A 72,089-nucleotide genomic window follows, 5' to 3' on the forward strand; every position below is an offset into this window, starting at 1 on the left:
AGGGAAAGATGTAAATACGTTGGAAACGGTTCAGAGAAGGTTTCCTCGATTGGTGCCAGGAATGAGCCTTTTGTCAGTTGTAGGGAAATTACTGGAGAGAATCCTTCGAGACAGAATCTACTCCCATTTGGAAGCAAATGGACGTATTAGTGAGAGGCAGCATGGTTTTGTGTCTCACTAACTTGATCGAGTTTTTCGAAGAGGTCACAAAGATGATTGATGCAGGTAGAGCAGTGGATGTTGTCTATATGGACTTCAGTAAGGCCTTGTCAAAGGTCCCTCATGGTAGGTTGGTACAAAAGGTGAAGTCACACGGGATCAGGGGTGAGCTGGCAAGATGGATACAGAACTGGCTAGGTCATAGAAGGCAGAGAGTAGCAATGGAAGGGTGCTTTTCTAATTGGAGAGCTGGGACTAGTGGCGTTCCGCAGTGATCAGTGCTGGCAGCTTTGCTGTTCGTAGTGTATACAAATGATTTGGAGGAAAATGTAACTGGTCTGATAAGTAAGATTGCAGATGACACAAAAGGTTCGTGGAATTGCGGATAGCGATGAGATCTGTCAGAGGATACAGCAGGATTTAGATCTTTTAGAGGCTTGGGCGGAGAGATGGCAAATGGAGTTTAATCTGGACAAATGCGAGGTAATGCATTTTGGGAGGTCTAATGCAGGTAGGGAATACACAGTGAATGGTAGAACCCTCAAGAGTATTGAAAGTCAGAGAGATCTATGTCTACAGATCCACAGGTCACTGAAAGGGGCAACATAGGTGGAGAAGGTAATCAAGACGGCATACGGCATGCTTGCCTTCATTGGCCGGGGCATTGAGGACAAGAATTGGCAAGTCATGTTGCAGCTGTATAGAACCTTAGTTGGGCCACACTTGGAGAATAGTGTTCAACTCTGGTCGCCACACTACCAGAAGGATGTGAAGGGTTTAGAGAGGGTGCAGAAGAGATTTTACCAGGATGTTACCTGTTATGGAGGGCATTAGCTATGAGGAGCGGTTGAATAAACTCGGTTTGTTCTCACTGGAACGACGGAAGTCTTGGAATTCACTATCATTCATCATTAAGCGCAACACCTCCATACTCCCAGAACGCCTTGATCCACTGCAATTCGCATACCGCTGCAACCGGTCCACATCAGACGCCATTTCCTGGCCCGACACTCATCCCTATAGCATCTCGAAAACAAAGACCCCTAAATCAGACTCCTATTTATTGACTACAGCTCCGCCTTCAACACCATAGTCCCAGCCAAGCTCATATCAAAGCTCCAAAACCTAGGACTTGACTCCCCACTCTGCAACTGGATCCTCGATTTTCTGATCAACACAACACAATCAGTAAGAATGAACAACAACACCTCCTCCACAATAGTCCTCAACACCGCCGCCCCGCAAGGCTGCGTACTTAGCCCCCTACTCTACACCCTGTTCACACACGACTGCGTGGCAATACTTGGTTCCAACTCCATCTACAAGTTTGCTGATGATACGACCATAGTGGGCCGTATCTCGAATAACGCCGAGTCAGAATACAGGCGGGAGACAGAGAACCTAGTGGAGTGGTGTAGCGACAACAATCTCTCCCTCAATGCCAGCAAAACTAAAGAGCTGGCCATTGACTTCAGGAAGCAAAGCACTGTACACACCCCTGTCAGCATCAACGGGGTCGAGGTGGAGATGGTTAGCAGTTTCAATTTCCAAGGGGTGCACATCTCCAAAAATCTGTCCTGGTGCAGCCACGTCGACGCTACCAGCAAGAAAGCACAACAGCGCCTATACTTCCTCAGGAAACTAAGGAAATTCGGCATGTCCACATTAACCTCACCAACTTTTACAGATGCACCTTAGAAAGCATGCTATCGGGCTGCATCACAGCCTGGTATGGCAACTGCTTGGCCCAGGACCGCAAGAAACTTCAGAGAGTCGTGAGCACTGCCCAGTCCATCACACGAACCTGCCTCCCATCCATTGACTGCATCTACACAACCCGCTGCCTGGGGAAAACGGGCAGCATAATCAAAGATCCCTCCCACCCAGCTTCTTCCATCGGGCAGCAGGTACAGAAGTCTGAGAACACGCACGAACAGACTCAAAAACAGCTTCTTCCCCACTGTCACTAGACTCCTAAATGACCCTCTTATGGACTGACCTCATTAACACTACACCCTGTATGCTTCATCCGATGCCAGTGCTTATGTAGTTACATTGTATATGTTGTGTTGCCCTATTATGTATTTTCTTTTCTTCCCTTTTCTTCCCATGTATTTAATGATATGTTGAGCTGCTCGCTGAAAAATACTTTTCACTGTACCTCGGTACACATGACAATAAACAAATCCAATCCAATCCAATCCAGTCAGTGGTGTTGTGTGGAAAGTAGGATTCAGTCTGTGGAGCTCCGTGTCCCATACTCTATATGTTCAGAGTGACCATTGCACAGTCCTTGTGGAGACAAGGCACCATCTTCACATTGAGGATTCGCTCCATCGGGTTCTTTGACACTACCACCCTGCTAAACGCGATCAATTTTGAAATATAATTCATGTATATTTCAGTCTCTGACATTGTATGACAGAGTCAGATTCATTCCATATTTGTAATATTCCGGTAATTCATCGGATTGTTGCATATCTTCTGTAACACTCTGTCTTTGGGATTCAGTTAAATCGCTTTGCGAGAGTCTCTGGGACTGTCTGAGAGTCTGTCATTCATTCAGTATCCTTCATTCTCTGAAAATCTGTGTGAAAGTCGAAGTAAATCTGTAATGATCAATCTCTGATATTGTTATTGAGTGGATAAAATCATTATGTTGTTTGTCAGTTTCCGTTAACACGTCTGCATATCAGAATCATTACAAAACTTTCAGTGGCATTGCGCTTGCGTGTCCGTTGGGGGAGGGGCATATAGGCATTTGGGTGGTGAATGAATCTTTACCTCTCAGTCTCTGATGTGCACAGTACGAAGTCTGACAACACTAGGTTAAAGTCCAAAAGGTGTGTTTCAAACACTAGCTTTCGGAGCACTGCTCCTTCCTCAGGTCCTGTTTTATTCTGTTCGCAGAGGAGGCCAACAAAACAAAAATACCCCAATTTACCCAATGATCCCAGTACGAAAAGCAAGGGACAAAAATTGTTTCTTTTCATTTTATTTGAACAACGAAACCAAATTGAACAGGAATAAAGAAGCGCTTTGAGCTGATACAATAAGCTTCGGGAGGCAATGAGAAGCTGGTTTGAGTGAGTCCTGGTTGTCGGTTGGATCGTTGGTCGAGCGGTATTGATTCCCTCTGACAAAACATCCATTTGCGATGAAATGCGAGAACTCCCGCGTTCAAATCCCGGACGAGCCCTGTTTTTTTAATCAAGACGATGGATATGGTGTCATTGACTTCAATCGGGGGCAGGTTTGAGCTCCAGAGAATATATCAGTGCAGAACATGTGATGAAACGAACACGACATTTCAAGACCGTTTCACCATGGTGTAGGACTCTGAATTTTTCCTCATATATCAAGTAAAACTAACGACCGCTTGTGCATCCAGGTAGTTGGCTGAATGCAATGGTTGTATGTAACCCCGATAAACCTTTGATTTATTTGCTGAACAAGAATCTTTCAATCTCCGCCTTAAAAATAATCAATGTCCCGCTTCCGCCGCATTCAGAGGCAGAGTTCCAGAGTTGCACAACTCGCTGAGAGGGAGAAATTTCCCCATCTACGTCCGAAAAGGGCGACATCCTTGTTTTTAACTGCCCAGTAGTTCTGCTCTTACCCACAAGCAGAGACATCCTTTCCAAGTCCACCTTGTCAAGACCATTCAAAATCTGATGTCCTACAATCAAAACAACTGTCACTCTTCACCTCTCCTTTCCTCAATAGAAAACCCGCTCATTCCTGGGACCAATCGAGGAAATCTCCAAATTCACTTTCGGCTAGGTTTATCACCAAACCTGCCTCCTGAAGTCGATCGAAGAACTCCATACGATGCTTTAAATGTTCTTTCCATGTCTGGAAGTTGGAAGTAAAAGCAGATTGTACCACTTTCTCAATGCAATCCCTCAATGGTGGGATAGGATAAGAGTCCATTCTTGTAACTGCATTCACCTTTCTGTAGACCACACGCAACCATTGGGTACCGTCTGGTTTAGGTACCATCACTATGGGTGAGCTCCATTGGCTGCAATCCACTTCAATTATGCCATTATTCAGCATACCCTCAATCTCTCTGTTAACCTGTGCCAATTTTAAAGGATTAAGTCTATATGGATGTTGTTTGATAGGGACAGCATTTCCCACATCTACATCATGTACAGCCATTTTCGTACTTCCCAATTTATCCCTACAAACGTGCCCATGTGATATCAATAGCTCTTTCAGGTCAGTTCGTTTTTCCTCTGGCAGGTAACTTCACAATTCATCCCAATTTTTAAGAACATCCTCATTTTCCAATTTAATTTGAGGTATGTCAAATTCACAGTCATCTGAATTTGGTTCATCACTTTGAGTTAGAATCATTAAAATCTCCTTTGTCTCTCCTTCCCTTTCAAAGTACCTTTTAAGCATATTCACATGACACACTCGCTGAGTCTTCCTCCTATTTGGTGTTTTTACCACATAATTCACCTCACTTAATTTCCTTTCAATCTGATACGGTCCACAAAACCTAGCTTTTAAAGGCCCCCTACCACTGGTAACAACACTAAAACTTTATCCCCACTGGCAAAACTACGAACTTTGGTTTCTTGTCTACTACCCGTTTCATCGCATTTTGTGCAACTTTCAAATGTTGTCTAGCCAATTCACCTGCTCTATTTAATCGTTCCCTAAAATTTGACACGTAATCCAATAGTGTAATTTCCGATTTCTCACCCACCAATTTTTCGTTTTGCAATTTAAGTGGTCCTCTTACCTCATGACCAAAAATTTGTTCAAAAGGACTAAATTTGGTAGACTCATTAGGTGCATCCCTAATTGCAAATAATACGAGTGGGATTCAGGCACTAGCTCATATTCACTCAAGGTGGGTTTCTTCACCTCCTCATACGTTGCGGAAACCTCCTCCGGAAGTGATGCAAACACTTCACTAACTCTACCTACCAGCTTTGTTTGAATCAGTAACACGCACATGTCCTGCGGCCATTTCATTTGTTTAATTACCTTCTCAAATGAAATGAAAAAGGCTTCCACTTCCTTCTCGTCAACCCTTGGCAATGCTTGGACATATTTAAATAGATTCCCACCAAGCCTTCGACTATGACGCTCTTTCTCACTATCCTCATCGCTATCACCCAACTGTACGTTTCCCTTTACATCTGCCAATTTTAATTGATTGTCATGTTTCAAGGCCATTTTCTGAAGTTCAAATTCCCTCTCTTTATCTTTTTCACTGATCTGCATCTCCCTTTCTTTTTCGTTTTATTCTGCTAGGGCTATTCTTGCTTTTCTCCTTTCTTCTGTCTCCTTTTCATTTTCCTCTCTCTCTCTTTCTCTTTCGACTCTCTCACTCTCGTATTCAAGCCGCTTTAATTCTTTCTCATGTTCCATTTGTTTAATTTGCAACTGAATTTTTGTCATTTGCAATGAGCCAAACTCTATCTCAGGCAACCTTTAATGCTTAACCACCGCCATAATTACCTCATCTTTTCGCATTTGTCAGGTAATGTTAACTGCAATGTTCTTGCAAAATCTAACAGTCTGCTTTTCGTTTCTGTCCGTAAAGTACTACGTGTGACATTCTCCACCCCTAAAAACTTCTGAGCCTCTGAAAGAGACATTGTTCGCAACACTCTCCCCACTGAAACTAAAATACCACACCGGAAAAGCAACAATCGTTCACTGTGTTTAAGTTCACAAAAGCCAAACCAATAGATAGACTATTATCGCGGACGGGCCCCCAATTGTTATGGGCGAGGCGTTTTCCGAACCCCAAAATGTATCATGGAGTTCAACCAATCTCTCCCTTTAATGGATTTGTTGCTTTTCCTAGCACATGGCTTGTTCCCTAGGTGTGGGATTACAATTATGGACACGTGGGTTTTTAAACACAAAACACCGTTTATTCCATGAACTCAACTTAACATCTTAAATAAACATTCGATCTCTTAACACCCCTTACTTAAAAGATAACTCAGAAAATATTGCAACAGTAACTAAATACTTAAAATGTTCCTTCAAACTTCCAAGCGACTTAATGCCTTTGAACAGAATCACATCTGGTTAAAGGGTTTACAATTATGAATTTAAATCACCCAAATGATCCAGAGATGGTATTTTATGTCAGAGATCCAGTTCCCGTCAAACACAGACACTCCCAAGCTCTTTTCAAACTTGCAGCTCTCTGGAAACACACACACACACACACAAGCTTGAATGCAATAACTTCCTGGAGTGATTCCAGGCTGGTTTTAGAATATATTCTATCGACCAAGTTACTAATGAATGACATAGTGAACACCGCTGCGATGGCCGAGTGCTTAAGGCGTTGGACTTGAAATCTAGTGGGGTTTCCCCGCGCAGGCTCGAATCCTGCTCACAGAGGTTGAGTTTCGAAACGTTTGTTCGACTCCCCGCACAAGCTGCTGAATTGGAATGTTTGTAAATGAACGGTTTGAACCTATATCGAGTTCAGTCAGATATTTAACATTTTTTGGGGGAAACTGAGCGAAATAGAAAGAAACTCGCACTGAAATCAACAAAGGGGTGTTAAGGGGCAGGACGGTAGCCTTGTGGATAGCACAATTGTTTCACAGCTCCAGGGTCCCAGGTTCGATTCCAGCTTGGGTCACTGTCTGTGCGGAGTCTGCGCATCCTCCCCGTGTGTGCGTGGGTTTCCTCCGGGTGCTCCGGTTTCCTCCCACAGTCCAAAGATGTGCAGGTTAGGTGGATTGGCCATGATAAATTGCCCTTAGTGTCCAAATTTGCCCTTAGTGTTGGGTGGGGTTACTGGGTTATGGGGATAGGGTGGCGGGGTTGATTTTGGGTAAGGTGCTCTTTCCAAGAGCCGGTGCAGACTCGATGGGCCGAATGGCCTCCTTCTGCACTGTAAATTCTATGATTCTATGAATCAATAAATAATAACGTTTCCTGCAACGTTTGGAAGGAGAAGCAGGAACGGCAGCGAATAGAAACGTGGTTTGCGTTCATTCAGGTGAACGGATTTCTGTGTAAAAAGACCGTGCCAGAAATGGAACATATTTGAAAAATATTTTCTTGTTCTCTTTCCTTTGTCTCTCTATCTGTTTCTTTGTTTCTTTTTCTCTCCTCACTCCTTTTTGTGTGCTTCTCCGGGGACTGATTGGATACACAGTGAAACTCAGCCCCATCTCACCCCAACTCTTTTGGACGAATACGTCCTGGTGATGGACGGTACTGAATCATTGGAAGAATCGACAAACTATTCCATTCTTGTCCTTGTGAGAAGTTCCTTTCCTGGTTGTGAGGTGGTTTTGAGATAAAGGCATCGAGAGAGAATGAGGTGACTGCAGTCTGACTCTTACTCTGAAAAGCAGTTAGTGCGCCCTTGTAGAAAGTGGATGTGTCTGAGAACAGGAGGAAAGCAGATCATGGGCCTGTGATTGATTTTATTGAGCCGGACCTTGAAAAGTGAAGCAAACTTCTAACCAGTCGGTGCCTGTGTGAGAACTGCTCAGGAATTACGGCTGATATTGAAACGGTTCATCTTTAATTAGTTTCAGCAAATCGATTCTTTCAGAGGTGTTGGTGTATTGTTTTCAGAGACACTGTGATAGTTTCTTAAAATATGATTTGTGCTTGTTTTTGTTTTGTTCAGTAATTTGGGGAATCTATTTGGAGCGGGTGCAGTTGGTCAATATCTGTGCCCCTTGCTTGGCAGCTCCCCGCGAAGCAGCAGCTCCATTCCTATCGAGATCTGTGGGCACAAACAGGAGGCCCAAACTATGGAGCACTGCTGCCATCTCCTGGCTGAAAGCAAATTGTGCAACAAGGTGACGATGTATTCGTGATACGTTTCAGTTGGAGCAAAATAACATTAACATGGTTAAATATTATCATTGCAGTAATCACATTTAAATCCCCAGATATCTGATTTCTGCCTGAGCGACCCAGCTCATCCCGATCTATCGGAAAATGAAAGATTCCCATTACAGCCATATTGGTTACAAGAATATCCAAACTCTGATTTAATACATTCCCACGCTTCATTGTTTGTGTATTCGTTCTATTAATACAGAGGGGGTGACATTGCCCGGGGACAGGTGGTGGTATAGTGGTGACTGTCCCAGCATTTGACCCAGCTTCAGTTCCTGGCCATCACAGTGGTGAATTATTTAATTAAATATCGCAGGTCAGGACAGAAAAGGATGGGACACTCCTCAAATAAAATTCACCAATTGTTCTCATCACCCATGGGTTTCTTATCTAATAACCAGCATCAATTTGTTTTGCGTGGATACATGGTTTAAATAAACAACAATCTTCAACAATAATAACTAAGTTCTCGTTCTGAAACAATAGTAAATAGGTGGGTTAACCGGGCCAGAAATACGAGCCACGCGAAGTTCCGTTTACAGAATGAGCTTAAAACACTCCTAGTGGCTGAATAAATTAATCACTAAGTAAGTTACATAATTAATACCAGTAAAATGTTATTACTGAAACAGGATGAAAAGGCAGCATCTGGACACAAGGACAAGGTAAGGTCTCAGATCAGAGTAAGAGTCCTATGTAATGACACACAGAACATCAGAAATAAATTGCATAAATACATTTATTGTGGACTGGTGCAATCTCCTGGCTGATCGGGAGCCGTGGGAGACGGACACTTTCATTCAGGGGCGTTTCAAATTGGAGTGAAATGTACACAAACAACATGAATTTATTTCTGCTCACTGTGCCCAGTTATAGTGATCTGTCTTAAACAGCAGGAGCTGGACCCGCAGTCTTCACCTTGCTTGAAAAGAATTTAGAGTACCCAATTCATTTTTCCCAATTAAGGGGCAATTTAGCGTGGCCAATCCACCTAGCTTGCACATCTTTGGATTCTGGGGGCGAAACTCACGCAAACACGGGAGGAGGTGCAAACTTCACACGGACAGTAACCCAGAGCCGGTATCGAATCTGGGACCTCGGAGACGTGAGGCAGCAGTGCTAACCACTGTGCCGCCATGCCGCCCTCGCAGTCTTCACCTTCACGGTGAGTCTGAATTTCAGTTTGGGGGTTTCCGAGAGAGCGGATGATATTGTGGAAACTGAAGTCACTTTTCCTGTGAATGGTGCCGGTTAAAGAGCCCTGGCCGGCCTGAGAGTCCCCGAGGCAGGGGTCAGTGGGAGCCTGGAGACAAGGCAGAACCCAGAGAAAGGGAAATAGATTAGAGATAGAGGGCGGATAGGAAAAGCGAGGATTAGCGAGAGGGGGGAAAAGAGGTGAGTGACACAATGGGTGATATTGTGACAGGAACAGTTGGAGGGAGCTGGAGGTGGGGAGGCAGCTGGAGGCAGGATTCCCCTTTATTTATCCTGATCATTACCACTTCAAATAATTCGAACAGATTGTCATGCATAATGTGCCCTTCTTGAAGCCATGCTGAATCTGTTTCATTATGTTATATATTGCTAAATGTTCTGCTATTATATCCTTTAGAATGTACTCTAACAGTTCCCACATGACAAATATTATTATGGGGAGGCGGAGTTGCGCTACTTGTTCAGGAGAGTATCACAGCTATACAGCGAGAGGACACCTCAGAGGGCAGTGAGGCTATATGGGTAGAGATCAGGAATAAGAAGGGTGCAGTCACAATGTTGGGGGTATACTACAGGCCTCCCAACAGCCAGCGGGAGATAGAGGAGCAGATAGGTAGACAGATTTTGGAAAAGAGTAAAAACAACAGGGTTGTGGTGATGGGAGACTTCAACTTCCCCAATATTGACTGGGACTCACTTAGTGCCAGGGGCTTAGACGGGGCAGAGTTTGTAAGGAGCATCCAGGAGGGCTTCTTAAAACAATATGTAAACAGTCCAACTAGGGAAGAGGCGGTACTGGACCTGGTATTGGGGAATGAGCCCGGCCAGGTGGTAGATGTTTCAGTAGGGGAGCATTTCGGTAACAGTGACCACAATTCATTAAGTTTTAAAGTACTGGTGGACAAGGATAAGAGTGGTCCGAGGATGAATGTGCTAAATTGGGGGAAGGCTAATTATAACAATATTAGTCGGGAACTGAAGAACATAGATTGGGGGCGGATGTTTGAGGGCAAATCAACATCTGACATGTGGGAGGCTTTCAAGTGTCAGTTGATAGGAATACAGGACAGGCATGTTCCTGTGAGGAAGAAAGATAAATACGGCAATTTTCGGGAACCTTGGATGACGAATGATATTGTAGGCCTCGTCAAAAAGAAAAAGGAGGCATTTGTCAGGGCTAAAAGGCTGGGAACAGACGAAGCCTGTGTGGCATATAAGGAAAGTAGGAAGGAACTTAAGCAGGGAGTCAGGAGGGCTAGAAGGGGTCATGAAAAGTCATTGGCAAATAGGGTTAAGGAAAATCCCAAGGCTTTTTACACTTACATAAAAAGCAAGAGGGTAGCCAGGGAAAGGGTTGGCCCACTGAAGGATAGGCAAGGGAATCTATGTGTGGAGCCAGAGGAAATGGGCGAGGTACTAAATGAATACTTTGCATCAGTATTCACCAAAGAGAAGGAATTGGTAGATGTTGAGTCTGGAGAAGGGGGTGTAGATAGCCTGGGTCACATTGTGATCCAAAAAGACGAGGTGTTGGGTGTCTTAAAAAATATTAAGGTAGATAAGTCCCCAGGGCCGGATGGGATCTACCCCAGAATACTGAAGGAGGCTGGAGAGGAAATTGCTGAGGCCTTGACAGAAATCTTTGGATCCTCGCTGTCTTCAGGGGATGTCCCGGAGGACTGGAGAATAGCCAATGTTGTTCCTCTGTTTAAGAAGGGTGGCAGGGATAATCCCGGGAACTACAGGCCGGTGAGCCTTACTTCAGTGGTAGGGAAATTACTGGAGAGAATTCTTCGAGACAGGATCTACTCCCATTTGGAAGCAAATGGACGTATTAGTGAGAGGCAGCACGGTTTTGTGAAGGGGAGGTCGTGTCTCACTAACTTGATAGAGTTTTTCGAGGAGGTCACTAAGATGATTGATGCAGGTAGGGCAGTAGATGTTGTCTATATGGACTTCAGTAAGGCCTTTGACAAGGTCCCTCATGGTAGACTAGTACAAAAGGTGAAGTCACACGGGATCAGGGGTGAACTGGCAAGGTGGATACAGAACTGGCTAGGCCTTAGAAGGCAGAGGGTAGCAATGGAGGGATGCTTTTCTAATTGGAGGGCTGTGACCAGTGGTGTTCCACAGGGATCAGTGCTGGGACCTTTGCTCTTTGTAGTATATATAAATGATTTGGAGGAAAATGTAACTGGCCTGATTAGTAAGTTTGCAGACGACACAAAGGTTGGTGGAATTGCGGATAGCGATGAGGACTGTTTGAGGATACAGCAGGATTTAGATTGTCTGGAGACTTGGGCGGAGAGATGGCAGATGGAGTTTAACCTGGACAAATGTGAGGTAATGCATTTTGGAAGGGCTAATGCAGGTAGGGAATATACAGTGAATGGTAGAACCCTCAAGAGTATTGAAAGTCAAAGAGATCTAGGAGTACAGGTCCACAGATCACTGAAAGGGGCTACACAGGTGGAGAAGGTAGTCAAGAAGGCATACGGCATGCTTGCCTTCATTGGCCGGGGCATTGAGTATAAGAATTGGCAAGTCATGTTGCAGCTGTATAGAACCTTAGTTAGGCCACACTTGGAGTATAGTGTTCAATTCTGGTCGCCACACTACCAGAAGGATGTGGAGGCTTTAGAGAGGGTGCAGAAGAGATTTACCAGAATGTTGCCTGGTATGGAGGGCATAAGCTATGAGGAGCGATTGAATAAACTCGGTTTGTTCTCACTGGAACGAAGGAGGTTGAGGGGCGACCTGATAGAGGTATACAAAATTATGAGGGGCATAGACAGAGTGGATAGTCAGAGGCTTTTCCCCAGGGTAGAGGGGTCAATTACTAGGGGGGATAGGTTTAAGGTGAGAGGGGCAAAGTTTAGAGTAGATGTACGAGGCAAGTTTTTTACGCAGAGGGTAGTGGGTGCCTGGAACTCACTACCGGAGGAGGTAGTGGAGGCAGGGACGATAGGGACATTTAAGGGGCATCTTGACAAATATATGAATAGGATGGGAATAGAAGGATACGGACCCAGGAAGTGTAGAAGATTGTAGTTTAGTCGGGCAGTATGGTCGGCACGGGCTTGGAGGGCCGAAGGGCCTGTTCCTGTGCTGTACATTTCTTTGTTCTTTGTTGTTCTTTATTATGCTAACTAGCATTTAGTTATCTGTTTCTGTCTCCCGCCCTTTTCGAATAAGGGTGTTATGTTGGCAGTTTTCCATAAAGAACAGTACAGCACAGGAACAGGCTCTCCGGCACTACCAGCCTGCGCTCATTATGATGCCTGTCTGAAGTAAACACGCTGCGATTTTCCAGAATTTAAGGATTCATGGAAGATTTTCACCAGTGCATCCTTTTCATCGATGAGAAGTTGGTAAGAAGGTTCTGAATGTGCAGCCTGGTTTGCAATATTGGAAATACATCTTCCGGAAGCACACTCTTCACCACTGATACCACTCCAGTCAATCTCCACTGCACAATCTCCTCGCTCTTGCCGGTTTTCCGAATCTATCAGAGCAATTTTGATAAAAGGAGGTAATCACACCTTATAGACAACGACATGCTTCCTTCAATGTAAATCTCCTTAATGACATCAAATACAATTGGCCTGAAATCTCTATTGAATAAATAATCAGCAAATTCTGCAGTCAGTCCAGGAACAACCCGCGCCTTCATTCCACTTATTGTTACTTTCATTTCCCTAATCCTACTTCTTTATCACAAAGGTTTCTTTAAACTCCCTTCAATAAAAGTGCTCACTTTCCTCATCGACCATTCGTAATTGTTTTCTTTTGTATAAAACTTACGTCAAAGAGGAATGAGAAAGACTGGCTGTAGGTAACGGTGACATGTCATGTGGACCAGATGTGATGCAGCTGAGGATGCCGAGTGATGTAATAGTGGACATTGTGAAGTTACTGGCCAGAAACTTCCGAATTCAATTTGCGTTTTTAATGGACAGCTACAATCCACTTGTTTATTCCAGGACACAACAATGAATAAAGTGAATCAGTGCTGAACAGTTTCTATCATCCCAATCCTCCAGCTTGTTCTTATTGACAAACCGGTCCTGGATTGAAGTTTTTTGCTTTAGGAATGAGACCACCACCTCCTGGGAATACAGCAGCCATTCCTCGAGGACCTGAGCTGTAAACGTGAAATTCAGTGAAAGGATTTCACCCTCCGCACGGAATCTGATCACCACCTCAACCCCAACATTCAGCTTGGGTGGGCAGGCAAGACAATTTCCTTCCCCCAGCCCCCCACACAGACTGGGTAATATCCCAAACTCGTATCCTGCTCTTATCCAATGCTCCACAACATCGCTCTCTTCCCAAATCTCCAGGAATCTCACCCAAAATCCTCAAACCTTTTATTCTGTATTCAACTAACATTTTGTCCCCTGACTAAGTTCATCCTGGGAAGAGAGGTTTGGTATTCCGAGTTCCTCTGCAGATATCCGGTTTTTGTTTAATGACCAAAAGAGCCCTAAAACCTGAAAGAAAGCCTCTCTCACAGCCCTGTGAGCATGTCTCAAAGAGACGGTGCAGTCAATACCTGCAGAGTAGATAACAATGGAGAGAACTGTGAGGAATTTCACAGAGCAGAGTCGCAGGTGGACTGGGTGGTGAAGAAGCCATTCAGCATGCTCGGTTTTATTGGTCAGGATATTGAATATCGGAGTCAGGACGTCTTATTGAAGTTGTACAATACATTGGTAAGAGCACACATGAAATACTATGTTCAGTTCTAGTCACCCTATTATGGGAAGTATATTGGTAAACTAGAAAGAGTGCCGAAGAGATTTACGAGGATGCTACCAGGACTTGGTCCTCTGGGTTATAAGGAGAGACTGGACAGGCTTGGATTTTTTCCCTGGAGCGTCGGAGGCTTCGAGGTGAACTGATAGGGGTCTATAAAATAATGAGGAGCATAGATCAGGCAGATAGTCAACATATGTTCCCAAAGGTAGAGGAGCCTAAAGGGCATAGGTTTAAGGTGAGAGGGGAGAGATGCAAAAGAGATCAGAGAGGATTTGCTTTCACGCGGAGGGTGGTGAGCATCCGAAATGGGCTGCCAGAGGCAGTGCAGAATCGGTACAATGTTTTCCTTTAAAATACAGTGAGATATTTACATAGAACATAGAACATACAGCACAGAACAGGCCCTTCGGCCCACGATGTTGTGCCGAACCTTTGTCCTAGATTAATCATAGATTATCATTGAATTTACAGTGCAGAAGGAGGCCATTCGGCACTTTGAGTCTGCACCGACTCCTGGAAAGAGCACCCTACCCAAACTCAACACCTCCACCCAACACCAAGGGCAATTTTGGACATTAAGGGCAATTTATCATTGGCCAATTTACCTAACCTGCACATCTTTGGACTGTGGGAGGAAACCGGAGCACCAGGAGGAAACCCACACAGACACGGGGAGGACGTGCAGACTCCGCACAGACAGTGACCCAAGCTGGAATCGAACCTGGGACCCTGGAGCTGTGAAGCAATTGTGCTATCCACAATGCTACCGTGCTGCCCTTAAGAACAAATAAATCTACACTATATAATTTTACCGTAATCCATGTACCTATCCAATAGCTGCTTGAAGGTCCCTAATGTTTCCGACTCAACTACTTCCACAGGCAGTGATTCCATGCCCCCACTACTCTCTGGGTAAAGAACCTACCTCTGATATCCCTCCTATATCTTCCACCTTTCACCTTAAATTTATGTCCCCTTGTAATGGTTTGTTCTACCCGGGGAAAATGTCTCTGACTGTCTACTCTATGTGTTCCCCTGATCATCCTATAAACCTCTATCAAGTCGCCCCTCATCCTTCTCCGTTCTAATGAGAAAAGGCCTAGCACCCTCAACCTTTCCTCGTAAGACCTACTCTCCATTCCAGGCAACATCCTGGTAAATCTTCTTTGCACCTTTTCCAAAGCTTCCACATTCTTCCTAAAATGAGGCGACCAGAACTGTACACAGTACTCCAAATGTGGCCTTACCAAAGCTGCATCATCACCTCACGGCTCTTAAATTCAATCCCTCTGTTAATGAACGCGAGCACACCATAGGCCTTCTTCACAGCTCTATCCACTTGAGTGGCAACTTTCAAAGATGTATAAACATAGACCCCAAGATCTCTCTGCTCCTCCACATTGCCAAGAACTCTACCGTTAACCCTGTATTCCGCATTCATATTTGTCCTTCCAAAATGGACAACCTCACACTTTTCAGGGTTAAACTCCATCTGCCACTTCTCAGCCCAGCTCTGCATCCTGTCTATGTCTCTTTGCAGCCGACAACAGCCCTCCTCACTATCCACAACTCCACCAATCTTCGTATCGTCTGCAAATTTACTGACCCACCCTTCAACTCCCTCATCCAAGTCATTAATGAAAATCACAAACAGCAGAGGACCCAGCGGTACGCCACTGGTAACTGGGATCCAGGCTGAATATTTGCCATCCACCAGCACTCTCTGACTTCTATCAGTTAGCCAGTTCGTTATCCAACTCGCCAAATTTCCCACTATCCCATGCCTCCTTACTTTCTGCATAAGCCTGCCATGGGGAACCTTATCAAATGCTAATTTGATCAAATCAAATTTACCTGGGCAGGGTGAATATAGAGGGACATGGATCAAATGTGGGCAAGTGGGACTAACTTGGTGATAGAAACTGGGCAACATGGACAAGCTGGGCCGAAGGACCTGTTTCCATGCTGTAAACATCTATGACTCTGTGACTTTATGGAGGAAGTTTTCAATCACACAGATCAGGTCAAACGCAGTGACACCCTGCTGGGATTGATCTAAGCTACAGAGTGTGAGGATGTTTAGCTGAACAAACCGGAATGCTTGAAATATTTTACGAATCTGTGGTATCACTGACAAGAGAAATAGTTAACATTTCAGATCCTGACCCTTCATTGGAACGACCTGATCCTCTCTCCACAGAAGCTGCCGGATCAGCTGAATATTTGCAGCATTCTCTGACTTTGTCTCGGGTTTGCAGCATCCGCAGTATTTTGCTGCTGGGCCAAAGGACAATGAGTTGCCTTTCCTGCTCTGAGGGTTATTGCAGGTCTCTCTGGCTGTGGGTGTCGCTGATTATCCATCTCTGGGATCTGTATTATTCAATAAGACTGCCGTTTGTGGAGGGTTTCTGAAATCGAGTCAGGGAGCTGGAGTTAAAATACACGGAGCCCTTACTCAATCTAAATGTAGGGCAGAACAGTCTCGAGGTGCTCAACGACCAGCCCAGTTTGTTTTTTTCCTGTGAATACAACAGGATATAAACAGAGACAGCTGCAAACACATGTTGCATTTCCTTCATAAAGTCATCGAATCAGACAGCAGAGAAATGGCCCTTCAGCGCATCGCATCTGTGCCGGTCAGAAACAACCACCGAACCATTCTCATCCCATTTCCCAGCACTTGGATCATCGCCTCGTGTACCCTGGGATCGCAAATGCCCATCTAAACACTTCTTAGATATTATGAGGGGCTCTGCTCCACCAGCCTTTCAGGCAGCGAGTTCCAAACTCCCGCCTCCCTCCAGGGAAAGAGGTTTTCCAATAAACGGTTTCACAAGAAAAGCCTCTGCAGTCAGGAGCTGAAAAGGGAGAGATGACCCCTCTGTCATCTTGTACTCTGTGCCGCTATTAATAAAGTCATGACACTGTTTGCTTTATAAACGTCTCTTACAGCCTGCCGTGTCACCTTCAATGATTTGGACACATGTCCCGCTGTTCCTGCACTCTTTTTTGTAAATAGACACTTTATTTTATATTGTCTACTTCTGTTCTTCCTACAAAAATAAATCGCCTCATTCCTTGTCTGCTACATGTCCTCCCTTTGCACCAACCTGGCTGTGTCCTTTCGGAGTTTTACTAGAATTTCTGTCGCGCTTTTCACAGCCACAGGACGGCCCAAAACATTCCCAGACAATGAAGTAGTTTTGAAATGTCGTCACTGTGCGAATTACTGAACTTTTGAACTGCCTGTTGGACAACTACAGAAATCCTCATATGGGGATGTGAAAGCGCTGCAGGTGTGGCTCTGTGGCGCAACGGATAGCGCGTTGGACTTCTAGTCGCTGTCGTGATGAGACATTCAAAGGTTGTGGGTTCGAGTCCGACCAGATTTGGATTTTAGGCAAGGTTTGAATAAATCAGCAACAGGTTTATCAATGTCTCCAGGTAAGTGAAACTGCCACCCCGAACTTCCTTCTGAAAGGCGACTCCAGTCACTCTCCCCTTTCCCATCAGAGCAACGTCACAGAAGAAAACCCATTCTGGACTCAAATAAAATCTTTGAAAGCTGCTGACCAGAGTCAGTCTGTTCCCTCCTCAGACAGATTGCAAACCGGGCAGATATATCAGCGGGCAGTTTGTTCCTCACAGGCAGCTCCAAACAAGGATGATGTGAATCGACACCACTGAATGCTAACGCCAACACGATTATCACAGCTGTGATGAACAGCTCATGTTGCAGCTTTAGATCAGACAGTGGAGGATTATCACAGGCGCTCTGTCAGACTGCATGTTCCTTCAGACAGGTTTCCGACTGGACACTTGGAATGAGCGGCCGTGTGAACATTAGTGGTTCGGGGGAGATTTCTCACTGGAGTTCCGGTGCCATTCCCAGACCTTTCTCTTTCCTTGTCCTCTTGTCATTTGCACTTTTCATTGTTCCATCAATGGCGGCCGCGTCTTCAGCTGTCTGAGCCTTGAGCTCTACAATTCATTCTAGAAAAATCTCCAGCTGTCTCTCCGCCGTCCAAGTGCAAAATGAATGAATGCAATTAGAAGCAACAAAAAAAAGGGACGGGCAAGAAACACACCAAACAAAGCATAATCTAAAATTACTGAGCTCGATGTTGAGGACGGAGTTCTGTGGGTGGCTACTTAAATGTTGAGGTGGTTTTACTCGAGTTCCCGTTAATCTCCATTGGAACACGGATGACCAACGACAGAAAGGTCAGAGTGGGAGAGGTGGAGAATTGAAATGACAAGTGGCAGGAAACTCAAATTCATGATTGCGGATTGAACAGAGATTTATCAAAGCGGTGACAGTCTGTTATCTGACCTGTTGAAGTAGATGAGACCAAATTGTGGCAGAAAATACCGCTGGGGGCGAATGGCCTCCTTCTGCACTGTAAATTCTATGATAATCTATGATACAGGAGATTAAACTGAAAAGCACAAGTGTCTCACTGGTTCACTTGGGATGTGTGTTTTGGGCCCTTGGATAATGAGGAGGGAGGGGGTAAAAAGGCAGGAGTTGCATCTCCTGCAATTGCAAAGAAAGGTGCAGATAGAAAGTGAGCGGATATTGGCGGTGGAGCAGCGGTCGCGGAGGGGATTGTCCCTTCAGTCTGGTGAATGGGGAGAGCAGGGGAGGGCGTTTTTGATGATGTCATAAATGGTCCCTGGAATACGGAGACTGACGGGCTGCAAGGTGAGAACAAGCGGCACCAAATCAGTTCAGCTCGACTTACACAGGATACAACAATGTCAGTAACGGAAAGATCTTTTGGGATAAGAGCAAGTGCTTTGCAACATCGTTCACTTTTATTTCCATTTCCCACCTTAGCCGCTTTTCCTACAAATGTTGGCAGCGGTTGGATTTCCACCCACATCCTCGAAGAGACTGAAACCTAAACCCATCTCCTCAGACCGCTCGGCCTCGCTATCCTAAAGGTTCATTGTTTCTGATACTGATGACTGGTGATTGGCATCTTGCTGTTTATCAGCTGAGTCTAGGGTTTCACACTGAGGGAGAAGGAAATGATCCAATCACAGAGGTGGAACGCTGCTTCTAGTTTTCTCCCCACAGATGCTGTTTAATTCTCAGCATTTCCAGCATTTCCTGTGTTTATTATTTATGATTTTCAGCATTTGAAGTAATTTGCTTTGTGATTTGTGAACTTTCTGAGCTGAGTTCAGGGGACTCGGTTTCCAAAATATTTTTTAAAATATTTGACGGGATGTGAGTGTCGCTGAATCCGTCAACAATTATTGTCCAAAATTAATTACCCTTAAGAATTTGGCGGAGACGTGATTCTTGAGCCGCTGCAAGTCCATGTGGTGTATGTACACACACAGTGCTGTTAGGGAGGGAGTTCCAGGATTGTGAGCCAGCCACAGAAAGGGTGATATATTTCCCAGGATGGTGTGTGTCTCGGAGTGGAATTTGCAGGTGGTCGCTGTTTCTCTGTATCTGCTACCCTTGTGTTTCCAGGTGAGAGATCCCGCAGGGTTGGATGGACCCTCGCGGAGGAACAGTCAATGTCAGGGGTGGGATTTCAATCCTCGCCTCCAGAGGAGACTGCGACCTGAACTGCGAACTGGCCTTCGACCCGCTCGGCCATCCTGACACACGACGCACTATCAGAAACTCCCAGCGCAAATGATATCAAATCCATAACTGCAGTGACCTGGGCTAAGTTTCTGAGTCAGCACCCATGTAGATCTCCAAATTTCTTTCTCTGTCAGTCTGGCCTCAATAAAAGTTGAGACGGATTCGCACGTAAACAGAAGTTATTTATTTAGCTTGCAAGCTTGAATCATCTTACAGAAACGTAAGAGACATCCAGCCTCTTACATCCCAGAAAAGGACTGAACTAAAAGACAAAGGGATCTCTGCAAAATCAATTCAAATGGTATCAAGTTTCACATACTCGACGGACATAGGTCAGCCTATGTCCCTCCTGACCTGTTCGATCTATTCTGATTGGCTCACTTCCAATCCCTTTCTCTGGCCCCTATCAATGCAGCATCACTCTCATAGACACACCTTTTCCTGCTTTTTCCATGCGGTCTCAAATTCCTTTGTCCCTAACTGCAAGAATCAAAGTGGCTTATTTCTACATTACATTAACTAGTAACTCTAAAGTAACTATTTTATATCACATTCGTCATTCCCTCCTTTTATCATTCCATGATAACCGAACTATCCAATCTATAGCTATGGTTCCTCATCTAAAAAGATCCGTCGCTGCATTTCCAATTCCTGTCTTAGCCCCCCTTCATCTGCCTCACCCTCATGGATTTTAACAGTTAAATTTTTTTTCTCGGTGATTGGGGCGGTGATCTGATCTAGTGCACCCCGCATTCTACCCATCACACATTTAAGGATGGCCAGGCCCACAAAGATGCAGCCGATAGCTACCACTAGATACATGGCCATATTTATCAACCAGTCCTTCCATCCTCCAGATCCCCAGTTACCCCAAGAGTCTGGATCCTGCATCCCGTCCAAGTGATCCCGTATGCGATCCATAAATTTAGTAATGTTAGCGGTCAAGTCCTGAACACCCATGATACACTTGCCCTGTACTATGGCGCATACCCCACCCTCACGGGCCAGAAGATAGTCAAGAGCATACCGGTTCTGCATTGCAAACAACCGTAGCTGAGACAACTCCTTAGTTATTGCCCCGAGGGCTCCCAAGGTTTCATTTCCCAAGATGGTAAGGCCGCAAATAAAATAATTCCGATCACTAACAGCCAAGGAACCCCCCCACACCTCCCAGTGTCAATACGCTCAGAATGCCCCACCCGGCTGAGTGGCCCCGGTTGGGTGCAAGAACCTGAGGTGTTTTCCAGTTCTCGCAAAATTCAGCAGAGACTGCCCGGCGTGCTAACTGATTATGCAGGTTCCACGCCGAAGGGCACGGGACTGTGGTAGGGACTAGAGTCCCTATAGCAATTCGGCGGGGAAATGGGGTGACAAAACGTTGGTCGCCGTACCATTAAATAAAAAGTAGTATCCTTGTTCCGTGTGGAGACTAGCATCACAATCAGCATATCGGTTGCGTAAGGACCTCCCAGTAGCCCAGTTTATCCAATTTTGAAATGCCCATTCGGGCCGCCCAGCAATGCGGAAAGCCCTATTCCCAACAGTGATATGAGAGACATTCGCCCAGTCACAAAGGAGCTGGAGGCCAGCGTTCAATGGAACGCAAGTGGTGTTATAACAAACGCATTGGCCAGACGCCTGGGTGATATGGCACCTCCTGTCCGTACAGGTGGGAAACAGACATGTTATATTTGTGTCCACCTCTACCAGCAAACAGCCATATCCTTCACTGCTGAAGCAATTCTCGTACGACCGGGAATCCCTATTGGGAGTGAAGTGGCTAGGTATGTACGCCCTCCACCGTCGCAGCCTATCGTACTGTGAATGGGAATTATCCCGAGGGAGGGGAAGGCAAATAGCCGGTGGTGCTGAATCCGGATCGTAAGGAAGAGTGACGTGCTCGGGCAATGGCTCGGAACGCTGACAATGAACCACCGTTTGGGGAGTGCCCCAAAGCGGTGAAACAGAAAATAACCTAGACACCGCTGCGGGGTTTGGGTAGCAGACAACCCGTCCCTGGCCATACAGACGGTGGTAAATCTGGTAGAAGAGATTCATACTACCCGGGTTTTCCTCAGTTTGGCCTTTAATTAACTTAAGTGCATCTCCCGGTAACCTACGTTCTAGCTGTACTTCCCTTCTCACACGCCCCGTCCTCTCTCTAGTCCCTTTCTCTTTCTCATGGTCTCTTCCTACACTCTTCTGACAGCCTGATGTTACCTTTATTGTACCACTTTTAACACATCCAAAATCAAATTTACATGTATTCCAAAAACAAGGCAATGTCCATATAATGTTCCCTTCCCATCGCCGGGACCGGTGCAGCTGCTTCATGACTCCCGCATTCTCCTTAACTTTGATGACCTTCCATGAGTCGATACCATGTCCTCGTATATGGGGGCAGTGAAGAACATCACCTTTGCATAGGTGATGTATCCTTGTAGATTGGTTGGGGCTACACAGATACATAATATTCCCCTTTTCCATGTCCATCGCCAATAACACGCCAAGCGAAGTGAGGCCAAATATCAGACAGACGATGCGTAGCCACTCCATCATGCTCCACACCTGTAAAATAGCACTGGAGAAGGGAGGCAGGTTAGTATCCGACCTTTTACAGTAGTGGAGATGGACTCAATTTACAGTGATGTAGGTGGACCCAAGCACTTCGCCCCTCCACTTTAACTGCTGTGGGGGTGGTAAGGAGAACTTGGAAGGGCCCGTCCCATCGCGGCTCCGACCCCTTCCTAGTCCAATTTTTGACCATGACATAACTACCGGGCTGGACTGAAAGTGAGCTAGGTACTGGGGCAATGGCTGGTGAGCCGCACGGACTGGGCCATGGGGTTCCTTGAGCACTTGCGTAAGGGCTAGAACATAGGTGGTCATTTCTTCAGTCATCTGATGAAACTGAACCCGTCTGGGAACCTGCAGGCTCCAATGAGTTCTAAGAGGCCTGCCATAAAGAATCACGGCGGGAGAGAGCCGGGCTGGTCCCGCAGGTGTAACCCGCAGCTGGAAGAGGGCAACGGGGAGCAACTTAAGCCATGTCAGTCCCGTGTCTGCTCTTAATTTAGCCAATTTAGTTTTGAGGGTCTGATTGTGTCTCTCAACCACCCCGGCTGCCTGCGGTCTGTAAGCACAATGTAACTGCTGGCGTATGTCCAACTGGGAGCAAAACTCCTTGTTAATTTGTCCAATAAAATGAGGCCCATTATCAGAACTTAACTGAGCTGGTATACCGTACCGGGGAATGATTTCCCTCATCAAGACTTTAACCACAGTAGCAGCTTTACTATAGATAGTCGGATACGCCTCGACCCATCTGCTGAACACATCCACAATGACCAAAACATATTTGTAACATTGACACCTTTCCAACTCAATGTAATCCATTTGGAGCGTCTCAAAGGGACCACTGGGCAACGGGGTTTGCCCCTTCCCACAAGGGATACCTTTTCCGGTGTTATATTGCTGACAAATCAAACACCGATTACTGATACTTTGGGCCAACCCCTGCATTTTAGGGTGCCACCAAGTGTCCAGCAACAAATCACTAGTCCCTCGAGCCCCACAATGAGTTGCAAAGTGTACACATTCGATGACCCATAAAGCCAGTACATCAGACATACAAGTCTGATGTGCAGGCGTGGTCCATAAAGAGGAAACAGAATCATATGTACAACCTAACCGTTTCCACATTTGTTTATCACTCTCAGGAGCGTCCTCCTGTAACCTTATGACGTCTTGGATGGTTGGCATTGGCTTGTCAGAAGCAGACACATTCATAGTAGATCGTTTAGTCTGACTTAACATTTTAGGCACCATCACTTGCTGAATTTGTGCGGCTGTGCGCGCTGCACAATCTGCTCGTTCATTACCAACGTCAACTGGGGTTGTACCATTCGTGTGGGCAGCGCATTTAATAACGGAAATCTGCGCTGGCAGAAGGAGGGCCTGCAGTAGGTCATTAACTAAACCCCGGTGGGATATTTGACCACACATAACCATGTCAGGTTGTTCTGACGAAATGTCACTCAAATCGCCCCTTATTGTGGTAGTTTCCTGAATCAAGGCTAAACAGTCGTGGCCAGGTGCGTCTTCATGGACAGGGGGACCACTAAGAAAACAGGCTGGATTGATAGTGGTACAGTATTTAAATGTCAGACGTGGATTGTTCAAAAGGTATATCTCATACCTATTCTGACGAGCTGCGGTAAGATGCTGACCATTCGCCCCATATCCCTGGCATGGTACTGGTCATGGACCTGACGTGTAATATGAGGGCTTACCGAAGCTGACTGTGGCCATAAATATGGTGATATTGTAACAAAATCGGCTGTACCTTCTTTTCCCGTGACTGTGGCTGTAACCTTGACTGGCCATTCGGTCTCAAGTAATGGCCGGTATTTGTCCTCCAACTCCCTGTTTCGTCCAGTTCTGTCATAGGCCAGGGTAACGTGATGCAGTGACTGTTCAATGTCTAACGTCCACCACTGGGGGGTGATAGAAATATAGCACTGTTGTCTCATCCTCCTCTTCGCTGATCCACCCACCCAAAGTCACTATATTGGAGCTCCTGCTGGTAAACTACCATTTCTGCCGCTTGTTGGGATCGCAGATCACCCTTTTTCATTACATACTCAGTCTTAACCTTTGTAACTGAGCCTCCTTCTTGGCCTACACCCTCCTTCCAGTAAAATCTGACTGCCCTTGCCATCTGGGAAGGGTCGTTCTCTGTCCAATTCATGTTATTACATTTCACAGCAGTAACCACAGAAGGTGGTAGGCAATGCATTAACATAGCACAGTATTGAGGGGAATTCTGACCATTTTGATACAGCAAATCGCCTGACTGCCCCCGGTAGATTTCATTAAAACGCCCCAGAAATTCCTATGGCTCGTCAATCTTCCTAGGTTTTAGGTCTAAGATAACAGAAAGATGTATGGGCCTTTGAAATGTGCTATTCAACGCATTCAAGATCTGTGTCCTTCTTTTCTCTATTTGCTCTCTTTTTTTTTTAAACTTAAAAATGTTTGAAAATTCAAATTGAATTACTGCAACTTGCAAGCTTAGCTCTGATCTCAACTCAGAACTAAATTTACAATTTGCTTAACACAAACTTGTATAACATTTACAACTTAATTATTTCTTTATCTTAACAATTTTTCTTTTAACAAGTTTTTTTTCTTTTACATACACATAAGTATTAGCAAAATCAACTATCATAAGTATTAGCAAAATCAACTATCATCTCCAGATTGACACTTTTTAAAATGGTGTCCATGATCTTCTTTAAGTTTCTATTAATCTCCAGATAAAATGAGATAAACCTTATTTCAAGTAAGTAAAATTTAAGATTCTGGCAATTTCAATCAATTGCTTTCGAAAATAATAACTTTTATCAAAGAGGTGGAGAAACCCACTGGTTTCCTTTAATTAATTCAAAACGTAACTTTGCTGGTGTTCACTGACTCAAAGGAAAGGTATCCGATTACACTACGGCTGCTGCTGTTATCTCAAAGCCTGAGTGAGAAGCACTGTCTGTTTTCAACTCCGCCTGCTGCTGTTAACCCTTTGAGAGACTTCTGCTTCAACCAATATGCAGCATTCCTCACAATCTCAACTAGACCTCGGAACTTTACAGTCCAAGGAGACAATTTTAGCTTAATCAACTATATATTTAAAACACTCACACATAGAGTTGAAGCATCTTCAGATTTAAAAACAGTTATACTGGACTGAACCTTCATTAATGAAGTCACATCAGCCTCTGAACCCATATAATAGACTGAACCTTCATTAATTAAGTCCCATCAGCCTCTGAACCCTGATAATAGACTGAACCTTCATTAATTAAGTCCCATCAGCCTCTGAACCCTGATAATAGACTGAACCTTCATTAATTAAGTCCCATCAGCCTCTGAACCCTGATAATAGACTGAACCTTCATTATTAAAGTCCCATCAGCCCAAAACCCTAACCCAAGCCGAAACAACAATATGAAATCCCATCAATTAAAGTGCTAATCCCCAGACTGACCTGTGATTTCGTCGAGGCGGTCTTTCTGTGCCAACCGCGAGTGACCAGACTAATCAGACGATAAGAAGAGGGGAACAATCAATGCGCGGTCGTTTTCCAGTTCTACATTGAGGGCCCTTTGTTCCCCATCTTCCTGTTCATAATCAGTCTAATTCTGATTTCGCAGTTGGATCAGGATCGCCCAGAGAAATCCCGGTTTTCGGCACCAAATGTAGATCTCCAAATTTCTTTCTCTGTCAGTCTGGCCTCAATAAAAGTTGAGACGGATTCGCACGTAAACAGAAGTTATTTATTTAGCTTGCAAGCTTGAATCATCTTACAGAAACGTAAGAGACATCCAGCCTCTTACATCCCAGAAAACGACTGAACTAAAAGACAAAGGGATCTCTGCAAAATCAATTCAAATGGTATCAAGTTTCACATACTCGACGGACATAGGTCAGCCTATGTCCCTCCTGACCTGTTCGATCTATTCTGATTGGCTCACTTCCAATCCCTTTCTCTGGCCCCTATCAATGCAGCATCACTCTCATAGACACACCTCTTCCTGCTTTTTCCATGCGGTCTCAAATTCCTTTGTCCCTAACTGCAAGAATCAAAGTGGCTTATTTCTACATTACATTAACTAGTAACTCTAAAGTAACTATTTTATATCACATTCGTCACCCACACAAACATTACCTACAGCCTAGAGCTCAATGACTGAAGATCGAGTTTGTCTTTCCAATGAAGATGGTTGGAGTGTGAACAATTTCCTGTCCTTCCTTTGATTTTCTCCAGGCCTGTGGGGAAGTTGCTGGGTGACAGGTACAATATTGAAGTGAGGAAAATGGAAAAGTGAATTGGTGCAATGACTCACCCTTTGTTTCTCTGCAGTTTTTATTGAGGGGAGTTTGTGTTGGTTCACTTGGTGAGGATCACTGACTGTATGTGATTGTGGAGCAGGCAGAGGATGTGACACATGTCCGGAAGCAGCCGAGTTTGTGGATGTTGCTCCATGAATCTTCACGGCTCACAGGGTGAAAGGAGTTTTCGACGTCGAAAATGACCATGTCCGGCAGCTGGAGCTTTCCCTTGTATTTTATGGAATCTGGGAATCAGCGGATCATCAAAACACAGAAATGAAACACGTCTAGTCACAGTATTTTCTCACATGATGTTAACATCAGTTATCTCAGCGCCGCAGGTGGCTGCGTGGCCTAACGGATAAGGTGAATCTAGTGACGATATCAGAAAACTGCAGGTTCGAGTCCTGCCGCGGCCGTTTCAAACCGAAATCACATTGCTGGTTTTCCTTCCTCAGCTCAAAGTTCCGCGTTTCCGTCTAAGCATTTCCCGACTTGTCTCAGAATCTATTTTGTTCATTCAATTGTTTCTCAGCTTGGTACTCTGCTTAGATCCTAAGGAATCCACAATTTCTGTTTGATCTGGATAAACAATCGAAGCTCCATCCAGAACAAAATGTTTTGTGTCAATCGGTTCAATAAGATTCTGTGGCGGGAATTCTAATCTACTCAGGAAGATGTTTAGTAATGAGCTGAATGGACGGTTTTTGTTAACTGGGGTGAAAGGTTATGACACTGGATTGGGAAACCAGCGGCCCGAACTAATCTTTGGGACAGAGAATAAATCCCAACACGGCCTCTGGTGACAGTTAAATTCATTGATTTAATAAATCTGGAATTGAAAGGCATCGGAGCTGGTTAACTTTAGACAGGTGTAAGCTGGTACCTTTTCTGATTGGTTAGATAATGCACCGCAGTCAACACTGCACTTCTTCACCAACTGCGCCAAACTGACCACAATGTTTTTTTAAAAAAACATGAATTTCTGGAATATCTGTAACTGATATTGTTACACCAACAATTTAATCAGTCGAACAGTGCGTTTAGGGAGCTGAGATTTTCGAATAGTTCAAGGGTTGGACTCCAAATCCAATGGTCTTTTACCACGGAGATTCTATCCCTTCTCACATACAGTAAGAAGTCTTACAACACCAAATTAAAGTCCAACAGGTTTGTTTCAAATCACTAGCTCTCGGAGCGCTGCTCCTTCCCCAGCTGAATGGAGAGGTAGGTTCCAAAAACATTTATATGGACAAAGTCAAAGATGCAAGATTTTAAATGCGAGCATTTGCAGGTAATTAAGTCTTTACAGAGCCAGAGAGAGGGGTAACCCCAGGTTAAAGAGGTGTGAATTGTTTCAAGCCAGGACAGTTGGTCGGATTTTGAAAGCAAAGGCCAGATGGTGTTTGGAAAGTTATCAAGGGTTGTCTATAGAGTCCTGTATCTTTTGGGGAGTGGTCAGGATTTGTAGTTGATATACTGTTTACTGTGTGTTTATAAAATGTTAACTGGATTCATGTAATTAAAATACTTTTGTTTTAAACATACTTTAGATCTCTGTTGCATCACACCTGTAAAATGGGCCCTTGTGCTCCCCATAACCAAAATTTATTTAAAGTTGTGGGTCAGGTGAACTCCGTGATATACTTTGGGGTTCTCTAAACCCTGGCCCATAATACGTGGACCGAGGTACAGTGAAAAGTATTGTTCTACATACAGTCCAGACAGATCGGTTCATACATGTAAAACATAAGACATGCATAAATACACAATGTAAATAATAATAACAGTAATAATAAATGTAAGTAATATTACTAAACAATAACAAATCGTAAATAGAGACAAGATTGAAAAGTTGGGTTAATCGCGTCAGTAAAACGACACAAGCAACATTCAGTTTAGGGACACTCCTGGAGCCTGATGAGATCAGCAACTGATGTATTTGCATTGTGATAAGAAGTCTTACAACACTAGGTTAAAGTCCAACAGGTTTCTTTCGAATCACTAGCTTTCGGAGCGCAGCTCCTTCCTCAGGTGAATCGAAAGAAACCTGTTGGACTTAAACCTGGTGCTGTAAGACTTCTTACTGAGCCCACCCAAGTCCAACACCGGCATCCCCACATCATGGCTTACATTATGACGACTAATACAAAAACATGCAATTCGTGGCCATGAGGCGGTAGGTTCAAATCCCACCAGAGTCGGCTTTTGGGTGTCACCGTGGTTAACACTCAGGGACCCGGGGTCAATTCCAGCCTTGGGTTACAGTCTTGCACGTTCTTCCCGTGTCTGCGTGAGTTTCCTCCACTGTCCGAAGATGTCCAGTTTAGATGGATTGGCCATGTTAATTTGGCCCTTAGTGTCCAAACGTTTACGTGGGTATGGGCCGTAGGTTGGGTGCTCCTTGGGGTGATCAGTGCAGACTCGATGGGCCGAATGTCCTCCTTCTGCACAAGAAGTATTCTATGATTGCTTAAACAGGGTGAAGATGGCAGCCTCAGGACACAGAGACAAGGTAAGCTCTCAGGCCAGAGTAAGAGCCCTATGTAATGATTCATAACATTGGAAATAAACTGCATAAATACATTTATTGTGCACTGGTGCCATCTCCTGGCTGAACGGGAGGCGTTCGGCAAAGACACTTTCATTCATGAGCATTTTAAATTTGGACACTCCTCAAATACAATACACAAAATAATCTTCATTCGTGCGCTTCTTTCTTAAAATCCAGCTTCATTCTTTTTCAGTACAAATGTTTTTAGAACACATGAGTTCTCAGTTAGAAACAATAGTAAACAGCTGGGTTATCCGGGCCAGAAAAATGAGACAAGTACATTTCAGTTTACAAACTGTGTTATGGACACTCCTGGTACCTGGTGAAATTAGCACCTAGGTTACTTACAAAATGATGACGAATTAATAAAAGTGATGATTTAAGCAGGTTACAAACGGCAGCATCGGGACACAAGAACGAGTTGAGGTCTCAGGCCGCAGTAAGAGTCCTATGTCATGGTTCCGTACGGCCTGCCGAAACAGGCGCCGGAAAGTGGCTTTTCACAGTAACTTCACTTAAGCCGACTTGTGACAATAAGCGATTGTTGTTACACACAGAACATCAGAAATAAATAGCATCAATAAATGTATTGTGGACTGGTGCCATCTCCTGGCTGAACGGGAGCCGTGCGACACGGACACTTTCGGAACATTCTTAAATTGGAGTGAAATAACATAAACATTGTAAGAATGATTAAAAACAGTTTCTCAAGCAAATGCAAAGTGAAGATAAACAATAGTTGGGCCATGGTGAGTCAGCAGGGACGGTATATGGGGAGCATTGCTCCCTTCCCGGCTGTTGACAAGCCTTCAATTTGTTGCGCTGCTTTATTTAGAACTTTCAGTTCGGCTGGTCAGTTTCACAATAAGAGACATTAAAAATTCTGACATATGATAAATTCTGGCAAAAGATGTGACAAAAATAAATTTCACATTGCTTTGTGAATTTTCACAATTCTGGTTCCTGATGAAGTTAATATGAACGTTAATACTGAGGTGGTGACCTTGTCCTGACAAATCAGAAAATTCAGAGCGAAAGCAGAATGAGAAACACAGCTTCAGGGCACAAGAAGATTCTTATGTAATGACATTTCAACAGAAAACATTGAATGATGAAACCAACACCGCATTTTTCGAACAAATGGCTCCAATATTGCCATTATTTCGCTGCGAGTAGGGTTCGAACCTACGCGGGGAAACCCCATTGGATTTCGAGTCCAACGCCTTAACCACTCGGCCATCGCAGCTTATATCTGTGCTGCCAATTCGTTCTATAGAAAGCATTGTAAAACCAGACACGCGGGATTGCAGTAATGCGATGAACGGTGTCCCAGTCTTTCGATGAGTCGGGATTGAATCTGCGTGGGAAAAAAAACATTAGATTTGGCGCCACGACTTCTCAGTATTAAGAATGTTAAGATGAACGAACTGTTTTGATAACAGGAACAGAAGGTTATGTCTCTGGACTTGGAATCCAGATGCCTGAACTCACCTTTCCTGACAAGATTTAATAAATCTAGAATTGAAATTTAGTCTCAGTAATGGCGGAGAAAGGTTCTGCTTCAGACGGATCATATTTCCACAACTGGGAACACATTTACACAACAGGGAATGGTTTGACACAACCACAGTGAAGATCTGTCCCCGGCAGAGTCACGGTTCCAGGACAGAGAGAGAACAGTTAAAGAGCACAGAGCACGGTTACACAGCAGGATGCACAGTTACACAGCAGAGAGCTCAGTTACACAGCAGAGAGCTCAGTTACACAGCAGAGAGCTCAGTTACACAGCAGAGAGCTCAGTTACACAGCAGAGAGCTCAGTTACACAGCAGAGAGCTCAGTTACACAGCAGAGAGCTCAGTTACACAGCAGAGAGCTCAGTTACACAGCAGAGAGCTCAGTTAGACAGCAGAGAGCTCAGTTACACAGCAGAGAGCTCAGTTAAACAGCCGGGAGCACAATTACACAGCAGAGAGCACAGTTACACAGCAGAGAGCACAGTTACACAGCAGAAAGCACAGTAACACAGCAGAGAGCACGGTTTCACAGCAGGGAGCACAGTTACACAGCAGGGAGCACGGTTACACAGCAGGGAGCACAAAAACAGAAAACACATTTTACTAAATAGTTAGTTTTTCTATCTCAATATCTTGCTGGTTTGCTCGGCACCTATTCTGTGTGTCATTGTGTGTTTGTGTCATTGTGTGTTTATATATTAACGATCTAGATAACGGGACTGAGGAGAGAGCACAGCAGGGAGCACAGTTACACAGCAGAGAGCACAGTTACACAGCAGAGAGCACAGTTACACAGCAGAGTGTGCAGTTACACATCAGGGTGCACAGTTACACAGCAGAAAGTGCAGTTACACATCAGGTAGCTCAATTGCACAGCAGAAAGCACGGTTAAACAGCAGAGAGCGCAGTTACACAGCAGAGAGCACGGTTACACAGCAGAGAGCACAGTTACACAGCAGAGAGCACAGTTACACAGCAGAGAGCACAGTTACACAGCAGAGAGCACAGTTACACAGCAGAGTGTGCAGTTACACAGCAGAGAGCACAGTTACACAGCAGAGAGCACAGTTACACAGCAGAGAGCACAGCTACACTGCATAGAGCGCAGTTACACAGCAGAGAGCACGGTTACACAGCAGAGAGCACAGCTCCACAGCAGAGAGCACAGTTACACAGCAGAGAGCACAGTTACACAGCAGAGAGCACAGTTACACAGCAGAGAGCACAGTTACACAGCAGAGAGCACAGTTACACAGCAGAGTGTGCATTTACACATCAGGGTGCACAGTTACACAGCAGAGAGTGCAGTTACACATCAGATAGCTCAATTGCACAGCAGAGAGCACAGTTACACAGCAGAGAGCACAGTTACACAGCATAGAGTGCAGTTACACATCAGACAGCTCAATTGCACAGCAGAGAGCACAGTTACACAGCAGGGTGTGCAGTTCCACAGCATAGAGTGCAGTTACACATCAGACAGCTCAATTGCACAGCAGAGAGCACAGTTACACAGCAGGGTGTGCAGTTCCACAGCAGAGTGTGCAGTTCCACAGCAGAGTGTGCAGTTACACAGCAGAGAGCACAGTTACACAGCAGAGAGCACAGTTACACAGCAGAGTGTGCAGTTACACAGCAAGGTGCATAGTTACACAGCAGAGAGCACAGTTACACAGCTGAGAGCACAGTTACGCAGCAGAGTGTGCAGTTACACAGCAGGGTGCTCAATTACACAGCAGAGAGCACAGTTACACAGCAGGGAGCACAGTTACACAGCAGGGAGCACAGTTACACAGCAGAGTGTGCAGTTACACAGCAGAGTCTGCAGTTACACTGCAGAGAGCACAGTTACACAGCAGAAAGCACAGTTACACAGCAGAGAGCACGGTTTCACAGCAGGGAGCACAGTTACACAGCAGAGAGCACAGTTACACAGCAGAGAGCTCAGTTACACAGCAGAAAGCTCAGTTACACAGCAGAAAGCACAGTTACACAGCAGAGAGCTCAGTTACACAGCGGAAAGCACAGTTACACAGCAGAGAGCTCAGTTACACAGCAGAGTGTGCCGTTACACAGCAGAGAGTGCAGTTACACATCAGACAGCTCAATTGCACAGCAGAGAGCACAGTTACACAGCAGGGTGTGCAGTTCCACATCAGAGTGTACAGTTACACAGCAGAGAGCACAGTTACACAGCAGAGAGCACAGTTACACAGCAGAGAGCACAGTTACACAGCTGAGAGCACAGTTACGCAGCAGAGTGTGCAGTTACACAGTAGGGTGATCAATTACACAGCAGAGAGCACAGTTACACAGCAGGGAGCACAGTTACACAGCAGGGAGCACAGTTACACAGCAGAGTGTGCAGTTACACAGCAGAGTGTGCAGTTACACTGCAGAGAGCACAGTTACACAGCAGAAAGCACAGTTACACAGCAGAGAGCACGGTTTCACAGCAGGGAGCACAGTTACACAGCAGAGAGCACAGTTACACAGCAGAGAGCTCAGTTACACAGCAGAAAGCTCAGTTACACAGCAGAAAGCACAGTTACACAGCAGAGAGCTCAGTTACACAGCAGAAAGCAGTTACACAACAGAGAGCTCAGTTACACAGCAGAGTGTGCAGTTACACAGCAGAGAGTGCAGTTACACATCAGACAGCTCAATTGCACAGCAGAGAGCACAGTTACACAGCAGGGTGTGCAGTTCCACATCAGAGTGTACAGTTACACAGCAGAGAGCACAGTTACACAGCAGAGAGCACAGTTACACAGCAGAGAGCACAGTTACACAGCAGAGAGCACAGTTACACAGCAGAGTGTGCATTTACACATCAGGGTGCACAGTTACACAGCAGAGAGTGCAGTTACACATCAGATAGCTCAATTGCACAGCAGAGAGCACAGTTACACAGCAGAGAGCACAGGTACACAGCAGAGAGTGCAGTTACACATCAGACAGCTCAATTGCACAGCAGAGAGCACAGTTACACAGCAGAGAGCACAGTTACACAGCAGGGTGTGCAGTTCCACAGCAGAGTGTGCAGTTCCACAGCAGAGTGTGCAGTTACACAGCAGAGAGCACAGTTACACAGCAGAGAGCACAGTTACACAGCAGAGTGTGCAGTTACACAGCAAGGTGCATAGTTACACAGCAGAGAGCACATTTACACAGCTGAGAGCACAGTTACGCAGCAGAGTGTGCAGTTACACAGCAGGGTGCTCAATTACACAGCAGAGAACACAGTTACACAGCAGGGAGCACAGTTACACAGCAGGGAGCACAGTTACACAGCAGAGTGTGCAGTTACACAGCAGAGTGTGCTGTTACACTGCAGAGAGCACAGTTACACAGCAGAAAGCACAGTTACACAGCAGAGAGCACGGTTTCACAGCAGGGAGCACAGTTACACAGCAGAGAGCACAGTTACACAGCAGAGTGTGCATTTACACATCAGGGTGCACAGTTACACAGCAGAGAGTGCAGTTACACATCAGATAGCTCAATTGCACAGCAGAGAGCACAGTTACACAGCAGAGAGCACAGGTACACAGCAGAGAGTGCAGTTACACATCAGACAGCTCAATTGCACAGCAGAGAGCACAGTTACACAGCAGAGAGCACAGTTACACAGCAGGGTGTGCAGTTCCACAGCAGAGTGTGCAGTTCCACAGCAGAGTGTGCAGTTACACAGCAGAGAGCACAGTTACACAGCAGAGAGCACAGTTACACAGCAGAGTGTGCAGTTACACAGCAAGGTGCATAGTTACACAGCAGAGAGCACATTTACACAGCTGAGAGCACAGTTACGCAGCAGAGTGTGCAGTTACACAGCAGGGTGCTCAATTACACAGCAGAGAACACAGTTACACAGCAGGGAGCACAGTTACACAGCAGGGAGCACAGTTACACAGCAGAGTGTGCAGTTACACAGCAGAAAGCACAGTTACACAGCAGAGAGCACGGTTTCACAGCAGGGAGCACAGTTACACAGCAGAGAGCACAGTTACACAGCAGAGAGCTCAGTTACACAGCAGAAAGCTCAGTTACACAGCAGAAAGCACAGTTACACAGCAGAGAGCTCAGTTACACAGCAGAGTGTGCAGTTACACAGCAGACAGCTCAATTGCACAGCAGAGAGCACAGTTACACAGCAGGGTGTGCAGTTCCACAGCAGAGTGTGCAGTTACACAGCAGAGAGCACAGTTACACAGCAGAGAGCACAGTTACACAGCAAGGTGCATAGTTACACAGCAGAGAGCACAGTTACACAGCTGAGAGCACAGTTACACAGCAGAGTGTGCAGTTACACAGCAGGGTGCTCAATTACACAGCAGAGAGCACAGTTACACAACAGGGAGCACAGTTACACAGCAGGGAGCACAGTTACACAGCAGAGTGTGCAGTTACACAGCAGAGTGTGTAGTTACACAGCAGAGAGCACAGTTACACAGCAGGGAGCACAGTTACACAGCAGAGAGCACAGTTACACAGCAGAGTGTGCAGTTACACAGCAGAGAGCACGGTTACACAGCAGAGAGCACAGTTACACAGCCGGGAGCACAGTTACACAGCAGGGAGCACAGTTACACAGCAGAGTGTGCAGTTACACAGCAGAGTGTGTAGTTACACAGCAGAGAGCACAGTTACACAGCAGGGAGCACAGTTACACAGCAGAGAGCACAGTTACACAGCAGAGTGTGCAGTTACACAGCAGAGAGCACGGTTACACAGCAGAGAGCACAGTTACACAGCCGGGAGCACAGTTACACAGCAGGGAGCACAGTTACACAGCAGGGAGCACAGTTACACAGCAGAGTGTGCAGTTACACAGCAGAGTGTGCAGTTACACTGCAGAGAGCACAGTTACACAGCAGAAAGCACAGTTACACAGCAGAGAGCACGGTTTCACAACAGGGATCACAGTTACACAGCAGAGAGCACAGTTACACAGCAGAGAGCTCAGTTACACAGCAGAACGCTCAGTTACACAGCAGAAAGCACAGTTACACAGCAGAGAGCTCAGTTACACAGCGGAAAGCACAGTTACAAAGCAGAGAGCTCAGTTACACAGCAGAGTGTGCAGTTACACAGCAGAGAGTGCAGTTACACATCAGACAGCTCAATTGCACAGCAGAGAGCACAGTTACACAGCAGGGTGTGCAGTTCCACATCAGAGTGTACAGTTACACAGCAGAGAGCACAGTTACACAGCAGAGAGCACAGTTACACAGCAGAGAGCACAGTTACACAGCTGAGAGCACAGTTACGCAGCAGAGTGTGCAGTTACACAGTAGGGTGCTCAATTACACAGCAGAGAGCACAGTTACACAGCAGGGAGCACAGTTACACAGCAGAGAGCACAGTTACACAGCAGAGAGCTCAGTTACACAGCAGAGAGCACAGTTACACAGCAGAGAGCACGGTTACACAGCAGAGAGCACAGTTACACAGCAGCGAGCACAGTTACACAGCAGAGAGCACAGTTACACAGCAGAAAGCACAGTTACACAGCAGAGAGCACGGTTTCACAGCAGGGAGCACAGTTACACAGCAGAGAGCACAGTTACACAGCAGAGAGCTCAGTTACACAGCAGAAAGCTCAGTTACACAGCAGAAAGCACAGTTACACAGCAGAGAGCTCAGTTACACAGCAGAAAGCAGTTACACAGCAGAGAGCTCAGTTACACAGCAGAGTGTGCAGTTACACAGCAGAGAGTGCAGTTACACATCAGACAGCTCAATTGCACAGCAGAGAGCACAGTTACACAGCAGGGTGTGCAGTTCCACATCAGAGTGTACAGTTACACAGCAGAGAGCACAGTTACACAGCAGAGAGCACAGTTACACAGCAGAGAGCACAGTTACACAGCAGAGAGCACAGTTACACAGCAGAGTGTGCATTTACACATCAGGGTGCACAGTTACACAGCAGAGAGTGCAGTTACACATCAGATAGCTCAATTGCACAGCAGAGAGCACAGTTACACAGCAGAGAGCACAGGTACACAGCAGAGAGTGCAGTTACACATCAGACAGCTCAATTGCACAGCAGAGAGCACAGTTACACAGCAGAGAGCACAGTTACACAGCAGGGTGTGCAGTTCCACAGCAGAGTGTGCAGTTCCACAGCAGAGTGTGCAGTTACACAGCAGAGAGCACAGTTACACAGCAGAGAGCACAGTTACACAGCAGAGTGTGCAGTTACACAGCAAGGTGCATAGTTACACAGCAGAGAGCACATTTACACAGCTGAGAGCACAGTTACGCAGCAGAGTGTGCAGTTACACAGCAGGGTGCTCAATTACACAGCAGAGAACACAGTTACACAGCAGGGAGCACAGTTACACAGCAGGGAGCACAGTTACACAGCAGAGTGTGCAGTTACACAGCAGAGTGTGCAGTTACACTGCAGAGAGCACAGTTACACAGCAGAAAGCACAGTTACACAGCAGAGAGCACGGTTTCACAGCAGGGAGCACAGTTACACAGCAGAGAGCACAGTTACACAGCAGAGTGTGCATTTACACATCAGGGTGCACAGTTACACAGCAGAGAGTGCAGTTACACATCAGATAGCTCAATTGCACAGCAGAGAGCACAGTTACACAGCAGAGAGCACAGGTACACAGCAGAGAGTGCAGTTACACATCAGACAGCTCAATTGCACAGCAGAGAGCACAGTTACACAGCAGAGAGCACAGTTACACAGCAGGGTGTGCAGTTCCACAGCAGAGTGTGCAGTTCCACAGCAGAGTGTGCAGTTACACAGCAGAGAGCACAGTTACACAGCAGAGAGCACAGTTACACAGCAGAGTGTGCAGTTACACAGCAAGGTGCATAGTTACACAGCAGAGAGCACATTTACACAGCTGAGAGCACAGTTACGCAGCAGAGTGTGCAGTTACACAGCAGGGTGCTCAATTACACAGCAGAGAACACAGTTACACAGCAGGGAGCACAGTTACACAGCAGGGAGCACAGTTACACAGCAGAGTGTGCAGTTACACAGCAGAAAGCACAGTTACACAGCAGAGAGCACGGTTTCACAGCAGGGAGCACAGTTACACAGCAGAGTGCACAGTTACACAGCAGAGAGCTCAGTTACACAGCAGAAAGCTCAGTTACACAGCAGAAAGCACAGTTACACAGCAGAGAGCTCAGTTACACAGCAGAGTGTGCAGTTACACAGCAGACAGCTCAATTGCACAGCAGAGAGCACAGTTACACAGCAGGGTGTGCAGTTCCACAGCAGAGTGTGCAGTTACACAGCAGAGAGCACAGTTACACAGCAGAGAGCACAGTTACACAGCAAGGTGCATAGTTACACAGCAGAGAGCACAGTTACACAGCTGAGAGCACAGTTACACAGCAGAGTGTGCAGTTACACAGCAGGGTGCTCAATTACACAGCAGAGAGCACAGTTACACAACAGGGAGCACAGTTACACAGCAGGGAGCACAGTTACACAGCAGAGTGTGCAGTTACACAGCAGAGTGTGTAGTTACACAGCAGAGAGCACAGTTACACAGCAGGGAGCACAGTTACACAGCAGAGAGCACAGTTACACAGCAGAGTGTGCAGTTACACAGCAGAGAGCACGGTTACACAGCAGAGAGCACAGTTACACAGCCGGGAGCACAGTTACACAGCAGGGAGCACAGTTACACAGCAGAGTGTGCAGTTACACAGCAGAGTGTGTAGTTACACAGCAGAGAGCATAGTTACACAGCAGGGAGCACAGTTACACAGCAGAGAGCACAGTTACACAGCAGAGTGTGCAGTTACACAGCAGAGAGCACGGTTACACAGCAGAGAGCACAGTTACACAGCCGGGAGCTCAGTTACACAGCAGGGAGCACAGTTACACAGCAGGGAGCACAGTTACACAGCAGAGTGTGCAGTTACACAGCAGAGTGTGCAGTTACACTGCAGAGAGCACAGTTACACAGCAGAAAGCACAGTTACACAGCAGAGAGCACGGTTTCACAACAGGGAGCACAGTTACACAGCAGAGAGCACAGTTACACAGCAGAGAGCTCAGTTACACAGCAGAACGCTCAGTTACACAGCAGAAAGCACAGTTACACAGCAGAGAGCTCAGTTACACAGCGGAAAGCACAGTTACAAAGCAGAGAGCTCAGTTACACAGCAGAGTGTGCAGTTACACAGCAGAGAGTGCAGTTACACATCAGACAGCTCAATTGCACAGCAGAGAGCACAGTTACACAGCAGGGTGTGCAGTTCCACATCAGAGTGTACAGTTACACAGCAGAGAGCACAGTTACACAGCAGAGAGCACAGTTACACAGCAGAGAGCACAGTTACACAGCTGAGAGCACAGTTACGCAGCAGAGTGTGCAGTTACACAGTAGGGTGCTCAATTGCACAGCAGAGAGCACAGTTACACAGCAGGGAGCACAGTTACACAGCAGGGAGCACAGTTACACAGCAGAGTGTGCAGTTACACAGCAGAGTGTGCAGTTACACTGCAGAGAGCACAGTTACACAGCAGAAAGCACAGTTACACAGCAGAGAGCACGGTTTCACAGCAGGGAGCACAGTTACACAGCAGAGAGCACAGTTACACAGCAGAGAGCTCAGTTACACAGCAGAAAGCTCAGTTACACAGCAGAAAGCACAGTTACACAGCAGAGAGCTCAGTTACACAGCCGGGAGCACAGTTACACAGCAGGGAGCACAGTTACACAGCAGGGAGCACAGTTACACAGCAGAGTGTGCAGTTACACAGCAGAGTGTGCAGTTACACTGCAGAGAGCACAGTTACACAGCAGAAAGCACAGTTACACAGCAGAGAGCACGGTTTCACAACAGGGAGCACAGTTACACAGCAGAGAGCACAGTTACACAGCAGAGAGCTCAGTTACACAGCAGAACGCTCAGTTACACAGCAGAAAGCACAGTTACACAGCAGAGAGCTCAGTTACACAGCGGAAAGCACAGTTACACAGCAGAGAGCTCAGTTACACAGCAGAGTGTGCCGTTACACAGCAGAGAGTGCAGTTACACATCAGACAGCTCAATTGCACAGCAGAGAGCACAGTTACACAGCAGGGTGTGCAGTTCCACATCAGAGTGTACAGTTACACAGCAGAGAGCACAGTTACACAGCAGAGAGCACAGTTACACAGCAGAGAGCACAGTTACACAGCTGAGAGCACAGTTACGCAGCAGAGTGTGCAGTTACACAGTAGGGTGCTCAATTACACAGCAGAGAGCACAGTTACACAGCAGGGAGCACAGTTACACAGCAGGGAGCACAGTTACACAGCAGAGTGTGCAGTTACACAGCAGAGTGTGCAGTTACACTGCAGAGAGCACAGTTACACAGCAGAAAGCACAGTTACACAGCAGAGAGCACGGTTTCACAGCAGGGAGCACAGTTACACAGCAGAGAGCACAGTTACACAGCAGAGAGCTCAGTTACACAGCAGAAAGCTCAGTTACACAGCAGAAAGCACAGTTACACAGCAGAGAGCTCAGTTACACAGCAGAAAGCACAGTTACACAGCAGAGAGCTCAGTTACACAGCAGAGTGTGCAGTTACACAGCAGAGAGTGCAGTTACACATCAGACAGCTCAATTGCACAGCAGAGAGCACAGTTACACAGCAGGGTGTGCAGTTCCACATCAGAGTGTACAGTTACACAGCAGAGAGCACAGTTACACAGCAGAGAGCACAGTTACACAGCAGAGAGCACAGTTACACAGCAGAGAGCACAGTTACACAGCAGAGTGTGCATTTACACATCAGGGTGCACGGTTACACAGCAGAGAGTGCAGTTACACATCAGATAGCTCAATTGCACAGCAGAGAGCACAGTTACACAGCAGAGAGCACAGTTACACAGCAGAGAGTGCAGTTACACATCAGACAGCTCAATTGCACAGCAGAGAGCACAGTTACACAGCAGGGTGTGCAGTTCCACAGCAGAGTGTGCAGTTCCACAGCAGAGTGTGCAGTTAAACAGCAGAGAGCACAGTTACACAGCAGAGAGCACAGTTACACAGCAGAGTGTGCAGTTACACAGCAAGGTGCATAGTTACACAGCAGAGAGCACAGTTACACAGCTGAGAGCACAGTTACGCAGCAGAGTGTGCAGTTACACAGCAGGGTGCTCAATTACACAGCAGAGAGCACAGTTACACAGCAGGGAGCACAGTTACACAGCAGGGAGCACAGTTACACAGCAGAGTGTGCAGTTACACAGCAGAGTGTGCAGTTACACTGCAGAGAGCACAGTTACACAGCAGAAAGCACAGTTACACAGCAGAGAGCACGGTTTCACAGCAGGGAGCACAGTTACACAGCAGAGAGCACAGTTACACAGCAGAGAGCTCAGTTACACAGCAGAAAGCTCAGTTACACAGCAGAAAGCACAGTTACACAGCAGAGAGCTCAGTTACACAGCAGAGTGTGCAGTTACACAGCAGAGAGTGCAGTTACACATCAGACAGCTCAATTGCACAGCAGAGAGCACAGTTACACAGCAGGGTGTGCAGTTCCACAGCAGAGTGTGCAGTTACACAGCAGAGAGCACAGTTACACAGCAGAGAGCATAGTTACACAGCAAGGTGCATAGTTACACAGCAGAGAGCACAGTTACACAGCTGAGAGCACAGTTACACAGCAGAGTGTGCAGTTACACAGCAGGGTGCTCAATTACACAGCAGAGAGCACAGTTACACAACAGGGAGCACAGTTACACAGCAGGGAGCACAGTTACACAGCAGAGTGTGCAGTTACACAGCAGAGTGTGTAGTTACACAGCAGAGAGCACAGTTACACAGCAGGGAGCACAGTTACACAGCAGAGAGCACAGTTACACAGCAGAGTGTGCAGTTACACAGTTGAGAGCACGGTTACACAGCAGAGAGCACAGTTACACAGCCGGGAGCACAGTTATACAGCAGAGAGCATAGTTACACAGCAGAGTGTGCACTTGCAGAGTGTGCACTTACACAGCAGGGATCACAGTAACACAGGAGAGAGCACGGTTACACATCAGAGGGCACAGTTACACAGCAGGGAGCACAGTTACACAGCAGAGAGCACAGTTACACAGCAGAGAGCACAGTTACACAGCAGAGTGTGCAGTTACACATCAGGGTGCACAGTTACACAGCAGAGAGTGCAGTTACACATCAGGTAGCTCAATTGCACAGCAGAAAGCACGGTTAAACAGCAAAGACCTCAGTTACACAGCAGAGAGCTCAGTTACACAGCAGAGAGCTCAGTTACACAGCAGAGAGCACAGTTACACAGCAGAGAGCACAGTTACACAGCATAAAGCACAGTTACACAGCAGAGAGCTCAGTTCCACAGCAGAGAGCTCTGTTACACTGCATAGAGCACAGTTACACAGCAGAGAGCACAGTTACACAGCAGAGAGCTCAGTTACACAGCAGAGTGTGCAGTTACACAGCAGAGTGTGCAGTTACACTGCAGAGAGCACAGTTACACAGCAGAAAGCACAGTTACACAGCAGAGAGCACGGTTTCACAGCAGGGAGCACAGTTACACAGCAGAGAGCACAGTTACACAGCAGAGAGCTCAGTTACACAGCAGAAAGCTCAGTTACACAGCAGAAAGCACAGTTACACAGCAGAGAGCTCAGTTACACAGCAGAGTGTGCAGTTACACAGCAGACAGCTCAATTGCACAGCAGAGAGCACAGTTACACAGCAGGGTGTGCAGTTCCACAGCAGAGTGTGCAGTTACACAGCAGAGAGCACAGTTACACAGCAGAGAGCACAGTTACACAGCAAGGTGCATAGTTACACAGCAGAGAGCACAGTTACACAGCTGAGAGCACAGTTACACAGCAGAGTGTGCAGTTACACAGCAGGGTGCTCAATTACACAGCAGAGAGCACAGTTACACAACAGGGAGCACAGTTACACAGCAGGGAGCACAGTTACACAGCAGAGTGTGCAGTTACACAGCAGAGTGTGTAGTTACACAGCAGAGAGCACAGTTACACAGCAGGGAGCACAGTTACACAGCAGAGAGCACAGTTACACAGCAGAGTGTGCAGTTACACAGCAGAGAGCACGGTTACACAGCAGAGAGCACAGTTACACAGCCGGGAGCACAGTTACACAGCAGGGAGCACAGTTACACAGCAGAGTGTGCAGTTACACAGCAGAGTGTGTAGTTACACAGCAGAGAGCACAGTTACACAGCAGGGAGCACAGTTACACAGCAGAGAGCACAGTTACACAGCAGAGTGTGCAGTTACACAGCAGAGAGCACGGTTACACAGCAGAGAGCACAGTTACACAGCCGGGAGCACAGTTACACAGCAGGGAGCACAGTTACACAGCAGGGAGCACAGTTACACAGCAGAGTGTGCAGTTACACAGCAGAGTGTGCAGTTACACTGCAGAGAGCACAGTTACACAGCAGAAAGCACAGTTACACAGCAGAGAGCACGGTTTCACAACAGGGAGCACAGTTACACAGCAGAGAGCACAGTTACACAGCAGAGAGCTCAGTTACACAGCAGAACGCTCAGTTACACAGCAGAAAGCACAGTTACACAGCAGAGAGCTCAGTTACACAGCGGAAAGCACAGTTACACAGCAGAGAGCTCAGTTACACAGCAGAGTGTGCAGTTACACAGCAGAGAGTGCAGTTACACATCAGACAGCTCAATTGCACAGCAGAGAGCACAGTTACACAGCAGGGTGTGCAGTTCCACATCAGAGTGTACAGTTACACAGCAGAGAGCACAGTTACACAGCAGAGAGCACAGTTACACAGCAGAGAGCACAGTTACACAGCTGAGAGCACAGTTACGCAGCAGAGTGTGCAGTTACACAGTAGGGTGCTCAATTACACAGCAGAGAGCACAGTTACACAGCAGGGAGCACAGTTACACAGCAGGGAGCACAGTTACACAGCAGAGTGTGCAGTTACACAGCAGAGTGTGCAGTTACACTGCAGAGAGCACAGCTACACAGCAGAAAGCACAGTTACACAGCAGAGAGCACGGTTTCACAGCAGGGAGCACAGTTACACAGCAGAGAGCACAGTTACACAGCAGAGAGCTCAGTTACACAGCAGAAAGCTCAGTTACACAGCAGAAAGCACAGTTACACAGCAGAGAGCTCAGTTACACAGCAGAAAGCACAGTTACACAGCAGAGAGCTCAGTTACACAGCAGAGTGTGCAGTTACACAGCAGAGAGTGCAGTTACACATCAGACAGCTCAATTGCACAGCAGAGAGCACAGTTACACAGCAGGGTGTGCAGTTCCACATCAGAGTGTACAGTTACACAGCAGAGAGCACAGTTACACAGCAGAGAGCACAGTTACACAGCAGAGAGCACAGTTACACAGCAGAGAGCACAGTTACACAGCAGAGTGTGCATTTACACATCAGGGTGCACAGTTACACAGCAGAGAGTGCAGTTACACATCAGATAGCTCAATTGCACAGCAGAGAGCACAGTTACACAGCAGAGAGCACAGTTACACAGCAGAGAGTGCAGTTACACATCAGACAGCTCAATTGCACAGCAGAGAGCACAGTTACACAGCAGGGTGTGCAGTTCCACAGCAGAGTGTGCAGTTCCACAGCAGAGTGTGCAGTTAAACAGCAGAGAGCACAGTTACACAGCAGAGAGCACAGTTACACAGCAGAGTGTGCAGTTACACAGCAAGGTGCATAGTTACACAGCAGAGAGCACAGTTACACAGCTGAGAGCACAGTTACGCAGCAGAGTGTGCAGTTACACAGCAGGGTGCTCAATTACACAGCAGAGAGCACAGTTACACAGCAGGGAGCACAGTTACACAGCAGGGAGCACAGTTACACAGCAGAGTGTGCAGTTACACAGCAGAGTGTGCAGTTACACTGCAGAGAGCACAGTTACACAGCAGAAAGCACAGTTACACAGCAGAGAGCACGGTTTCACAGCAGGGAGCACAGTTACACAGCAGAGAGCACAGTTACACAGCAGAGAGCTCAGTTACACAGCAGAAAGCTCAGTTACACAGCAGAAAGCACAGTTACACAGCAGAGAGCTCAGTTACACAGCAGAGTGTGCAGTTACACAGCAGAGAGTGCAGTTACACATCAGACAGCTCAATTGCACAGCAGAGAGCACAGTTACACAGCAGGGTGTGCAGTTCCACAGCAGAGTGTGCAGTTACACAGCAGAGAGCACAGTTACACAGCAGAGAGCACAGTTACACAGCAAGGTGCATAGTTACACAGCAGAGAGCACAGTTACACAGCTGAGAGCACAGTTACACAGCAGAGTGTGCAGTTACACAGCAGGGTGCTCAATTACACAGCAGAGAGCACAGTTACACAACAGGGAGCACAGTTACACAGCAGGGAGCACAGTTACACAGCAGAGTGTGCAGTTACACAGCAGAGTGTGTAGTTACACAGCAGAGAGCACAGTTACACAGCAGGGAGCACAGTTACACAGCAGAGAGCACAGTTACACAGCAGAGTGTGCAGTTACACAGCAGAGAGCACGGTTACACAGCAGAGAGCACAGTTACACAGCCGGGAGCACAGTTATACAGCAGAGAGCATAGTTACACAGCAGAGTGTGCACTTGCAGAGTGTGCACTTACACAGCAGGGATCACAGTAACACAGGAGAGAGCACGGTTACACATCAGAGGGCACAGTTACACAGCAGGGAGCACAGTTACACAGCAGAGAGCACAGTTACACAGCAGAGAGCACAGTTACACAGCAGAGTGTGCAGTTACACATCAGGGTGCACAGTTACACAGCAGAGAGTGCAGTTACACATCAGGTAGCTCAATTGCACAGCAGAAAGCACGGTTAAACAGCAAAGACCTCAGTTACACAGCAGAGAGCTCAGTTACACAGCAGAGAGCTCAGTTACACAGCAGAGAGCACAGTTACACTGCAGAGAGCACAGTTACACAGCAGAGAGCACAGTTACACAGCAGAGAGCTCAGTTACACAGCAGAAAGCTCAGTCACACAGCAGAAAGCACAGTTACACAGCAGAGAGCTCAGTTACACAGCAGAAAGCACAGTTACACAGCAGAGAGCTCAGTTACACAGCAGAGAGCTCAGTTACACAGCAGAAAGCACAGTTACACAGCAGAGAGCTCAGTTACACAGCAGAGTGTGCAGTTACACAGCAGTGAGCACAGTTAAACAGCAGAGAGCAGAGTTACACAGCCGGGAGCACTGTTACACATCAGAGTTTGCAGTTACACATCAGAGAGCACGGTTACACAACGGAGAGCACAATTGCACAGCAGGATATATATTTACAAACGGGGCCTATCATTGTAAAACAGAAAACACATTTTACTAAATAGTTAGTTGTTCTATCTCAATATCTTGCTGGTTTGCTCGGCACCTATTCTGTGTGTCATTGTGTGTTTGTCCTGATAGTCTCTTCCTGCTTTTCGGTGTGCCTTTCTCTGTCCTCTGTCTGTTACAGACGTGCTGATGTTCCATGTTATTGTCCTGCCAGAGTGAGCTTCACAACACGTGGGTTCTTGATTGAAGGAAAAAATGGAGCAGTGAATAGTTATCTGGCTGGCACAGAACAGCAATTGTGGACACGGTGGAACTAAAGAGCAGTGTGGCGCAGCGGAAGCGTGCTGGGCCCATAATCCAGAGGTTGATGTATCGAAACCATCCTCTGCTATTTTTATTCTCACTCACACCAAAAGTAAACAAGTCGCTCTTCCCCAGCACATCCGCATTTTCTTTTCAGTAAATTAGAATCAAAGTGTTGCTTCCAGTGTGATCCGGAAAATTGTCCCGGGAATGAAGCAGACAGCATTACATCACTGTGAAGTTCAAAGTAACGAAATTGGAAGCTCTTCAATCGACTCTCTCGGCGGGAAACAGAGTCCTGTTGCTGTGGTGCGTGAGTATTATTGGTGCCAACATCACATCTCCACTGATTGGAATGGGTTATGTTTTATTAACACAGTCATGGCATTTGGTAAAGATAGAACCAGGAGTGTTTCAATGTTTGAAAATCCTTTAACAGCGAGAAGAGGAAAAGTTTATATAATAACTTCCAGGAATATAACTTCAGTGTTGGGACCACAGCTGTTCTCTTTATATATTAACGATCTAGATAACGGGACTGAGGGCATTCTGGCTAAGTTTGCCGATGATACGAAGACAGGTGGAGGGGCAGGTAGTATGGAGGAGGTGGGGAGGCTGCAGAAAGATCTAGACAGTTTAGCCGAGTGGTCCAAGAAATGGCTGATGAAATTCAACGTGGGAAAGTGCGAGGTCTTGCACTTTGGAAAAAAGAATAGAGGCGTGGACTATTTTCTAAACGGTGACAAAATTCATAATTCTGAAGTGCAAAGGGACTTGGGAGTCCTAGTCCAGGATTCTCTAAAGGTAAACTTGAAGGTTGAGTCCGTAATTAAGAAAGCAAATGCAATGTTGTCATTCATCTCAAGAGGCTTGGAATATAAAAGCAGGGATGTACTTCTGGAGCTTTATAAAGCATGAGTTAGGCCCCATTTAGAATACTGTGAGCAATTTTGGGCCCCACATCTCAGGAAGGACATACTGGCACTGGAGCGGTTCCAGCGGAGATTGACACGGATGATCCCAGGAATGGTAGGCCTAACATACGATGAACGTCTGAGAATCCTGGGATTATATTCATTGGAGTTTAGGAGGTTGAGGGGAGATCTAACAGAAACTTACAAGATAATAAATGGCTTAGATAGGGTGGATGAAGGGAGTTGTTTCCATTAGCAGGGGAGACTAGGACCCGGGGGCACAGCCTTAGAATTAAAGGGAGTCACTATAGAACAGAGATGAGGAGAAATTTCTTCAGCCAGAGAGTGGTGGGTCTGTGGAATTCATTGCCACAGAGGGCGGTGGAGGCCGGGATGTTGAGTGTCTTTAAGACAGAAGTTGATAAATTCTTGATTTCTCGAGGAATTAAGGGCTATGGAGGGAGAGCGGGTAAATGGAGTTGAAATCAGCCATGATTGAATGGCGGAGTGGACTCGATGGGCCGAATGGCCTTACTTCCACTCCTATGTCTTATGGTCTTATGGACTTATGGAATATCCCACAGAGGGGCAATAAGGATATTTAACAATATCCAATAATAAACCAGAATAAGAGCGGAGATCCCAGTTTCCACTCTCGGACGGATGTGAACAATCCATCCAGACTATTTACTACAAGAGAAGAGGAATTTTACCCGGAGTCCTCCCTCCAGCCTCTTCTTCCAGCTCTGTTTCCTCAGTGTGAAACCCACGAAATCACGCAAACGCTTCCGATCAAACCATTATTGCGATGGCCGGGAATCGAAACCGTGTTAATTGCTTGTTATTCGCTGCCCAGTAGTTCTGCTCTCACCCACAAGCAGTGACATCCTTTCCACGTCCACTTTGTCAAGACCATTCAAAATCTGTTGTACTTCAATCTGATCAACTGTCACACTTCACATCTCCACTGGAAACAAGTGCAGTCTGTCTCACCTTTCCTCAACAGCAAACCCGCTCAAAGACCAACAAAGAACAAAGAAAAGTACAGCACAGGTAGAGGCCCTTCGGCCCTCCAAGCGTGTGCCGACCATGCTGCCCGACTAAATTAAAATCTTCTACACTTCCTGGGTCCGTATCCCTCGATTCCCATCCTATTCATGTATTTGTCAAGATGCCCCTTAAATATCACTATCGTCCCTGCTTCCACCACCTCCTCCGGTAGCGAGTTCCAGGCACCCACTACCCTCTGTGTTAAAAATTTGCCTCGTACATCTACTCCAAACCTTGCCCCTCGCACCTTAAACCTATGCCCCCTAGTAATTGACCCCTCTACCCTGGGGAAAAGCCTCTGACTATCCACTCTGTCTATGCCCCTCATAGTTTTGTAGACCTCTATCAGGTCGCCCCTCAACGTCCGTCGTTCCAGTGAGAACAAACCGAGTTTATTCAAACGCTCCTCATAGCTAATGCCCTCCATAACAGGCAACATCCTGGTAAATCTCTTCTGCACCCTCTCGAAAGCCTCCACATCCTTCTGGTAGTGCGGCGACCAGAATTGAACACGATACGCCAAGTGTGGCCTAACTAAGGTTCTACACAGCTGCAACATGACTTGCCAATTCTTGTACTAAATGCCCCGGTCAATGAAGGCAAGCATGCCGTATGCCGTTCTGACTACCTTCTCCACCTGTGTTGCCCCTTTCAGTGACCTCTGGACCTGTAGACATAGATCGCTCTGACTTTCAATACTGTATATTCCCTACCTGCATTAGACCTTCCAAAATGCATTACCTCACATTTGTCCGGATTAAACTCCATCTGCCATCTCTCCGCCCAAGTCGGCAAACGGGCTAAATCCTACTGTATCCTCTGACAGACCTCGTCGCTATCTGCAATTCCCCCAACCTTTGTGTCATCTGCAAACTTGCTAATCAGACCAGTTACATTTCCCGCCAAATCATTTATACACACTACAAACAGCAAAGGTCCGAGCACTGATCCCTGCAGAACAACACTAGTCCCAGCCCTCCAATTAGAAAAGCACCCTTCCATTGCTACTCTCTGCCTTCTATGACCTAGCCAGTTCTGTATCCACCTTGCCAGCTCACCCCTGATCCGGTGTGACTTCACCTTTTATACTACTCTACCATAAGGGACCTTGTCAAAGGCCTTACTGAAGTCCATATAGACAACATCCGCTGCCCTACCTGCATCAATCATCTTTGTGACCTCTTCGAAAAACTCTATCAAGTTAGTGAGACACAAAACCATGCTGCCTCTCACTAATACGTCCATTTGCTTCCAAATGGGAGTAGATTCTGTCTCGAAGGATTCTCTCCAGTAATTTCCCTACCACTGACGAAAGGCTCATTCCTGGCACCAATCGAGGAAACCTTCCTGAACCGTTTCCAACGTATTTACATCTTTCCCTAAATAAGGAAACCAAAACTGCACAGAATTAGCGAAATGTGTAGCTCCTGGAATAAAAGGGACAGTAGCAATATGGATATAAATGTGGTTTAATAATCAGAAACAGAGTATAATGGTCAATAGAGACTTTTCGGACTGGAAGAAGGTTTGTAGTGTTTCACATGGGTCCTACTGGAACATTTGCTTTCCCTGATATATAACAATTTGTAGATCATGGTGTACAGGGAACAGTTTCAAATTTGGGGATGGTACAGACTTGGAAATTTTGAAAACTGAGACGCGGACAGTCTAGAACTTCAAACAACAAAAGATGATTTTCAGTCTGGAGACGTGTGAGATGATGCATTTCGGTAGGGAAGTATAGAATCACAGAATTTACAGTGCAGAAGGTGGCCATTCGGACGATAGAATCTGCACCGGTTTTTCAAAGAGCACCCCCATGAAGCCCACACCTCCACCCTATCCCCACATCCCAGCAACCCCATCTAACCTAAGGGCAATTTAGCATGGCCGATCCACCTAATCTGCACATCTTTGGAGTGTGGGAGGAAACCGGAGCTCCCAGCCGAAACCCACGGAGAACATCAAGCGGGAATCGAACCTGAGACCCGACGCTGTGAAGCCATAGTGCTAACCACTATGCTACCGTGCTGCCCCTCAACTATTTATGGGATGAAGGAGCAGACAGAGCTGGGTGTGTATGTGGATAGATCATTGAAGGTGGACAGGTGGAGAGAGCAGGTAATAATGCAAATCTTATGCTTATTTACGAGTGGAAAAGAGAACAAGAGCAAGGAGGTTATGCTGAATCTGTACACGGCGCCAGTTAGACATCAGATGGAATATTTTGCACAGCTCTGGGAGCCACAATATTGGAAGGCTGTGGACGTATTGGGCAGCGTGCAGAAGAGGTTTACAGGATTGATTCCATTTAGGAGGCTAGCTTGGAGATATTGGGAACGTTCTCCTTGGAGAGCATAAGGCAGAGAGGAGATATGATGGAGATGTTCAAAATCAGGAGGGGGCTAGGCGGAGTAACTAGAGAGAAACAGTTCCCCCGAGTAAAAAGAGCAAGAATGAGAGGGCACAGATTTCCGTTGATTTGCAAAGGAAGCAGCTGTGATGTTTGAAAAAGAAGCCCTTTTGCACAACGAGTGCTTCGGGTCTGGAATGCACTGAGGAGTGAATCTTCTTGCACCATTCTCTATACCGATATTCCTAATCCTCTGTCTGATAATCGATTTAAATCACGACACCAGCTTTGGGCAGGAGTTTGGCACCATGAAAACTTGCGGCTTCAGAAACTCCAAACCAGACGCCAGCTTCATCTGGGGCACTGCTGGCAGATTTTGTCTTTCCAGAACCGGCCGCCCAGCCGTGAAATCAAGTTCATCAGAAGATCTCATTACACTGTAAGACGGAGGAGCAGAAGTGGTCCATTCGGCCAATCGTGTCTGCTCCACCATTCAAAGACGTTATGTCTGAACTGATATAATCCTCAAACCCAGTATCCCGCCTTATCCCCATAATCCTTGCTTTCCTTGACTGATTAAAAATCTGTCTCAAGGGCAGCACGGTGGTTCAGTAGTTTGTACAGCTGCCTCACGGCACCGAAGGGCCATGTTCGATCCCAGCTCTGGGTCACTATCTGCGTCGAGTTTGCATATTCTCCCTGTGTTTGGGTGCGTTTCGCTCCCACAACCAAAAGACGTGCAGGGTCGGTGGATTGGTTGCAAAATTGCCCCTTAGTTGGAAAAAATGTTTGGGTACTCTAAATTTAAAAAAAATCTGTCTGTGGCAGCCTTCAACAAATTAACTGACCCACTGCTTAACCACTTCCTTACCTTGCAGGTCAGCTGTTCGGGAGAGAGGGAACCGGGACCTTGGAAACAGCGCGGGAGTTTCAAAAAGCGCGGGAGCTGCGAGGCAGAGGGGACAGTTTAAAAGGGCGCGCCGTGGGTGAGGTAAGTACTGCTTAACCACTTCCTTACCTTGCAGGTCAGCTGTTCGGGAGAGAGAGGGAGCCGGGACCTTGGAAACAGCGCGGGAGTTTCAAAAAGCGCGGGAGCTGCGAGGCAGAGGGGCAGTTTAAAAGGGCGCGCCGTGGGTGAGGTAAGTACTGCTTAACCACTTCCTTACCTTGCAGGTCAGCTGTTCGGGAGAGAGAGGGAGCCGGGACCTTGGAAACAGCGCGGGAGTTTCAAAAAGCGCGGGAGCTGCGAGGCAGAGGGGCCAGTTTAAAAGGGCGCGCTGTGGGTGAGGTAAGTACTGCTTAACCACTTCCTTCCCTTGCAGGTCAGCTGTTCGGGAGGGAGAGGGAGCCGGGACCTTGGAAACAGCGCGGGAGTTTAAAAAGCGCGGGAGCTGCGAGGCAGAGGGGACAGTTTAAAAGGGCGCGCTGTGGGTGAGGTAAGTACTGCTTAACCACTTCCTTCCCTTGCAGGTCAGCTGTTCGGGAGAGAGAGGGAGCCGGGACCTTGGAAACAGCGCGGGAGTTTCAAAAAGCGCGGGAGCTGCGAGGCAGAGGGGACAGTTTAAAAGGGCGCGCCGTGGGTGAGGTAAGTACTGCTTAACCACTTCCTTACCTTGCAGGTCAGCTGTTCGGGAGAGAGAGGGAGCCGGGACCTTGGAAACAGCGCGGGAGTTTCAAAAAGCGCGGGAGCTGCGAGGCAGAGTGGACAGTTTAAAAGGGCGCGCCGTGGGTGAGGTAAGTACTGCTTAACCACTTCCTTACCTTGCAGGTCAGCTGTTCGGGAGAGAGAGGGAGCCGGGACCTTGGAAACAGCGCGGGAGTTTCAAAAAGCGCGGGAGCTGCGAGGCAGAGGGGACAGTTTAAAAGGGCGCGCCGTGGGTGAGGTAAGTACTGCTTAACCACTTCCTTACCTTGCAGGTCAGCTGTTCGGGAGAGAGGTCAGTTTTGGGAGCAGGCCTATTAGCTGACTGTAAATCAGGAAGGATACAAAGGGTGTGGCTGAAGTGCCTATAGCAACGGAGTGCTGAAGGCAAACAGAGTGTATCTGAGTTTGGGTAAGGCTGAGTTCGGGTAAGAGGGGAGTGACAAAAAAAAAAAATCAAATTAATTCAGTAAATTAATTAACTAGTTAAGGGAATTTGGTGCTCACCTGAAGGAGGTGCAGAGAAGCAGAGCTGTGAGGGAGTCTCTGGAGCAATTACATCACAGCCAGCAGGTAAGTGATTGGCTTGTAACAGGTAAGTGATTTCTCTCTCTTTGACTTTCTCTTAGCTGTGTAGTGTAGTTGAAATTTAACTTCAGATTTAAGTCATGGCAGGAGAGCTCAGACCCGTGTCATGCTCCTCTTGTGAGATGTGGCAAGTCAGGGACCCTTCTGGTGTCCCTGACTCCTTCATCTGCAAGAAGTGTGTCCAACTGCAGCTCCTGTTTGACCGCTTGACGGCTCTGGAGCTGCGGATGGACTCACTTTGGAGCATCCGCGATGCTGAGGAAGTTGTGGAAAGCACATTCAGTGAGTTGGTCACACCGCAGATTAAAATTACTGAGGCAGATAGGGAAAGGGTGACCAACAAACAGAGGGAGAGTAGGAAGGCAGTGCAGGGATGCCCTGCGGTCATCTCCCTCCAAAACAGATTTACCGTTTTGGAAACTGTTGGGGGAGATGGCTCACCAGGGGAAGGTGGCAGCTGCCAGGTTCATGGCACCGTGGCTGGCTCTGCTGCACAGAAGGACTGGAAAAAGAGTGGCAGAGCTATAGTGATAGGGGATTCAATTGTAAGGGGAATAGGCAGGCGTTTCTGCGGACGCAAACGAGAATCCAGGTTGGTATGTTGCCTCCCTGGTGCAAAGGTCAAGGATGTCTCGGAGCGGCTGCAGGGCATTCTGGAGGGGGAGGGTGAACAGCCAGCTGTCGTGGTGCATATAGGCACCAACGATATAGGTAAAAAACGGGATGAGGTCCTACAAGCTGAATTTAGGGAGTTAGGAGTTAAACTAAAAAGTAGGACCTCAAAGGTAGTAATCTCAGGATTGCTACCAGTGCCACGTGATAGTCAGAGTAGGAATGACAGGATAGCTAGGATGAATACGTGGCTTGAGAGATGGTGCAAGAGGGAGGGTTTCAAATTCCTGGGACATTGGGACCGATTCTGGGGGAGGTGGGACCTGTACAAATCGGACGGTCTGCATCTGGGTGGGACTGGAACCAATGTTCTCGGGGGGGTGTTTGCTAGTGCAGTTGGGGAGGGTTTAAACTAATGTGCCAGGGGGATGGGAACCGATGTAGGAAGTCAGTGGGGACAGAAACAAAAGGCAGGAAGGGAGAGTGTGTAAAGCATGACCAGAGAAAGCAGGGCAGAGAGCAAGGAAGGTCTACATTAAACTGCATTTATTTCAATGCAAGTGGCCTGACGGGCAAAGCGGATGAACTCAGGGCATGGACGGGCACATGGGACTGGGATATTATAGCTATGACTGAAACATGGCTAAGGGAGGGGCAGGACTGGCAGCTCAATGTTCCGGGGTACAGATGCTATAGAAAGGATAGAACAGGAGGTAAGAGAGGAGGGGGAGTGACGTTTTTGATTAGGGAGAACATCACGGCAGTACTTAGAGGGGATATATCCGAGGGTTCGCCCACTGAGTCTATATGGGTGGAACTGAAAAATAAGAAGGGAGAGATCACCTTGGTAGGACTGTACTACAGGCCCCCAAATAGTCAGCGGGAAATTGAGGAGCAAATATGTAAGGAGATTACAGATAGCTGCAAGAATAATAGGGTGGTAGTAGTAGGGGGCTTTAACTTTCCCAACATTGACTGGGACAGCCATAGCATTCGGGGCTTGGATGGAGGGAAATTTGTTGAGTGTATTCAGGAGGAATTTCTCATTCAGTATGTGGATGGACCGACTAGAGAGGGGGCAAAACTTGACCTCGTCTTGGGAAATAAGGAAGGGCAAGTGACAGAAGTGCTAGTGAGGGATCACTTTGGGACAAGTGACCATAATTCCATTAGTTTTAAGATAGCTATGGAGAATGATAGGTCTGGCCCAAGAGTTAAAATTCTTAATTGGGGCAAGGCCAATTTTGATGGTATCAGACAGGAACTTGCAGACGTAGATTGGGGGAGACTATTGGCAGACAAAGGGACGGCTGGTAAATGGGAGGCTTTTAAAAATGTGTTAACCAGGGTGCAGGGTAAGCACATTCCCTTTAGAGTGAAGGGCAAGGCTGGTAGAAGTAGGGAACCCTGGATGACTCGAGATATTGAGACTCTGGTCAAAAAGAAGAAGGAGGCATATGACGTACATAAGCAACTGGGATCAAGTAGATCCCTTGAAGAGTATAGAGATTGTCGAAATAGAGTTAAGAGGGAAATCAGGAGGGCAAAAAGGGGACATGAAATTGCTTTGGCAAATAATGCAAGGGAGAATCCAAAGAGATTCTACAGATACATAAAGGGAAAAAGAGTAACTCGGGACAGAGTCGGGCCTCTTAAGGATCAACAAGGACAACTATGTGCAGAGCCACAAGAGTTGGGTGAGATCCTGAATTAATATTTCTCATCGGTATTCACGGTGGAGAAAGGCATGGATGTTATGGAAACTAAGGGAAATAAATAGTGATGTCTTGAGAAGTGTGCATATTACAGAGGAGGAGGTGCTGGAAGTCTTAAAGCGCATCAAGGTAGATAAATCCCCGGGACCTGATGAAATGTATCCCAGGATGTTGTGGGAGGCTAGGGAGGAAATTGCGGGTCCCCTAACCGAGATATTTGAATCATCGGCAGCCACAGGTGAGGTGCCTGAAGATTGGAGAGTGGCGAATGTTGTGCCCTTGTTTAAGAAGGGCAGCAGGGAAAAGCCTGGGAACTACAGACCGGTGAGCCTAACGTCTGTAGTAGGTAAGTTGCTAGAAGGTATTCTGAGAGACAGGATCTACAAGCATTTAGAGAGGCAAGGACTGATTCGGGGCAGTCAGCATGGCTTTGTGCGTGGAAAATTATGTCTCACAAATTTGATTGAGTTTTTTGAGGGGGTGACCAAGAAGGTAGATGAGGGCAGTGCAGTAGACGTTGTCTACATGGACTTTAGCAAAGCCTTTGACAAGGTACCGCATGGTAGGTTGTTGCAGAAGGTTAAAGCTCACGGGATCCAGGGTGAGGTTGCCAATTGGATTCAAAATTGGCTGGACGACAGAAGGCAGAGGGTGGTTGTAGAGGGTTGTTTTTCAAACTGGAGGCCTGTGACCAGTGGTGTGCCTCAGGGATCGGTGCTGGGTCCACTGTTATTTGTGATTTATATTAATGATTTGGATGAGAATTTAGGAGGCATGGTTAGTAAGTTTGCAGATGACACCAAGATTGGTGGCACAGTGGATAGTGAAGAAGGTTATCTAGGATTGCAACGGGATCTTGATCAATTAGGCCAGTGGGCCGACGAATGGCAGATGGAGTTTAATTTAGATAAATGTGAGGTGATGCATTTTGGCAGATCGAATCAGGCCAGGACCTACTCAGTTAATGGTATGGCGTTGGGGAGAGTTATAGAACAAAGAGATCTAGGAGTACAGGTTCATAGCTCCTTGAAGGTGGAGTCGCAGGTGGACAGGGTGGCGAAGAAGGCATTCGGCATGCTTGGTTTCATTGGTCAGAACATTGAATATAGGAGTTGGGACGTCTTGTTGAAGTTGTACAAGACATTGGTACGGCCACACTTGGAATACTGTGTGCAGTTCTGGTCACCCTATTATAGAAAGGATATTATTAAACTAGAAAGAGTGCAGAAAAGATTTACTAGGATGTTGCCGGGACTTGATGGTTTGAGTTATAAGGAGAGGCTGGATAGACTGGGACTTTTTTCCCTGGAGCGTAGGAGGCTTAGGGGTGATCTTATAGAGGTCTATAAAATAAGGAGGGGCATAGATAAGGTAGATAGTCAACATCTTTTCCCAAAGGTAGGGGAGTCTAAAACTAGAGGGCATAGGTTTAAGGTGAGAGGGGAGAGATTCAGAAGGGCCCAGAGGGGCAATTTCTTCACTCAGATGGTAGTGAGTGTCTGGAATGGGCTGCCAGAGGTAGTAGTAGAGGCGGGTACAATTGTGTCTTTCAAAAAGCATTTAGATAGTTACATGGGTAAGATGGGTATAGAGGGTTATGGGCCAAGTGCGGGCAACTGGGACTAGCTTAATGGTAAAAACTGGGCGGCATGGACTGGTTGGGCCGAAGGGCCTGTTTCCATGCTGTAAACGTCTATGATTCTATGATTCACCCTCTACAGCCATATTCGGTTCATACAAACATTTCTACAGATGCTCTATACTCCTAGAGAAGAAACTACTCCTCATTTCTGGTTGAAATGGGCGGCCAGTTACTCTGAGATTATTCCTTCTGGTCCTAGACCCTCCCACATGGTGAACCAGCTTCTCAGCATTTATCCTGTCAAGACCCTCCCCCCCGGGTGGATATAGAGGGATGTGGGCTAAATTCGGGCAAATGGGACTAGCTTCGTGATAGAAACTGGGCGGCATGGTCAAGCTGGGCCGAAGGGCCAGTGTGCATGCTGAAACATCTATGGCTGTAACCATCTTCCTGAGGACATTAGAATTCCCTCCACAGAATTGTATTGAACCGATTGATACATAATATTTTATTCAATTCTTTATCCAAATCAATCAGATATTGTAGATTCATTCGGGGGTAAACGAAAGACTAAGATGAGAGAGGAGGGAAAACTGGATTGTCAGCACAAGTTCCACCGGATTTCTGTATAAAACGACCGCGGAAGGACTCGAACCTGCATTCGTCTGATATCATCAATAGATGATAGTATGTTTCTGGAACATACCTCTTCATTCACCTGTGGAAGGAGCAGCGCTCCGAAAGCTAGTGACATCGAAACAAACCTGTTCGACTTTAACCTGGCGTTGTAAGGCTTCTTACTGTGCTCACCCCAGTCCAACGCCGGCATCTCCACATCATCAATAGAACCACCGAAGTCAGACGCCTTATCCATTAGGCCACGCGGCCACCGGCTGTAACATCTGAGCTGATGTTTAGCCCACGTGAAAAAATACTGCGATTATTTGTGTTTCATTTCTGTTTTTTGATGATCCGCTCTTTCCCAGATCCCAGAAAATACAAGGGAAAGCTCCAGCTGCCGGACATGGTCATTTTCAAAGTGGAAAAGCCCTTCACCCTGTGAGCTGTGAAGATTCATGGAGGCTCGGGGACTCTCAGGTCGGCCAGGGCTCTTTATCCGCCTCCATTCACAGGAAAAGTGACTTCAGTTTCCGGAATGACATCCACTCTCTCTGAAACCCCCAAACTGAAATTCAGACTCACCGTGAAGGTGAAGACTGCGGACTGCGGTTCCCGCTCCTGCTGTTTAATACAGATCACTATAACTGTGTACAGTGAGCAGAAAGAAATTGCTGTTGTTTGTCAACATTTCTTCCTGAACTCACTGTCATTCTGCTTCAACAGGACGACTTTGAATCTCCTGATATTTGAGAAATTTGCTCAAGCGGGTAAATATGAAATATATTACCTGCATCGTGCTTTTGAATGGAGTCATTTCGAGAACATTCCCACACAGAGAGAAATTCCTGCAACCGGCTGCAGAAAAGTTCCTTACGCCTGATGTGATTTCAACGCAACCTTCTGACCTGGAGTCAGGCGCGCTCCCGTTGCGCCGCAAGCGCAAATTAATTCAGAGATTATTTTTATTTATTTACACTTTGACTGTGTTCTGTACATCAGCAACTGTGCGAAACAAACTCAAGGAAGTTAGATTGAGGGTTATTAAAGGGCCCTGAAGTAAAGCAGCTGTACCACGTGGTTAAGGCGATGCACAATAATCCATTGTGCTCTGTACACGTGGCTTCAAATCCCATCCTGGTCTGTAACGTGTCTGTTGTGTCTCTGTTTGGTCCACTTCATGAGGGTGAAGTGAAAAAGCTGCGGCTTTTAGCTGTTGTTTGACGGCTTGTGGGTGAATAGTGGAACACTGTCCATATTGAAACAATATTAAAAATGATGAGAAAGTTACTTATTTCACTCCACTCCCTAATTGCGCCTACATTCTGAGTTAGAAACTGTTTCTCTTTCTCGGTTTGAAACACACGAAGTCGCGCAAAAGTTCGCTTCCAAATTACTACTGCAATGGCTGGGAATCGAGCCCGGGTCAACTGCTTGGAAGGCAGCTATGCTCACCACTATACCACCAACGCTCACTGACGGAATCTCTGCGTAGCTTATTTCCCTCCAATTTAAAATGCTCCTGAATGAATGTATCCGTGTCGCACTGCTACCGTTCAGCCACCAGATGGCACGAGTCCACCATAAATGTATTTCTCCAATTTAATTCTGATGTTCTGTGTGTCATCACATAGGACACTTACTCTGGCCTGAGACCTTACCTTGTCCTTGTGTCTGGATGCTGCCGCTTTCACCATGTTTAAGTTATCACATAGCCCCTCCAGTGCAAGAGGAGGCTCATCGAGTCGGCTTGGCCCAATCCCCACTTCACCGGTTGATCACATCAGTGTGTCAGCGTGGCCGGAAGAGAAAATGCTGGAAAATCTCAGTAGGTCCGGCAGCATCTGTAGGGAGAGAAAAGACCTAACCTTTCGAGTCCAATGAATATTTGTCAAAGCCGAGTCATTGGTCTCGAAACGTTAACTCTTTTCTCTCCCTGCAGATGCTGCTCGACTTGCTGAGATTTTCCAGCACTTTCTCTTTCGTTTCAGATTCCAGCATCCGCAGGAATTTGCTGTTACCCATGTTTTTCCCAGTGTGGCCGAGTGTTCAGGTCGCAGACTTTTCTGAAGGCGTGTGTTCGAATCCCACCCCTAATATTGACTTATCCTCCGTGAGGCTCCATCCAAACCCGCGGGACCTCTCACCTGGAAACACAAGGGGAGCAGATACAGAGAAACAGCGACCACCTGCAAGTTCCACTCCGAGACACATACCATCCTGGGAAATATATCACCCTTTCTGTGGCTGGTTCACAATCCCGGAACTCCCTCCCTAACAGCACTGTGTGTGTACATACACCACATGGACTTGCAGTGGCTCAAGATTCACTTCACCGCCAAATTCTTAAGGGTAATTAATTTTGGACAATAAATGTTGACGGATTCAGCGACACCCACATCCCGTCAAATAACTTTTAAAATATTTTGGAAACCGAGTCCCCTGAACTCAGCTCAGAATGTTCACAAATCACAAAGCAAATTACTTCAAATGCTGAAAATCATAAATAATAAACACAGGAAATGCTGGAAACGCTCAGAAATGAAACATCATCTGTGGGGAGAAAACTGGAAGCAGCGTTCCAGCTCTGTGATTGGATCATTTCCTTCTCTCTCAATGTGAAATCCTGGACTCAGCTGATAAACAGCAAGATGCCAATCACCAGTCATCAGTATCAGAAACAATGAACCTTTAGGATAGCGAGGCCGAGCGGTCTGAGGAGATGGGTTTAGGTTTCAGTCTCTTCGAGGATGCGGGTGGAAGTCCAAGCGCTGCCAACATTTGTAGGAAAAGCGGCTAAGGTGGGAAATGGAAATAAAAGTGAACGATATTGCAAAACTCTTGCTCTTATCCCAAAAGATCTTTCCGTTACTGACATTGTTGTGTCCTGTGTAAGTCGAGCTGAACTGATTTGGTGCCGCTTGCTCTCACCTTGCAGCCCGTCAGTCTCCGTATTCCAGGGACCATTTATGACATCATCAAAAACACCCTCCCCTGCTCTCCCCATTCACCAGACTGAAGGGACAATCCCCTCCGCACCGCTGCTCCACCGCCAATATCCGCTCACTTTCTCTCTGCAACTTTCTTTGCAAGTGCAGGAGATGCAACTCCTGCCTTTTTACCTCCTGCCTCCTCATTATCCAAGGGCCCAAAACACTCATCCCAAGTGAACCAGTGAGACACTTGTGCTTTTCAGTTTAAGCTCCTGTATTTGCTGCCACAATTTGGTCTCATCGACTTCAACAGGTCAAATAACAGTCTGTGACCGCTTTGAGAAATCTCTGTCAATCCACAATCCTGACTCTGAGCTTCCTGCCACTTGTCATTTCAATTCTCCACCTGCCCACTCTCACCTTTCTCTCCTTGGTCATCCGTGTTCCAGTATAGATTAACGGAAACTCGAGTAAAACCACCTCAACATTTAAGTAGCCCCCCACAGAATTCCGTCCTCAACATCGAGCTCAGTAATTTTAGATTATAAAATCTCTCTCCATTTTGTTTGGAGTGTGTCTTGCCCGTCCGTTTGTTTGTCTTTTGCTTCTAATTGCATTCATTCATTTTGCACTTGGACGGCGGAGAGACAGCTGGTGATTTTTCTAGAATGAATTGTAGAGCTCAAGGCTCAGACAGCTGAAGACGCGGCCACCATTGATGGAACAATGAAAAGTGCAAATGAGCAAGAGGACAAGGAAAGAGAAAGGTCTGGGAATGGAATCGAAACTCCAGTCTGGTAAGTGAGAAAGCTCTCCCTGAACCACTAATGTTCACACGGCCTCTCATTCCATGTGTCCAGTCGGAAACCTGTCTGAAGGAATATGCAGTCTGACAGAGCGCCTGTGATAATCCTCCACTGTCAGATCTAAAGCTGTAACATGAGCTGCTCATTACAGCTGAGATAAACGTGTTGGTGTGAGCATTCAGTGGTGTCGATTCACATCATCCTTGTTTGGAGCTGCCTGTGAGGAACAAACTGCCCGCGGGTATATTTGTCTGAGGAGGGAACAGACTGACTCTGGTCAGCAGCTTACAAATATTTTTTGCTCAGATGGGAAAGCGGAGAGTGACTGGAGTCACTTTTCAGACGGAAGTTCGGGACGGCAGTTACACTTATCTCGGAACATTGATAAACCTGTTACTGATTTCTTCAAATCGAAAATCCGACTCTGATGGGATTCGAACCCACAACCTTTGAATGTCTCATCACGTCAGCGACTAGAAGTCCAACGCGCTATCCGTTGCGCCACAGAGCCACACCTGCAGCGCTTTCCCCTCCCCATATGAGGATTTCTGTAGTTGTCCAACAGGCAGTTCAAAAGTTCAGTAATTCGCACAGTGACGACATTTCAAAACTACTTCATTGCCTGGAAATGTTTTGGGCCGCCCTATGGTTGTAAAAAAGCGCGACAGAAATTCTACTAAAACTCCGGAAGGACACAGCCAGGTTGGTGCAATGGGAGGACATGCAGCAGACAAGGAATGAAGTGATTTATTTTTGTAGGAAGAACAGAAGAGAACAATATAAAATAAAGTGTCTATTTACAAGAAAGAGTGCAGGAACAGCGGGACATGTGTACAAATCATTGAAGGTGACAGGGCAGGCTGTAAGAGTCGTTTATAAATCAAAGAGTGTCATGACTTTATTAATAGCGGCACAGAGTACAAGATGACAGAGGGGTCATCTCTCCCTTTTCAGCTCCTGACTGCAGAGGCTTTTCTTGTGAAACCGTTTGTTGGAAAACCTCTTTCCCTGGAGGGAGGCGGGAGTTTGGAACTCGCTGCCTGAAAGGCTGGTGGAGCAGAGACCCTCATAATATCTAAGAAGTGTTTAGATGGGCAATTGCGATCTCAGGGTACACGAGGCGATGTTCCAAGTGCTGGGGAATGGGATGAGAATGGTTCGGTGGTTGTTTTTGACCGGCACAGATGCGATGGGCTGAAGGGCCATTTCTCTGCTGTCTGATTCGATGACTTTATGAATGAAATGCAACATGTGTTTGCAGCTGTCTATGTTTATATCCTGTTGTATTCACAGGAACAAACAAACTGGGCTGGTCGTTGAGCACCTCGAGACTGTTCTGCCCTACATTTAGATTGAGTAAGGGCTCCGTGTATTTTAACTCCAGCTCCCTGACAGGATTTCAGAAACCCTCCACAAACGGCAGTCCTATCGATTAATAAAGGTCCCAGAGATGGATAATCAGTGAAAATCACAGCCAGAGAGACCTGCAATAACCCTCAGTGCAGGAAAGACAACTCATTGTCCTTTGGCCCAACAGGAAAATACTGCGGATGCTGCAAATCTGGAACAAAGACAGAAAATGCTGCAAATATTCAGCTGATCCGGCAGCTTCTGTGGACGGTGGAATAGGTCGTTCCATTGAAAGGTCAGGACCTGAAATGTTAACTATTTCTCTTGTCAGTGATACCACGGAACCGTAAAATATTTCAAGCATTCCGGTTTGTTCAGCTAAACATCCTCACACTCTGTAGCTTAGATCAATCCCAGCAGAGTGTCACTGCGTTTGACCTGATCTGTGTGATTGAACACTTCCTCCATAAAGTCACAGGGTCATAGATGTTTACAGCATGGAAACAGGTCCTTCGGCCCAGCTTGTCCATGGTGCCCAGTTTCTATCACCATGTTAGTCCCACTTGCCCATATTTGATCCATGTCGCTCTATATCCACCCTGCCCAGGTAAATATCTCATTGTATTTTACAGGAAAACATTGTACCGATTCTACACTGCCTCTGGCAGCCCATTTCGGATGCTCACCACCATCCGCGTGAAAGCAAATCCTCTCTGGTCTCTTTGGCATCTCTCCCCTCTCACCTTAAACCTATGCCCTTTAGGCTCCTCTACCTTTGGGAAAATATGTTGACTATCTGCCTGATCTATGCTCCTCATTGTTTTATAGACCTCTATCAGTTCACCTCGAAGCCTCCGACGCTCCAGGGGAAAAATCCAAGCCTGTCCAGTCTCTCCTTATAACCCAGGGGACCAAGTCCTGGTAGCAGCCTCGTAAATCTCTTCGGGACTCTTTCTAGTTTACCAATATACTTCCCATAATAGGGTGACTAGAACTGAACATAGTATTTCGTGTGTGCCCTTACCAAAGTATTGTACAGCGTCAATATTCAATATCCTGACCAATAAAACCGAGCCTGCTGAATGGCTTCTTCACCACCCTGTCCACCTGCGACTTTACCTACAAGGCGCTCCGAACTTGTACCCCTAGATCTCGTTGTTCTGTAATTCTCCACAAAGAATACAACAGCGCAAAATCTGTCTTTCTTCCAGAATTGCAGGTTTAAATTGTCCTTCACTTTCCAGTGGATAATTTACAGACATTTTAACACAAGGACTGAATTCAGTCCAATGGTAAATGCTTTCGACTAGAAATCAGCTGGATTTTTCCCTTTGACTTCAGTCCTGCTCCCAGAGAATCTGTTCAGTAGTTAAAATAACGTTTTCTTTTGAATCCTTTATTTCCACCGAATGTTGACGCTGAAATTCCTCACAGTTCTCTCCATTGTTATCTACTCTGCAGGTATTGACTGCACCGTCTATTTGAGACATGCTCACAGGGCTATGATAGAGGCTTTCTTTCAGGTTTTAGGCCTCTTTTGGTCATTAAACAAAAACTGGATATCTGCAGAGGAACTCGGAATACCAAACCTCTCTTCCCAGGATGAACTTAGTCAGGGGACAAAATGTTGTTTGAATACAGAATAATAGGTTTGAGGATTTGGGGTGAGATTCCTGGAGTTTTGGGAAGAGAGCGATGTTGTGGAGCAATGTGATAATAGCAGGATACGAGTTTGGGATATTACCCAGTCTGTGTGGGGGGCTGGGGGAAGGAAATTGTCTTGCCTGCCCACTCAAGCTGAATGTTGGGGTTGAGGTGGTGATCAGATTCCGTACGGAGGGTGAAATCCTTTCACTGAATTTCACATTTACAGCTCAGGTCCTCGAGGAATCGCTCCTGTATTCCCAGGAGGCGGTGGTCTCATTCTTTAAGCAAAAAACTTCAATCCAGGACCGGTTTGTCAATAAGAACACGCTGGAGGATTGGGATGTTAGAAACTGTTCAGCACTGATTCACTTTATTCATTGTTGTGTCCTGGAATAAACAAGTGGATTGTAGCTGTCCATTAAAAAAACAAATAGAATTCGGACGTTTCTGGCCAGTAACTTCACAATGTCCACTATTACACCACTCAGCATCCTCGGCTGCATCACATCTCGTCCACATGACATGTGAACATTACCTACAGCCAGTCGTTCTCGTTCCTCTTTCACATAAGTTTGAGACAAAAGAAAACATTTACGAATGGTCGATGAGGACAGTGAGCACTTTTATTGAAGGGAGTTTAAAGAAACCTTTGTGATAAAGAAGTAGGATTAGGGAAATGAAAGTAACAATAAGTGGAATGAAGGCGCGGGTTGTTCCTGGACTGACTGCAGAATTTGATGTTTATTTATTCAATAGAGATTTCAGGCCAATTGTATTTGATGTCATTAAGGAGATTAACATTGAAGGAAGCATGTCGTTGTCTATAATGTGTCATTACCTCCTTTTATCAAAATTGCTTTGATAGATGGGATTCAGAGAATTGGAGTCATATGGCATTCCTGTGGATTGTTAGATCCTTGCGAGGGTTCAAACAAATCCTTTGGAAAACCGCCAAGACCGAGGAGATTGTGCAGTGGAGATTGACTGGAGTGGTATCACTGGTGAAGAGTGTGCGTCCGGAAGATGTATTCCCAATATTGCAAACCAGGCTGCACATTCAGAACCTTCTTACCAACTTCTCATCGATGAAAAGGATGCACTGGTGAAAATCTTCCATGAATCCTTAAATTCTGGAAAATCGCAGCGTGTTTACTTCAGACAGGCATCATAATGAGCGCAGGCTGGTAGTGCCGGAGAGCCTGTTCCTGTGCTGTACTGTTCTTTATGGAAAACTGCCAACATAACACCCTTATTCGAAAAGGGAGGGAGACAGAAACAGATAACTAAATGCTAGTTAGCATAATATCTGTCATGTGGAAACTGTTAGAGTACATTATTTTTGCAGAATAAAGGGATTAAGGGTTATGGTGTTCGGGCCGGAAAGTGGAGCTGAGTCCACAAAAGATCAGCCATGATCTCATTGAATGGTGGAGCAGGCTCGAGGGGCCAGATGGCCTACTCCTGCTCCTAGTTCTTATGTTCTTATTATAAAGGATATAATAGCAGAACATTTAGCAATATATAACATAATGAAACAGATTCAGCATGGCTTCAAGAAGGGCACATCATGCATGACAATCTTTTCGAATTATTTGAAGTGGTAATGATCAGGATAAATAAAGGGGAATCCTGCCTCCAGCTGCCTCCCTACCTCCAGTTCCCTCCATCTGTTCCTCTCACAATATCCCCCATTGTGTCACTCACCTCCTTTCCCCCCCTCTCACCCTTCCTCGCTTTTCCTATCCGCCCTCTATCTCTAATCTATTTCCCTTTCTCTGGGATCTGCCTTGTCTCCAGGATCCCACTGACCCAGGGTTCGGGGACTCTCAGGCCGGCCAGGGCTCTTTAACCGGCTCCATTCACAGGAAAAGTGACTTCAGTTTGCACAATACCATCCGCTCTCTCTGAAATCCCCAAACTGAAATTCAGACTCACCGGGAAGGTGAAGACTGCGAGGGCAGCACGGTGGTACAGTGGTTAGCACTACTGCCTCGCGGCGACGAGGTCCCAGATTCGATCCCAGCTCTGGGCCACTGTCCGTGAGGAGTTTGCACATTCTCCCGTGTTTGCGTGGGTTCCGTCCCCAGAATCCAAAGATGTGCAAACCAGGTGGATTGGCCACGCTAAATTGCCACTTAATTGGGAAAAATGATTTGGTTACTCTAAATTCTTTTAAAAGAAGGTGAAGACTGCGGGTCCCGCTCCTGCTGTTTAATACAGATCACTATAACTGGGCACAGTGAGCAGAAAGAAATTCATGTTGTTTGCATGCATTTCACTCCAATTTAAAACGCCCCTGAATGAAAGTGTCTGTGTCACACGGCTCCCGTTCAGTCAGGAGATGGCACCAGTCCGCAATAAATGTATTTATGCAATTTATTTCTGATGTTCTGAGTGTCATTACATAGGACTCTTACTCTGATCTGAGACCTTACCTTGTCCTTGTGTCCTGGTGCTGCTCTTTTCATCCTGTTTCAGTAATAACTATTTACTGGTATTAATTATGTAACTTACTTAGTGATTTATTTATTCAGCCACTAGGAGTGTTTTAAGCTCATTCTGTAAACGGAACTTTGCGTGGCTCGTATTCTGGCCCGTTTAACCCACCTATTTACTCTTGTTTCAGACTGAGAACTCAGTTATTAATGTTGAAGATTGTTGTTTATTTAAACCATGTTTCCACGCAAAACAAATTGATGCTGGTTATTAGATAAGAAACCCATGGGTGATGAGAACAGTTGGTGAATATTATATGAGGAGTGTCCCCTCCTTTTCCGTCCTGACATGCGATATTTAATTAAATAATTCACCACTGTGATGGCCAGGAACTGAAGCTGGGTCAAATGCTGGGACAGTCCCCACTATACCACCACCTGTCCCCGGGTAATGTCACCCCCTCGGAATTTACAGAACGAATACACAAACAATGAAGCGGGGGAATGTTTGAAATCAGAGATTGGATATTCTTGTAACCAATAGGGCTGTAATGGGAATCTTTCATTTTCCGATAGATCGGGATGAGCTGGGTCGCTCAGTCAGAAATCAGATATCTGGGGATTTAAATGTGATTACTACAATGATAAGATTTAACCATGTTAATGTTATTTTGCTCCAATTGAAACGTGTCACGAATACATCGTTACCTTGTTGCACAACTTGCTTTCAGCCAGGAGATGGCAGCAGTGCGCAATAGTTTGGGTCTCCTGATTGTGTCCACAGATCTAGATAGGAATGGAGCTGCTGCTTCCCGGGAGCTGCCAAGCAAGAGGCACAGATATTGACCAACTGCACCCGCTCCAAATAGATTCCCCTAATTACTGAACAAAACAAAAACAAGCAGAAATCATATTTTCAGAAACTATGACAGTGTCTCTGAAAACAACACACCAACACCTCTGAAAGAATCGATTTGCTGTAACTAATTCAAGATGAACCGTTTCAATGTCAGCCGTAATTCCTTACCAGTTCTCAGACAGGCAGATTCACTTTTCAAGGTCCGGCTCAATAAAATCAATCACAGGCCCATGATCTGCTTTCCTCCTGTTCTCAGACACATCCACTTTCTACAAGGGCGCACTAACTGGTTTTCAGAGTGAGAGTCAGACTGCAGTCACCTCGTTCTCTCTCGATCCCTTTATCTCAGAGCCATCTCACAACCAGCAATGGAACTTCTCACAGAGCCAAGAATGGAATAGTTTGTCGATTCTTCCACTGATTCAGGACCGTCCATCACCAGGACGGATTCGTCCAAAAGAGTTGGGATGAGATGGGGCTGAGTTTCACTGTGTATCCAATCAGTCCCCGGAGAAGCACAAAAACAGTGAGTGAGGGAGAGAGAAAGAAACAAAGAAACAGATAGAGAGATAAAATATGTTCCATTTCTACCACGATCTTTTTTCCCAGAAATACATTCACCTGAATGAAACCGAACCACGTTTCCATTCGCTGCCGTTGCTGCTTCTCCTTCCAAACGTTGCAGGAAACGTTATTCTTTATTGATTGTTGTTTTGAGTGCGAGATTCTTTATATTTCGTTCAGTTTCCCAAAAAATGTTAAATATCTGACTAAACTCGATATAGGTTCAAACCGTTCATTTACAAACATTCCGATTCATTCCCGACTCAACGGCTGGCGCGGGGAATTCAAAAAACATCGCGAATCACAGTCGATGTGAGCAGAGCTCGAACCTGCGCGGGGAAACCCCAATGGATTTCAATCCCAACGCCTTAACCACTCGGCCATCGCAACTGGGTCCAGTGAGTCATTCATTAATAATTTGGTCGATGGAATACATTCTAAAACCAGCCTGGAATCACTCCAGGAAGTTGTTATATTCAAACGATCAACGGGGCCCCGTGGTTTACGTGAGGAGGGGTTGAATCTTCGTGGAAAATGGCCATTGGATTTGGAGAGAAGCCTTGAGAGAATCGAAAACCTCAGCTCCCTAAACGCACAATTCCACTGATTGGAAATCTATTAGAAATTCAAATGGAACAGGACCACACTTTCCATTCTGGAAGAAATTTAAAATTATGAAATCTAGAAATTACAGCACAGAAGGAGACCTGTGCAGGCCGAATGGTCACATGATGACCTGATGACGCATCTAACATGATCACGTGTCTGGATTCCGGCAGTTCCCCGGATCGCGGTCAGAGCACAAGCCAGGAGGACCTGCTCAATTATTAAATCAGTTATTTTTTATTACAACTCCTTGGTTGCCAGTCATTGAGAGAGCAGCATTTCTACATGGTGTCAGGAGTGGGCAGTATGGCAGAAGGACACCACCGCATCAACCTCCTTGTATCATAGAATCGTAGAATATCCAGCTCAGAAGTAGGCCATTCGGCCCAACCAGTCAGCACTGACACTCCGAATGAGCACCGCAGCAACTCTCTTCCAGAAGAGGTTTAAGAGATAGTGCAGCACCAGCCCGGCTAGCTCAGTCGGTGGAGCATGGGATCCTTAATCCTAGGGTCGTGGGCGCTTCCATGAAAATATTGACGCTGAATGAATTGTATTCATAACAGGAACACAAGGTTATGTCGCTGGACTGGGAATCCAGAGGCCTGAACTCACCTTTCGTGACAACATTTAATAACTCTGGAAATTAAATTTCGTCTCAGTAATGGCCGAGTAAGGTTCTGCTTCAGACGGATCATATTTCCACAACTGGGAACACATTTACACAACAGGTAATGATTTGTCACAACCACAGTGAAGATCTGTCACCGGCAGAGTCACGGTTCCACGACAGAGAGAGCAGTGACACAGCAGGGAGCTCCGTTACACAGCAGAGAGCACAGTTACACATCAGAAAGCTCAGTTACACAGCAGAGAGCACAGTTACACATCAGAAAGCTCAGTTACACAGCAGAGAGCACAGTTACACAGCAGAAAGCACGGTTACACAGCAGAGAGCTCAATTACACAGTAGAGAGTTCAGTTCCACAGCAGAGAGCTCAGTTACACAGCAGAGAGTTCAGTTACACAGCAGAGAGCTCAGTTACACAGCAGAGAGCTCAGTTACATAGCAGAGAGAACAGTTACACAGCAGAGAGCACAGTTACACAGCAGAGAGCTCAGTTACATAGCAGAGAGCACAGTTACACAGCAGAGAGCACGGTTACACAGCAGAGTGCACAGTTACACAGCAGAGAGCACAGTTACACAGCAGAGAGCACAGTAAGACAGCAGAGAGCTCAGTTACATAGCAGAGGCACAGTGACACAGCAGACAGCACAGTTACACAGCATAGAGCACAGTTACACAGCAGAGAGCACAGTAACACAGCAGAGAGCTCAGTTACATAGCAGAGAGCACAGTTACACAGCAGAGAGCACGGTTACACAGCAGAGAGCACAGTTACACAGCAGAGAGCACGGTTACACATCAGAAAGTGCAGTTACACAGCAGAGAGCACAGTTACACAGCAGAAAGCAGGGTTACACAGCAGAGAGCTCAGTTACACAGTAGAGAGTTCAGTTACACAGCAGAGAGCTCAGTTACACAGCAGAGAGCTCAGTTACACAGCAGAGAGCACAGTTACACAGCAGAGAGCTCAGTTACATAGCAGAGAGCACAGTGACACAGCAGACAGCACAGTTACACAGCAGAGAGCACAGTTACACAGCAGAGAGCACAGTAACACAGCAGAGAGCTCAGTTACATAGCAGAGAGCACAGTTACACAGCAGAGAGCACGGTTGCACAGCAGAGAGCACAGTTACACAGCAGAGAGCACAGTTACACAGCAGAGAGCACAGTAACACAGCAGAGAGCTCAGTTACATAGCAGAGAGCACAGTTACACAGCAGAGAGCACGGTTGCACAGCAGACAGCACAGTTACACAGCAGAGAGCACAGTTACACAGCAGAGAGCACAGTAACACAGCAGAGAGCTCAGTTACATAGCAGAGAGCACAGTTACACAGCAGAGAGCACGGTTACACAGCAGAGAGCACAGTTACACAGCAGAGAGCTCAGTTACACAGCAGAGAGCACAGTTACACTGCAGAGAGCACGGTTACAGAGCAGAGAGCTCGGTTACACAGCAGAGAGCACAGTTACACAGCAGAGAGCACGGTTAAACAGCAAAGACCTCAGTTACACAGAAGAGAGCTCAGTTACACAGCAGAGAGCACAGTTACACATCAGAAAGCTCAGTTACACAGCAGAGAGCACAGTTACATAGCAGAGAGCACGGTTACACAGCAGAGAACACAGTTACACAGCAGAGAGCAAAGTTACACAGCAGAGAGCACAGTTACACAGCAGCGAGCACGGTTACACAGCAGAGAGCTCAGTTACACAGCAGAGAGCTCAGTTACACAGCAGAGATCACGGTTACAAAGTAGAGAGCTCAGTTACGCAGCTGAGAGCTCAGTTACACAGCAGAGAGCTCAGTTACACAGCAGAGAGCCCGGCTACACAGCAGAGAGCACAGTTACACAGCAGAGAGCACAGTCCAACAGCAGAGAGCACAGTTACACAGCAGAGAGCTCAGTTACACAGCAGAGTGTGCAGTTACATAGCAGAGAGCAAGGTTACACAGCAGAGAGCACAGTTACACATCAGAAAGCTCAGTTACACAGCAGAGAGCACAGATACACAGCAGACAGGACGGTTATACAGCAGTCAGCTCAGTTACACAGCAGAGAGCTCAGTTGCACAGCAGAGAGCACAGTTACACAGCAGAGAGCACAGTTACACAGTAGAGAGTACGGATACACAGCAGGGAGCACGGTTAAACAGCAAAGACCTTAGTTACACAGCAGAGAGCTCTGTTACACAGCAGAGAGCACAGTTACACATCAGAAAGCTCAGTTACACAGCAGAGAGCAGAGTTACACAGCAGACAGCACGGTTACACAGCAGAGAGCACAGTTACACAGCAGAGAGCACAGTTACACAGCAGAGAGCACAGTTACACAGCAGAGAGCACAGTTACACAGCATAGAACACAGTGACACAGCAGACAGCTCAGTTACACAGCAGAGAGAACAGTTACACAGCAGAGAGAACAGTTACACAGCAGAGAACACAGTTACACAGCAGAGAACAAGGTTACACAGCAGAGAGCACATTTACACAGCAGCCAGCACGGTTACACAGCAGAGAGAACAGTTAAACAGCAGAGAGCACAGTTACACAGCAGAGAACAAGGTTACACAGCAGAGAGCACATTTACACAGCAGACAGCACGGTTCAACAGCAGAGAGAACAGTTACACAGCAGAGAGCACAGTTACACAGCAGAGATCAAGGTTACACAGCAGAGAGCACAGTTACACAGCAGAGAGCACAGTTACACAGCAGAGAGCACAGTTACACAGCAGAGAGCACAGTTACACAGCAGTGAGCACAATTACACAGCAGAAAGCTCAGTTACACATCAGAGGGCACAGTTACACAGCAGAGAGCACAGTTACACAGCAGACAGCTCGGTTACACAGCAGAGAGCACAGTTACACAGCAGAGAGCTCAGTTACACAGCAGAGAGCACAGTTACACAGCAGAGAGCTCAGTTACACAGCAGCGAGCACGGTTACACAGCAGAGAGCACAGTTACATAGCAGAGAGCACGGTTACACAGCAGAGAGCTCAGTTACATAGCAGAGAGCTCAGTTACACA

At 46.5% G+C, this 72,089-nt stretch overlaps 2 non-coding genes across 2 annotated transcripts; both read right to left on the reverse strand.

The window, feature by feature from the left end:
- Positions 1-30,203: 30,203 nt before the first annotated feature.
- trnas-cga (transfer RNA serine (anticodon CGA)) lies at positions 30,204-30,285 on the reverse strand. The gene has a single exon. It is a non-coding gene; the product is annotated as a tRNA-Ser (tRNA).
- Positions 30,286-61,379: 31,094 nt separating this feature from the next.
- On the reverse strand, positions 61,380-61,471 carry trnar-ucu (transfer RNA arginine (anticodon UCU)). The gene is given in 2 exon segments: positions 61,380-61,415; positions 61,435-61,471. It is a non-coding gene; the product is annotated as a tRNA-Arg (tRNA).
- Between the last annotated feature and the right edge of the window lie 10,618 nt (positions 61,472-72,089).

This window comes from Scyliorhinus torazame, chromosome 24, assembly GCF_047496885.1.
Source record: "Scyliorhinus torazame isolate Kashiwa2021f chromosome 24, sScyTor2.1, whole genome shotgun sequence".
NCBI lineage: Eukaryota > Metazoa > Chordata > Chondrichthyes > Carcharhiniformes > Scyliorhinidae > Scyliorhinus > Scyliorhinus torazame.